General features: G+C 27.5%; 3 protein-coding genes across 3 annotated transcripts in view; all 3 read right to left on the bottom strand.

Annotated features, from left to right (window-relative positions):
- LOC107441835 (uncharacterized) overlaps positions 1 to 6,120 on the bottom strand; it is a 10,348-nt gene extending 4,228 nt beyond the window's left edge. The window contains exons 1-2 of the mRNA XM_043047302.3: positions 5,530 to 6,120; positions 4,685 to 4,768 (exon numbers count right to left, since the gene is read on the bottom strand). Coding sequence (XP_042903236.1) covers positions 4,685 to 4,768; positions 5,530 to 5,939 — 494 coding nt within the window. The 5' untranslated portion in view covers positions 5,940 to 6,120. The remainder of the gene's footprint in view (positions 1 to 4,684; positions 4,769 to 5,529) is intronic.
- A 22,428-nt stretch (positions 6,121 to 28,548) lies between these two features.
- LOC147813487 (uncharacterized) lies at positions 28,549 to 34,638 on the bottom strand. Its single transcript, XM_087159006.1, has 2 exons — positions 34,159 to 34,638; positions 28,549 to 29,191 (listed from the first exon to the last, which is right to left on the bottom strand). Exons 1-2 carry the CDS (start codon positions 34,617 to 34,619, stop codon positions 28,738 to 28,740), a joined length of 915 nt encoding a protein of 304 aa, XP_087015132.1. The 5' UTR covers positions 34,620 to 34,638; the 3' UTR covers positions 28,549 to 28,737.
- Positions 34,639 to 53,279: 18,641 nt separating this feature from the next.
- Positions 53,280 to 59,228, bottom strand: LOC107441837 (uncharacterized). The gene is made up of 2 exons (XM_016055226.4): positions 58,717 to 59,228; positions 53,280 to 53,927 (listed from the first exon to the last, which is right to left on the bottom strand). The coding sequence occupies exons 1-2, from the start codon at positions 59,112 to 59,114 to the stop codon at positions 53,474 to 53,476; spliced, it is 852 nt and encodes a 283-aa protein (XP_015910712.3). The 5' UTR covers positions 59,115 to 59,228; the 3' UTR covers positions 53,280 to 53,473.
- Between the last annotated feature and the right edge of the window lie 11,268 nt (positions 59,229 to 70,496).

The raw sequence follows: 70,496 nt of genomic DNA on the forward strand, positions 1-70,496 counted from the left end.
TTATTTATATTATTCTTGTAATTCCTTAATTTAATGCAACGAATTCACTGTAAGAAATTTCATGTTCTTGTTGGTTTTATTCTATTCTTTAATCGCCACTGTTCTTTCCACTGCCCAGGAAAAAGTCTTAAGCCAGCTTGAATGTGTTACCTATTCACTTAATTTAAAGGCACTTATTATTTTCATTGCAATTGTGCCTATAAAGCCTTCGCAATACAAAATTTGACATTCTAAGATTTCATATGCATTAGAATTTTTATCTTAGTGACACATAATATTTTATTACATAGAATAATAGGTAGGCTGTGTCCTACCTATTATGTATTTTTAAGACATTTTTTAATGTGTAATTTAAATTAAAATACTTTATGCTATACTTTAAGGGATTTCTAAAACAGAATTGTTACAAGTCGTATCATTGTAATATCAAAGCTGTAAGTTTTACTGATTTAAAAATTAACAGGCAGCGGCGGAAAACTAGGACAAATTAATTGCATCACAGAATGGAAATTAACTAATTTCTTTCCAATTTGTGAGTTCATCTCTCTTTGTATCTTCTTTCCACACTCAATACAAAATTTTTCACAATAGTCGGGGTACTTAGTGAACGATTTTTTTCTTCTTTTTTTTCTTTGGCCTTAACAATATTAAGCGAATGATCCACTATTATGCAGTTGTTTGTAAGCAAGAAAAAAACTGTTTCAAATCGTCCGTCTGGTCTCTACACAATTGTGCTGAATAAAAATTTTGCCTCAATAAGGCTACAATCTCATTAGAATTGGATAGTAAGACACTTTATTTTTCTCTTATGAAGTTACATCAAAGAATTTTTGTCCAGTTTATTTTTTACACCCTTAATATTCATTGAGTTAATTATAAAATAATAACTGAATATCCCATTTAAAAAAATTTACTAGTGTTATAAAAGCAATAAATTTACTCAATTGAAAATCTGCACTCAAAATATTTAACAGTGGCAATTTCCCTTTGATAAGGGGAATATGTGATTTTATTTTAGTTAAATTTATAATAATCTTTCCAATGTCAAATATGTGTACAATATTTTCTGAGCCATGAAACACATCCTTCACACAACAATTGAAAAATCTTCGTTATAAAACATAAAATAAAACTGCTCCCTTAAAAGAAATATTAAATAAAGCTAAACTATCTGTATATTCAGTGAAATAAAACTGAAGAACTGTTAAAAAAAACACTGTCAATGGCTTGAAGTCAAAAATCATTTACAAGAGCGCATTGGTTTGATATTTAATTTAAGAAAAGTATTATAATTTGGACAGAAATCTTTAATAATGTACATAATATTTAGCAGGATCTATTATTTCTTACATAAAGTTTATCTATTCAATGTAAATAGGTTTTTCTCAAAAAAGGCAGTAAACTGAAAGAAAGAAAAAATATGAGTTTTGTACGAAAGAGTACATAAAATATTAATTTCAATTTAAACAATATTTTAAGCTCAATCTGGGTAAGAAAGTCTGAAACAGAACTTCAAAAACAAATCTACGGAGAAAAAACAATAAATAACACAAATAAAAAAACTAATGAGTAGTACAAAAATTATCACTAAGAAAATCGGAAAATAATCAATTCTGTCTCATAAAGTTAAAAGTTATTATTTTAAATTAAAAGAAATAATCAAAAGAAGCGTAGAAATGAAACTCATGAAAAGATGAAAAAACAAGAGCTCTCTAATGCCGGGATGTCGCCAAGCAATGAATGTGAAGCGCTTGCTTTAGCTAAAGAAGAATATACAACGATTGAGATTGCTAGCAAGAAAAAAAAAGCGGGTAGAATTTAAAGAATGAGCAACAACAAAAAAAACAATAAACTAATGAATTTTACTCGTTAAAAATCAAAAATATTTTTCCGAATTAAAAAAGATGGGTGACGGAACGATAAGGATTAAGAAAGAATCGCTACGACGCAACTTTAGACATAATGCAAGATAATGGGACGAAATACAAAATTTAAAGGTGACTAAAAGCAAAATAATAACAAAGAAGTATTGACAGAAAATTTAAAATTTTGTTTGATGAAATAATTGTCTTTGATTTTGAATTGAGAGTATTGGGTAAATGATAATAAAAATAAAAACATGAGGATCTCATAATAAAAATATGAGATACATTTATTCAAAATGGAAAATATGTAATTGTAAAAATATGTATAGAGGAATAGAAAGCATGCAATATGTATATAGGAAATATGTAAAACTAAAACAAAAAAATGGGCCGAGAATGAAGAAAAATTAGGAAAAAAACATGTTAATAAAAAAAGCCGAAGAAGGAATTTTCACACCACATCGATGGGAAAAAAAATACAAAAACAAAACAGAAAAATTAGCCGAGAAAAAAAAATAATAACCAATTCAAAAAAGGAAACGGCAATCGGTAAAATTTTTTGGATAACTTACATTATTTGCAACTGTTGACATAAAAAAGAACCTTTATAAGACATAAATGCGAAAAAATCAATTAATCATTTTATTGGACAAAATTGTAACCTTGAATTAATATGAATGGATAAAATAAAGAGAAAGTACATCTTTATAATATGTACATCTATTAAGTTAAAAAAAAAACGGAGAATTATAAATTTTGTATGATAAATATGTAAAATAAAGTATAAAGGGAATTTGCAAAAGAAAAAAATTAATAAATGAAATTAATTTGTTTGTTAGGATATAAAAAAAAAGAAATAAAAAAGAAATCTGAAAATAGGGAACGTTTTCTAATAAAGTATAATATTATTTTTATCAAAATGAAATGGATAAAAAAAGTTATAAGAAATTAGGAATCGGCAGTTATCGGCAATTATTGCCTTAGAATCGGCAATTATTGCCCTGTTTCAGAATATGTAAAGGAATCTGAGATAACAATGATAATGAACTAAGATAATAAGAAGTTATAGCAATTAAAACAAAAACTTATAATAATTATTATTAATTTGAGAGCAAAACATGTATTTCGAAATGCAAGAATATTTGCCTCATTAGTATTGCTTAAAATGAAAGCTACATATATTATAAATTCCATGCATATCCCTAAAATTACCCACCTGCACCCTAATGTTAAGGTAGGAGCCTTTTTCTAATTTAAATATAAGGAATTCAATGCAATTTTCATTACATTTTAGGTTTAAAAATATTTAAAGGTTGCATTAGGTAACTCTACATTTAATCTAAAATTATTTTCTATTACAAACTGGATCAGGTAGGAAAGAAAGAGACAGTGTTTTGGTGCTTCTCTTCAATCTTTACATGTACAGTCGAACCCCGCTATAGTGAACCTGGGATATAGTGAACACTCGGATGTAGTGAACTTTTTTAGCGGTCCCGTCCGTATTCCTATTTAAATAATGTTATTTTTAACGCTTATAGTGAACAGCTTAGAACTTGGAAACCCGGTTATAGTGGACTCAAATTTCATTTCTTTAAATATCTTTTTCAGTCCTCCATCTTTAAACTTGTAGGTGTTGGGACTGAAAATGAATGCATTCCTATAAAATGTGTCATATTACTCTCCTTTATGCTTATCACTTCTAACTATACTGTAATAAATGTCAAACAGATCATTTATCTTATACTCCCCCCTCCCTGACAAGCCTCGCTATATCTCTTTTCCCCAAGCTTGCTCTACAACTAGTTAACTTGGCCACCTGCTGAATTTTTGGAATTTTCTTATCTGTTCAAACCATATTCTTTACAAATCACCCCTTGACAATCAAGAAGGGGAACAATTTAACTCATTCTACAGATGCTCTCTTCATATCATTATCTATTTGAGACAAAATTTTTATTTCAAAAGCAGTGAAAATGGCAAATTCTCTAAAGAGAGCAGCGTTTTCGATAGAGGACAAAGTTAAAATTGTAAAGCGTATTGATGATGGAACCAATCAATCGACACTGTGTAAGGAATTTTGCTTGTCAAAATCTACAGTTTCAAACATTTGGAAAAATCGAAGTGCAATTCTTGCGGCATACGACAAAAACATGATTTCATCGAAAAAACTGCGTGGAGCTCAAAGAGAAAACGTAGGAGATGCTTTGTTAAGATGGTTCGAAATCTTGTTCAAAATGTAAAAATCTTGCATTCTTTGCACATTGTAGATAAGAAAATTGATGAACTCAATTTAAAATCAAATTGTGTTCAATCAAAAATCACAAATTTTTTTCATAAAAAGTGAAAATAAAACTAATATTTAGCGACGTAATTACTCTTTCCATCAATTTTTGCTTTATTATCTGTTAATTAGTTAATAATTTTTTAAATAACTTATGCAAAAATGCAAATCCACTTTTCAATCATTCAACTGTCTTATGCAAAAAATATTCTTCAAAAAATTTGGATATAGTGAGCCATCGGTTATAGTGGACACATTACTGAGTCCACAGACGGTTCACTATAGCGGGGTTCGACTGTATTTAAATCTTTACATATATTTAAGGATATAGCCTTTTAAAGGAAACAAAACACCCGTAAGTTTTGAGATTTACTTGCAGGAAATTTCTTAAATATCTATAAAAGTGTTTGTAACTCTATAAAATTTCAAGTCATAAAACTAAATTTCGATAACGATACCAAAAATTTTAAAGATGGGGTAAAAACCTAAACTGGTTAAAAAATCTCTAAGCAGAAAAGCAGCTGAAATAAAAACTTACAATGGAAAGAAGGACAGCTCAGATGGGTATCCCAAAAGTGGTCCGTTATAGCCTCTGATGAATGCTTCGGGATTTCTGAAAAGACTAAAAATAAAAAAAAAACTGTCCATAAAATGCATATACAAAGAGAATATGTAAAAAAATGACTCAGAAATAAGTGAAATTAAAGCAAAAAATGAAAAATAAATATTAAAATAAGTAATTTTAGTCCTGTAATAAGTAAGTAATTTTTAAGTAATTTAATAAGTAATTTTTTCAAATATTAAAATAAGTTTTTTTTTTTGTATAATATTATGTTAACAAAAAACAATTGTGTAAAAAAATTATAAAGAAGCAAGGATCTGCAGTCAATTATTGAAAATTGCTTGTTCCAGAATATATTAAGGAAGCAGAGATATTCTAAAAGCAATGATAATAAAATAGCATTAATGAGCAAAAATTTATAACAATAATTATCAATTTTAGTACAAAGCCTGTACTTTTGAAGTAAGATTATTTACCTCATTAACAATGCTTGATTTGAAAACAGCGGCATATCATATAAATTTTATGCTAATCCCTAAAATTAACCAATTTAAATTTAAATATAAAGAATTCAATGCAATTTTTAATTAATTATAGCTTTAAAAAGATTTAAAATTTACATTAGTTCTACGTCTATTTTAAAATTATTATATTCAATCTATTACTGGTCTTAAAAGTAAAGAAATATATTTTCGCACTCAGCGCTATGAATCTTAAAATACTAATTATTTTAATAAAGGGACACTAATTATTTTAATAAAGGGTAAAACATGAACAAGTTTAAAAATTTAAGCAGAAAAGTAACTGAAATAAAAACTTACATTTCTAAAAGGGACAACTGATATATGCGTATTGCGTTTGTTGATCCGTTAGAGGCTCCTGCTTCTGTTATTCTGATAAATGCATCGGGATTTCTTAAGAGACAACAGTGTGATAAATCGACATGTTTTCCTTCAAGTTCTTTCTTGAACATAGACCAGAGATCCAATTTAAGTTCCTTGATCACTTTAAGGACAGTATCAATAGTCTCGACTTTCTCAAGTACTAAATTAGAATAAAAATGATGCAATATGCCATTAAGAGTAGTATCTGTAATGTTAATTGCTTTAGCACTGTATGCAAGAAGAAAGCGTTTTTCGTCAACGGTAAAATATTTATATTTAGAAGCGGCGTTTAAGCAATAATATTTATCCATGTTACTGATATGGTATTCCGCCATTGCTACAGACATTGAATAGGTAAGACCTAGTCAGGGACTAATATAGGGTATCAGGACAATTAACTTTTCCCGGGGAGTTTTAGAAAAGCCACACTCTTTTGACAAACAGGTTTTACTCAAAAAAAGTGGCGCTCGCAGGGGACTAATATAGGGGATAAGGACATTTAACTTTTCCCGAGAAGGGAGAGGTTAGAAAAGATACAAGCTTTTGACAGACCGGTTTTACGCAAAAAAAGTGACGTTCGCATCTGTATATATATCATTTTCTGACATCCCCGACATACCTAATCATAGCACTTAATCAGTGTTGATCATTAAAAAGCAATTTAATTTAAATTCTAAATTTTTTTTTTATTACTGAAAACCAGTATGTTATTTTGTATATTGCTTATAGGTGTCTATTCATCACTTGTAATTTATTTGTTTGTTTGATGAAGTTTTAAAACCAGAGATTATTCAGATTACTAGCAATTATATACTATACTTTCGGTTTTGTTTAGTTTCGGTTTTCAGAACTTGAGTTAATTAAAATCAAAGGAAGGATATTTGCTTATTCAACCATAGTTACTAGGTTGAAGATTCTGGTTCTATTATAACTGAAGTATAGATGCTTATATTACTATTTTTTATATTTAAATATATGATTTAACAGAACGAGTTCAAAACTATAACCCATTGGATTTTATTAGTTTACTATTATTGTTTTAAAATCGCTATAATTAAAAATGCTTTATGTGATTCATTTAAAAAATATATACCTATATATATATATAAGCCGTACAACTGTTCATTAGTTAAATTTTCCGATGAGAATTAAAAATAAAAATCTTTTTCATCAAAATAATTATTCGTAGCATTTATTGTGAATTCGATTGTATACAGCATCTATCAATTTCCGATCTTTATAAATTCATTTGCAAGAATAATTATTTGAATTATTATTATTATTATTATTATATATTTATATATATATATATATATATATATATATATATATATATATATATATATATATATATATATATATATATATATATATATATATATATATATATATATATATATATATATATATATATATATATATATATATATCCGTATCGAAATGTCCCAATTTATTTCTTAACTTCCGCATAAGACTATCTAACCTGCTAAATCAAATGCTCCTCATTTTGTTTTGTTTTAACAAGGAATACAAATAAAATAACTCATAATTTATGTAAATATTTAAATATTGCTGCCTTTATGAATGTTTTTCCTTAAGAAAACAATTATATTTTGTGCTGCACCTAAAGGGAAACCACAAAGATATCTTTCTGATTGCTTGACGCTTAAAGAGTTCCAGCGAATTGCTCAGTAATCGTAATGAATTTTTTTATATAATAAATAATTTTTTTAGCGTCTTTGACAGACAACCAATTATTTCTGTGAATATAACGAGATGCTCTTCATATATTTTGTAATTTTAAACTCATCCCAAAAATCAAAGTAACGCGCAATTTAACTATCGGCGTAAAACAATGTTTGTAAAAGTTATGAAAATAATTTATTTCTACCAAGATTAAGTTGAAATTAAAATAATCAAATTTAAGGTATCAACTTTCTGAATATAAGCAAAAAGCTCTTCTTTTTAACTCAAGGCGTGAAAAAAATAAGCCACAATTTAAGTATCGAAATACAATTATATATTTATGAAAGCTATAAAAATAACCTATTTCAAATAAAATTAAATTATCAAATTTTGCGTTACACGCTAAAGAAAACTACAAAAATGTTTTCAGATTACTTTTATCAGTAATAGGTATTCCAGCTAAATGTTCACTATCTGAACGAAATTATTTTTAAATAATCAATAATCTTTTCCCCATCCTTGATAGATAGCTTATTATCTTTGTGAATATAAGGAAACGTTCTTCTTATTTTTAATTCAACCCCGAAATAAAAATTTCCCATTAGTTACTCGGAGTACAATCATGATCATTAAAGTTATAAGAATGACTTATTTCAATTAAAACTGAATAAAAATAAATCAAACTTTGCTTTACATGCGAAGAAAAACCACAAAAAAGTCTTTTATATTGCTGAACGGTAATAGGATTCTGGCTAATTGTTCATTATCGCAATGAAATTATTTTTTATAATCCATATTTTTCAATCATCCTTAACAGACAAAATCTTCATCTTAGTGAATGTTGTGAGACACTTTTCTTATATTTACAACTTTTAACAAGACCCAGAAATCAAAGTAACTTGCAATTTAAATATCAGAGTGAGATCATGTTTATAAAAGCTTTTGTAGTAACCTATATATTATTTTAAATTAAATTAAAAATAAAACAAATGAAATTTTGCGTTACGTGCAAAACAAAACCACGAAAAAGTCTTTTAGATTGTTGAACGGTAAGAGGATTTTATCTGAATGTTTATTATAGCAATGAAATTATTTTTCAATAATCAATAATTCTTTTTATTATCCTTGATATATGGCCTCTCATCTTAGTAAATGTTGTGAAATGCTCTTCGTATTTTTGTACTTTCTTTTGTACACCACCCAGATATCAAAGTAACGTGTAATTGAAATGGAAGAGTAAAATCATATTTTGAAAGACTTTTTGAATGAAAATAATTAGAATTTCTATTACGCACTCATGAAAACCGATAAAATGCATTATTAACAAACTAATTGAACGCTAACAGACAATAATGAGACTATTTCTCAGCAATTAGTATCATATTCCAATTTCTTGTGCTTTTTATGAAATGTAATGTTTTGGCTATCATAGAATGCTTGCTTAAATGTTCTTTATTTTATCTTATTTATTTATTTTTCGTAAGTACAAAAATTGAATTTTTTTTTTTTATTTCAAATATTTGAATTTCAGAATGATGTAAAGAATAAAATTTTAGAAACATATTAGTTTTTTTTTAATTTTAAAATTTACAAATTATAAATCTTTAAAAAATTCTGAAAACAAAATCTGTTATGAAATTTACGAATTTCAGATTTCTTTGGCAAAGAGATTGAATGTTATTAATTATTATTAATCATTACAACTTATAAAAATTAAATTAAAAAAAATTATGTTCAGCTGCTATAAAGAAACAACTATAATAAAGAAACACCGCAGTTTACTAGAGGGCGTGGATATAGAGTAGAACTAGTTATAGTTTTTTTAGTACTAGACCAGTGATGCCAACGTTCACCGTCCCGTACCTCTGGTCGAGTGATTGATTTTTCTGCCTTTATTATATCTTTAGTATTGACTATAGAAGGACGTCCAGTATATTATACTTCGACGTTTTGTATATTATATTCAACCACTCAGAAGATAGACCTTTTCGGAATAATAAAATGTGAGGGATACGAAATTACAAATTTAAGGATTAAAAAGAGTGAGATTACTTTTTTTTAAATTAAAAATCATGAATGTTTGAATAGATCAATTACTGATCTTAAAATAGAGCTATTGTTAATAAAAAGTATTGGATTCTTTACATGTTGACAATAATTATTACTATTTACTTTATTTGATAGTTTCAAACATTGATTAGATTTTTTTTAAAGAGGGGAGTTCAGTTATTTATAAAATTTCTTATCTCTTAACTCTTTCATTCCGGTAGGGTCTGAGATTTTGAGTTCCCCTGTTACGGCAGTTTTCAGAAGGAAGGTTTTTCACTTGAACTCGACCACGGTTCCCACCCAGTGAGATAAGTAAAAGGGGTGTAAATGATTCTCCTTTCTCTTCATTGAAACTCAGTTAAGTGGGGAAAAAATGCATGCAGCAACAAATTGTTGGATAAGTTTAAAACACCCCATTTACCAAAACGTTAGTTCAGCACTTTTTTGGCGACGAATAACTAGAATTGTAAAAGTTTCCTTCCTTCTTTTTTTGTTTTCTTTTTACATCTTTTCTATTGTTTTTTTTTACTCGATTTTTTTCACAAAATCATGAAATGTAAAAAGTTTAGATAAAAATTGCTCTTCCATAAATTTTTTATTACATTGCATTATTTCAAATAATTCCTGAATAATTAATTTAGCTTTAAATAATATGTATACCATACCTCACAAATTTCTCTGTTTTACCACTTCCGATATCGAATCTCGAGACTTCTTTTCTCAAATTTTATTTAACTTAAAAATAATTTGAATAATCTATTATTTTTTATTAAATGGAGATTTTTATTAAATATTTTTTTAATAGTATATTGCATTAAATTTTTCAGAATCTTAAAGATGAAATCATAAAATTTTGCTCAATCTTAAAGATTAAAGTTTAAAGATTAATATTTTGCAGAATCTGAACGATTTAGCTATGTTAGTTTTATAAATGAGAATACCCATGGCTCGAAATGATCAGTTGAACAGTCCCTAAAAAATACTAGAATTTATTTTTTAACCGTTTGACGAAGATGAGACACCGGTGTTCCTTTTATATATACTTTTTCTTGCACTCAAATTACCATCTATAACTTATTTCAGTACTTTTTAATTGTAAAAAACAGTATGATAGTTTCTAAAAAACTCTGTTAGATTATCAGAATTATATTTATACTAAAATATGAATATAATAATTTGAACAAAATTTTTGTTTTCATACATGTAAAAAAGTTATCCGAAATTGATTTTCAAAATTAAAGAAATTGTAAAAATTGAAAATTAAAGAAAATTGTTTCTTTTAGATCAAAATAACTGTGTGTGAAAATAAAGACAAACTTTAAAAAAATATATATATAGTATAATGTTTGGAAGTGATGTGTGTTTGGAAGATTTTAGTTAACTCAGAAAAAGATACGGGTGTTTCATGCTCTATTTCATAACCATAAATTATTAAAATGCTAAATATAATATTTTTCACTTATTTTCAACCAAATTGTCTTAGTGTAAACAAATTTTATACTATTTGAGTAATACTTTTTGATCCCCATAATTAGATTCAGAGAGAGTAATAGAAAGGCATAATAGTTCAAGGTATAAGTTTCAATCTTTCTCTTTACTGATCTATGAAGGCCATATATTCCAAATTATCTTTTCCTTTTTGACAACAATATTTTGAAAAATATTTATTTTCATTCTGAGGAATCACCTGTGTATTGAAATTTTCATAGAAATCTATAGTTATATGAAATAATATGCATATTCTAAGTGGACCTCTTAAGACAAAAGTATTATTTCTTTTCATTAAATAGAATCATCACTCAAAATTATTAAATTTTGAGTGATAATATTTAGAGCAGCATTTTATTGCAGAGCACATCTTATATTGTTCAATAAATTAGTAATAAAACTGAATGATATCAAGACCTGCGTTTTCATCTTTAAGAACTAAGCCTTTACATAACGTGCTCGCTATCTTGTAGGCAAGAACATTCGGATAGTGTCATCGGCTTCATTAACTTTAAATTAAATTATAACAAAAACTATTCCCGCATCTGGTGGCCACAAGTTATCACATTTTATTTGTGTGTATTATTATAGATATATGGTTAGTTTATGATTGAAGAATCAGAAAGATGGATTAGTCTGTTTAGTATCTTTTTTTTTTTCAGTGAAAAGAAATCTGTGAAAAAATAGAATACTATCATCTTAGCTAATTTGTATATAATTATCAGGCATAATTTACTTTTAACGGTATAAGTGTAATATTAAGCAATTTGTTGACATTAATATTTGATAATGGAGAATTTCAAAGTTGTTAGAATTCCTTAAATTCATTTTTTAATAAAAATAAAAGAATTTTTTTTGTAGTTTGAAAGTATATTATTTAGTCTAAGTTTTAAAATACAAGTCTAGTTACAGATCCTTTTTTTCTCCCAATAACCACTTTTGACGTCGAATTGGAATTTGTTTGCGTAAACGTTCAACAATAAATTAAAGAATGTGGTTAGTTCTTCATGGTTAAATGCAGCCCAACTGTTATTTTTCTAAGAAAATGTTTCTTGCTGGTTGCAATCCTTTTCAGCAAAAATGGCCAAAGTAAAATAAATTTTAGCTTTTACTATCTTATGTCAAGAAGTGTTTTGCATAGTATATTATTATATTCTCATTACGCAGCAGGTATTCGTCTTACACGCCTCAACTCAGTACCCTTTCCAACCGGCTCAATCATTCACAACACACATCGGGAATTCTTTCCCTTTTGTATGGTGATTGACACCACTATATTCTTCGATCAAGGTGTGCTGGCCTCCTTCTCCGAAAAAAAATAAATAAATAAAACGGAAACTGTATGTTAATCCTTCTTGCTCGTATATTTTTAGAAACATTTCGCCCTAGATAATTTTTAAAAAAAATAATTGCTGTCGTAATTTTACAAATGTTATTAATTTATCTATTTAATTATCTTTTTCTTATTTATTTCTTACGTTAGAATGCTTTAATAAGTCACATAGGTGCTAAGCTTTGTTTATTGTTGCAAAAACAAAAGTTTATACAAAACAGAACTAAAGTAATTCAGTTGTTTTTAAATTTTCTCTATAGAAAAAAAGAATAAACGATAAAGAAATTAATACAATTAAAGATACTATCTGATTAATTTTAATATTTTGGAAGGCTTTTTCTAAATTTTAAAAGTATTTTTCATTACACTCAGTTTTTTAAAAAATTAAATAAATGAATAAAGTAAACAGCACATTGGTGCGGGAAGCGGGAAGGTGATAATGTCCATTCCGTTATATTATCATTTTAAATAAAACCTGTTGATACTTGAGTTTTTTTAAAAGTAAAATGTTTCATTTATGTTCCTTTTTTCAATATTAACGTGAATAATTTTAATAAATAGAAATAGTAGTATGTTGCATGGTTAATAGCATTAAAATAACTTAAATCTTGAAAGAAAATAATAATAATAAATAAACACACTAAATAATTTTTTTTTAAATTTAATTAATGAGGTAAAAACATTTCTAATTTCTTAAAACAAAATAAGAAGAGATACATGCAATGTCAGAAAAATCAGTGCAAGATTAAATTTGCTACAACCGCAAACAAACATCAAGTTAAGCCATATTTTCTATTCAACTCTAGCCAAAGTATTGTGCGATTCAAAATTTGATTGACGCAAAATGAAATTCATTTATACGTTGCAAAAAAAAATTACAATTTTTTTATAGAAATATATCACTTTTTAGTCTTAGACTTACTTTGAATAATTATTGCTAAATTATTTGAAACGTGTACCATTGTTTTTTTTCGCAATAAAATTTAATGCGTAATATTAACTTCACTGATAATTTGAATATAAATTATTATATTATACTCGATATGATTGTTTTAATGCAGACATGTTTGTATATAATAATGTTTTTTTTTTTATATTTTGCTATATTAGAGACAATAGTTACAGACAGAAATCATACGTTTTGGGGCGGAAAAAAATAAGGCACAAATCGTTAGTCTAGAAAACTTCTAGAAGTTTTTATTTTATACTTTGGTTGATTCCAGGCGAAAATCGTTTAATATTTGAACGCGTAATTAGTGATTCTAATCAATGACGTAGCAAGGTTTTTGATTTTCATTCACAGATAGCGTCTTAGGTACAAATTGTGGATTTTTATTAGATAGCTCAGTTCTTGTAAGTATTGCGGCAAAACTTTTCGTGAACATTGTATACAAATTCAAGAAAATTCAGTTGGGAGCAAAAAATAATACACTAAACTCAGCAACCACCAAAAAATAAAATGATTGGTAGAACAAACTGGAAGATATTTGGGGAAATGATAAAACGTCTATTGGTGATGAAGGAAAATGCCCAAATATCATTTTAATTACTCACAAAAGGTAGATAAGGACAGAATAAGATAGATAGAGGAAGCTACGAATAAGAAAGGGATGAAAAGGTTTCTTTCCTAGTTTTTCAGGAATACGAACTTATAGAATGCATGGTGTCATAAAATTATCCCCGCTCGTTCTTCCAGGCTAACAGTAAATACTTTTATACGTCGTCTAGAACAATCAAACTTTCAAAATATTTTTGAAATGGAAACGATTTTTTAGAAATTTTATCCATTCCTCATATAGGAAGAAAAATTATTGCACTTTCTCCTAAATTAGAACACATAGAAAAACGGCAGACCACATTCATTCATAACGAAAATTACTAGACTTAGTCCCCCTCGTTTCCTCCCTCGTGAGACAGTTGATTTTTATTTATTTTTTAATTTAAGCATACATAGACAAAGAGGTTATTCAAAAGAAAATAAAAGGAAAATTATGACTGACTGGAACTAAAGTCTTTTTCAAATTGTATTCAAATGATTAATTTATTGACAAAATTTGAAATTTATTAAAATTGCTAAAATCGAAACAGAACAAAAAACTTAGGTAACTTTTTCTAATTGCGTTATTAGAAAAAAAAGAAAATTTGAAAAGGAGAAAAAAAAGCTAAAAAGACAGCAGAACAACTATTGTTTTCTTTTTAAGAATTTTCTTTAAGAAAAAAAAAAGATTTGATTACATAAAATATGATAGAGTTTTCTTATGTCTACCAATATTAATCATCAGATTTTGAATAAATTGTTTTGAATTAATTTCAATTGAATGGTACCATTGAAATAAATTTATTTTATGAATATGCTTACATTTATTAAATGGTTGATTTTGTGAAGTGATTTAAAATTTAAATATAACTATACAATGTAATTTCTTATATCATTGAAATCTTTAAAGTTTTAAATTATAATTTCTGCGCATATAGATTTTTTTGAACAAGTATTTTAAATTCCTCAAAAGTTCTGTTTTCAAAATCTTTATTAAATATTCTAAATATTGTTAAATCTGTTTTAAGATTGGCTGCCAGCAAAAAAAAAAAAAAAAAATGCCCACAATATTTAAAATCTTTTAATTTTTAAGTATTAGTTTTTAGACATTAAATTTCATTATTTCTAATAAAAATCACATTTCTTATTTTGAAAAAAAAAAATTTAAGAAGAGAGAAAAATAACTAAGTAGAGGAAGTTTATTTCTTATAATTTTCTGTTTCTACTTTGCATTAGTAACAATATATGTCTCTGCTTAATTATTTACTTACTTAATTATATTTTTGTTTTTGTGTGGATAAAATTTTTTTCTATTTTTTTTCTTAATTCTATGGGAAACACCATAAACTAGGGTACGTAGTCGATCAGAGAAGGTATATATGAAATTGAAAATGCATGAAAAATTTGCACTTAATAAATTGAAGTATATATTATTTTCCCCTAATTAAAACAATTAAAATTTAATTAACTCATGTTGTTGTTTAAAGAGAGAGAGACTAACAGTTGAATTATTAGACATTATTTACTAAAAGAAACTAATTAAATACAATAGAAAAAGTGTAATAGAAAAAAGGCTAGATATCTTTAATTTTATCACCATAGAAAAACCAACAGTACTTAGTTAATATTATATTTATAAATCTGATGAAAATTGCACGACCTTTTGGTGTGACAATGTTTGAATTTCTCTAACTTTTTTTTCTCCAATATCAGTTTTATCTATATCTTTTTCTTAAGGTGTTCCGTGTTTTTTCCTTATTTTTTACGATGATCGCTAATTTCTCTCTCCCAGAAAAAAAAAATATAGTATAATTTTTTCTTGAATTTAAAAAAAAAAAACAACAGAAAATGAAGTGGTTGAATTTTGTGTATTTTTCTTTGGTGACGTTTACTGTGTGCAATACCTTACAATGCCTTTCCGCAGGTATTGTAATTCCACAAGTAACAATGAAGAAGGAATAGACAAGTATTGAAAGAATTTCTGCCTCTGGTAACTGTGGGTTAGTAGGATGGTTTAGATGCCCTGTGGTGAAGAGGAGTCAAAAAGCTTTGTGAAATTTTTCTATGTAAAGCAAATAGTGGACAACCGTATTGTGCAAATCATTACTCAGAATACTTACAAACATTAGTCTTTCCCTTGCCGCGAAAAAAAAAAAGAAAGAAATATTCCTAAGGGAGTACTACCACAGTAATATAAATTTGAAATAGAACGCTGAATGATTTTTATGAAAAAAAAAATGATTACGCATAATTAAGAAAAAGAAAAAAAAATAAAATATTTATTATTTAAAGTTAGTAAAATATTAACACTAATCATTAGTATTTTGAATAACATTAAAACGGTTTGATATCAATGAGGTTGAGAATCAATGAGAAATTAAAGTAGTATTTTGATCGATAAAAACTTGATTTTTGTATGACAAATGAAAGGCTTTCAAACATTTTCGAAAATTTGTTAGGTCGTCTATTTCTAAACATTTTCTGAACAAAAATAAACGAAAAAGATATTGAAAAAAGTAGAAATACTGAAAATTCCTTAGAATAAATTCGTATCTTTTCTTACATTGAAATAAATTTGTAGACATTAATGTATTGTATTTTCAATATTTTTATGCACCACAAAATATTAAAAGATAATGTCTAAGTTTCTTTATTCGCGATCAATATCGAGTAACATAACGACGCATATCATAGTGAAAAATATAAGTTTTAATGTTCTTATACATTTTTAAATTTAAAAAGTAACTAAAACAAGAAATCAGTCCTTTTTCAATTTCAATCTTTTTTTTTTTTCCTTTATCGATTTATGCGGCGTATTATTATTTAACAATAAAGCATTGATCTTTATCATTCGAAAGTTTTATGTAAGTGTTCCTGAGGTCTCCTTGTGTACCTGCTCAAAAGCACATTAATTCGTATATGCACGTATAAAACACTACATTTCCTCTGTGTACATTCCACTTTTTAATAAGAAAAATTCAGTATAAGGTAATTACTCAAGCATCATAACCTCCAAAGACTTGAGAATAAGAATTGTATTAGGTAATTAAGTTGAAATATCAAACAAATTTCTGTATGCGCTAATAACAAACGCTTTTTTTTTTCTATTACAAAAGTGTTTTTTTTCCTTCTTTCTTTTATTTATTCATTTTTTTTTAACACGGATGTATTTTAACAAGTGTAAAAGAAATGTTAATCAACGTTTGACAGAATTAATTAAACAACTTTCTTATTCCTATGAATAGCGAATATTTAATGTGGTTAGAGTGAAGTACAGTTTCGTCAGTTTAGGCTATTTTGTCAGTAAACTCGACATGAAAATCCAATATGGCAACAGTTTATTTTACGTTTCAGTTAAAAGAAAAAATTTTAAATTCATATATACTTATATTTAGCACGATTTTAACAAGTCAAATTGCCACAAATGAACATAGCCGTTGATTAAATGGTTCGTTTTTTTTTTTTTTTTTTGCTTCAAAAATAAAATTTCATAATGTGATATGAAAAAAATTATAATTTCGTTTTGAAGTTTATAGTGTTAATGCAAAGAAAAATTATTAAACCGAAGAAATTAATATATGTTCCATAATTATTCGAAGTTTGCTTAACGGTTGCAATATGAAAAACTCTTGTGGCTAAGAGAAAAGAATTGTTAAAGTTTAGCAGCTCTTAGGAATTCCAGCGAAGAATAAAAAAACGCTATGTTTTAGTTTTAATTGTAATTTGACACAATTATAAATTCTTATTGATTAAATAATTGTAAGTACTTTAACATCAATTCTGAAAAACATTTATTTATTTATTTATTTTTTATAAAAAAGGGCTGTGAAGCATTTCGTTATAGCACAGGATACGTCCATTTGTTGATTTAAAACAGTGTCTTTTTTGTGAAGTTTGCATTAGAAGATAAAATTTGGTGTTTGGCGCTTTCTCTAAGAGCCATGCCTGCAATTTTTAAAGTTAAGAATAGCAACCTTAGGAGAAAACTTTTCAACAATGCATAGGGAGGGAACTAATTGATGTTAACTGACAATCCTAGTTTCTCCCCTCCCCCAATGAACCCCAACAACCGCGAAGCTACCTGCCCCACCTTATATACCTGGAGAGTCACGAAACAACACCTATCCGGAGTTTGCATGTAGATGTTTTATCGTGACGCTTCGGAAATAAGGGGTTAATATATGTTTTTAGTAGCAGTCAACAGATTTTCAAAGCACACACATTAATTTATCTTTTTTGATTTGTTTGCCGCATTTTTCTAAAGTATTAAAAGAAACATCACTTAGTAAAATGTTCTAAATCAGAGAATAACAACTTCATGCCATGAATAAAAGTTACTGGGCATGTTATAATTCTCTTTTTTATAAATTTGAACTACATAAATGCTAGTAGCTGGAAGTTGAAAAAAATTGTGTTTTTAAAACTTAATTTAGAAGGAAAAAAATTCCCAGCCACTTTTTACCTTATTTTGTTACTATTGATGAAGTTTTAGTGTGAATTGGTAAAAACATTTTTTATTTCAACTAAATTATATGAAAAATATAAGGGAATATTAATTTGTTAAAGACTACATATCTGTTTTTGTAACACTAATTGCAGAGATATTTACTTGAATAGAGTAACTTAGCAGAATTTTCTTAAATTTTTATTTGCATGTCTCTAGCACAGCTCAAATAGACTAAATGAAAAAGAATTTTTCATTACTGTAATATGAGATAGCAATAATTCTTAGTTCATGCCATACCAAAATTTTTCTTTGAACTGCTTTATGAGCTATGCAAAATCACATTTTAATTTTTTGTATTTAATTGACTGAAAGTCATTTAAGATGCTGAAAACTGGTTCGTCTTGTCCCTATCAACTAAGTTTGACAAATAGGTTGTATTTAAATATTTTTTCTGTGTATATTGTCAATAACCAAATAACCAGGAGATAAACTTTTAATGCTATGGAAACGAGTGATTCTTGCCCTGTAAGAGTGGCAGAAAGCAGTTGTCTCTTAAGGGAAAATAGACTTTTAAATGAACTCACACAATTCAGGGATATTTCCGTGACATGATCTATAGGGCGAACTAAAATGAGTGATGTGCTAAATGAATTTTAAAATTGGTATTTTTCTAGAGTGAGCATGTAAACACCACAACATGATTCTTTGAAGAGAGCTTGTTTTAACTAAATATAATTTTATTGACTCCTTAATAAATGAAGACGTGCTCATGTTTTTATTATTCTACATTTTTGAGATATATTTAAAGAAAAAATATGAGAAACAAACTTTGTGTATGTAATGAATGATAAAAGACAACAGATGTGTGACATTGGTTGGCTCAATAACTTCATTCCATGGAATTAAAAATTAAGCACCATAATATTATCATTCATGTTGGTTTATGTTACAGTAAAAATATGATTCGTTCAAAAAAATTTGATAGATCAAATAATGCTTATGTTTTATTGTTTAGTAATTAAAAACTATAATGCAATTTAAAAAGTTAGTTAAAAAAAATCTGTGTTAAATAAATACTATGTATATAATATATAACATCTTATATGTTATAAAAAATTACAGATATCAGCATGGTGATAAATTTAGCAGTAAATCAAGTTAATAAGCCCGGAAAAAAGTTTAAGAAGTTACTAAGCATATGAGTAATAAAAAGTGCTGTTTGAAAAAGAAAAAAAAAGCTTATGAAGTTCACAAAAGCTTACTTTATTCATTTTTAAATACATGCAAATGATTTTCCTCTCTTATTAATAGTTTCCTATTATGCTTTTAAGTAAATTTTCTAGAATGTGCATGCCCTTGGATTGCAGGAATAAAATCTAATACAGTAGAATTTTTCCTTAATACAAATTTAAACTCTTAAGCTCATTTTTTCATCTCTATTAGTCCTGCAGTGGACTGATGTTTAAGACACGGTTACCAGTAGAAAACTGAAGTCAAGCACCACTGGCTGCAGTCAATAAGTGGGTGAGTAACCACTTTGATCAGCTTGCGTAGTGACTGAGGGTATGCAGTACCGGTTCTCCTAAAACTGTTTTACCATGAAGTGTATATATAGGTAATACTTCCATATCGGAATATGTTTGTGTCAACAATTGCCAAAAGGAACAAAATTATCTTGAAAAAATATACAGTTGTTTACCCGGGAGAGATTACGAGCTAGCCCTTGAATTTCATACTCTTTCATGATGTTTTTTTTTTCTAGTAAGCTACTGCCTGGTTGTGGACTAAAATTTGATTTAGGTACACAGGGAGCAATCTATAAATCTTTTCTGCTAATGGACAAACATATTCTTTTTTAAATGTTGAAAAACCTGAGGTCTATAACGAACAATGGTTGCATGAGTGACTTACAAAACATCATATTGTAAAATAGTTTATCTACTTAATACTAAGTCTCATAATCAAGTATTAATGTTGCTTACACAAATAGAAATAATATATATATATATTTAATTACATATATATATATATATATATATATATATATATATATATATATATATATATATATATATATATATATATATATATATATATATATATATATATATATATATATATATATATATATATATATATATATATATATATATATATATATATATATATTTATATATATATATATTTAATTACATATACATATATATATATATATATATATATATATATATATATATATAAGTTCAAAATGAAGAATAAAACAAAGAAAAATAATAGACATATGAAAAAAAGGGGGTGGGAAATAATAAGTAAAAAAAAATAACAAACAACATTTTATTTAAAAAAAAAAAAAAATGAATTTTTAATAAAAAAAACCGGAAAAAAGCCGGTAAAAAAAAGATATAATCTTTTCTTCAGCCCACACGATTATATCCGCAAAACAGAGTGCTTTCTGATATTGTATCAATAAAGCCAAAGCAAAATTTATTAATACAATAGTGTGAGGAGCACTCAAAAAAAAAATTTTTATAAAATAACTACATAAAAATAGATCATTAAAAGTAAAAATAACATGTAAAAACAGATCATAAAATAAAATAAAAAGAAAAAACATTAAAAAGGGGGGACTATAAAGCGAGTAGCAAAATCATAACAACTTACATGGACGGATATTTTTCAAGAATGATTTATATATATATATATATATATATATATATATATATATATATATATTTAATTACATATATATATATATATATAATTAAATATATTCATTCTTGTTATATTGTTATATAGAAATTATGCAGATTCCTTAATGTTGTGCATTGAAAGGAAACACATATACGAAAATTATTTATAAAGATATGTGATCAACAAATATACTAAAATGAGGTTCTAAGATAGTGTGTCCCGTGCTGTGTGTGAGTTCTATAAAAATTTCACTTTGTATATTTATTGGAAAAACTTAATTATTGGTAAATTTTCTTTAAGAAATTATATTTTAAAACCAATTTTATAAACAAGTTAATTTTATGTCTAGAATACCAATGTTGATTATATCTATATTACTTACCTTCACTTAATTGGTAACTGTTAAGTTCTAACAAAAATCATAGCAAAATCAATCATAATAATAAAATGTTCTATGCATGATAGAAAAATTATTTTTCACTCATTTTCATTTATACAGAATGAAAAAAAATCAGATTATTTTATTAAATGTATTTTTGTATGACACATATAGAGAAATAAAGTAATAAAAACAAGCATACATGTTATTATTCATCAATTTTATTTATAAAGCACTTTTTTATTCAGATTTTTATTTGCCATCTGAAGTTTTTATTTAAAAATCCATTATTTCATAAAATTTTCTTTCCAAAATAAGTCAGATAAGTATTGTTATATTTGCAATAGAATATAGACCAATGCTCATTGTTCAATATTTAAAATATAATGTTCTACATGAGAACTTTTCTTACAAACACGCAACAACATTTAACAAAACCGAATTCTCTTTCATAAAAAACATTTCTTTTTTGATTAACTATGCAATAATTCTAACATAACTAACTTTATTTTCATTATGATCGTATCTACAAAATGTAAACAAAACATCCTAAGACATTTCCAAATAGTGACAGATACGATTCCTTCCACCTGATTGGGTGAATTTATAAACCAGGCAAAATTTTGATGCAAATACATCCGATAAGCTTGGTCTTGCTCCAGTCTCGTTAAACCTCGGAAAAACCATGTTCGAGCAACGAAGACAAGTTTTTCGTTTAGACCGGGTTTACGTAAACCGCAGAACTGCGGTTTAAACTACCGAATTTAGACTGCGTTCTGTCTATTCAGCCTAAGTTATTAAACAATAGTCCAAAGGCAGGTAAACCGGAGAGAAAGGCAGGTAAACCGGATTACAGCTGTTGTCATGGAAAATGGGTTACTCTTTAAGTCAGTTGGGGAATAAGGTAGCAAAAAAGGGAGAGGAAGTGGCCAGTATTGGCGTTTAAGAAAGCAAAACACCGACTTTTTTTTTAAAAAACCAAGAATCATACTAAAATTTTGAACAGAATAATGAAAAGAACACGATTTTTTAGAGCATTTCTAATAATTATTATTTAAAGATGCTAGTTCTCATTTCTTAATTAGTATTTAAAAAGCAGATTTTCTAATTGTGATTTTTTAACTGAACGAAACTAATTTTAAACAACAGAAAAAAAATATGTATTTAAAAAGATTCTTTTTCGCTGAAATCTAAGTCTAAAAAAAATTCCTCGATGCGCATAAATACTTTGTTTTAAACATTTATTTTTATATTCTTATTTTTTGTAGATTAATGTATATTAATTTATACATTGGTGTTTTGTTGGGGAAGGAGAAATCAGCATTGGCAGGAAATTATTGATCATGAAAAAGATCATACTTATGTTTTATAATATTTATTGATCATTTTTTATTATTATGATTTTTTAATGAAACGAAACTAATATTTCTAATAAACTAATAATTAATATAGCAAAAAAAATATATTTAGAAATATTCTTTTTTGCTGAAATCTAAGTAAAAAAAAGAAATGCATAGATGCGCATAAATATGTTGTTCTAAGGCTGAATTGTCAGAACGAGGTTTAACTTTAAACCTGGTCTAAACCGCGGAGTTAAACCAAGCCGCATTGCACAAACGAAGTTTAAGGAAAAACGCGGTTCTGAAGATCTAGTTCAGCCTTGTCTAAGTTAAACCTAGTCTGAGGTAGGTTTAAACCAGGCAGACGAGTTTTAAACCTCGATCTTCTGCTTAAAATCGGAGAACGTCAATTTCGCTTTCGTAGATATTTAGTTCTGTATTGTTTTATCAGGTTTAAAATATAAATACGTACATTTTATTGAGTAAAATATAAATACGTACATTTTATTTATACGTATCTTTTTTACCAGGACCTTTTTTTTTTCGTACTTTTTTTCCGGGACCTTTTTTTTCTTACCATTTTTTCCTAGAATCATTCTCTTTTGCCCTGGCCATATCCCACTCTCTTAGACGCAACAAGAACTCCTTGAATAACATGACAACCACCTATCCTGGTGGTTATCATCTTATTCATTTAATATTTTAACAGTTGACAGTTCTTTCAGCAAACTCTTTGTGGGGTCGCCCTGAATTGAATTCAATCCACAATTTCTCATCAGGAGAAATTCTACTTGGGTTGTTAGGCGCATTTCTTCTAAAGAAAATACATATTTCAAAATATAAGAACCTTCCTTTATTTTTCAGGATCAGCGGGTGAAAGGAGGCTCAAGAGAAATATCCGTATATTTAGTTATTTAAGTATAGTAGAATTAGTTAGTCTCGAAATATTTTGTCAGCTACTGAAATATCTTAGCATTTTCTTCATAAGATAAAGAATTTCTTAGCTTTTTTTACTTTGTATTTCAAAAATAATAATTAAAATATTGTTTGGTTTAAATTAACCTTTCGATGTTTAAAAAAATGTATGATTCAAATTTTGTGTCTCTTTTGAAATTATTTCAATTCCTATACGTTTTATTAGTTTATAATTAATGGATATGCACACTTATATAATGGAATTTGCATTTCAGATAATATTTAAAAGTCCCTTTAATTAAACAAACTAAAAATCTTAAATTTCCGCCATCACATTAAAAAATTAGAAAAGCGAATTGCACTTCAGAGACGCATAGCACAAAAGACGCAGAATTTGAATCTTTACAGAGATTGAATGACGCGAAAACAATTTTTACTTTTGTCGTAAAAAAATAATTAAAAAAAATCACACGTTGAATTAGCTACACAGCAAATATGCTCAACTGTCATCAGTTTAATAATATTCACCTGTCTATTTGGGTGTTTTTTGTTTTGTTTTTTTCATTCATTCTGAAGGGGAAAAAAATCATTAAATATTGTACATATGATGTTAATCTCTAGAAAATTAAATAATCAAATACAAAAAGAATGCGAAATAAGAACTGCTCAAGAGATAGGATACTTAAGCAAAGGCAAGGAGAATGGAAAGAGCTGGCTGACCAGTGTAAAAACATAGCCAACGCGCCAATTCCTTGGCCAATCCAGCGCCAAACTAAAACACCTCCTTCTTTGTATATTCGCTTTACTGAGAAGGTATTTATAAGTTAAATACATTTAAGCATGAAAAACTTCTATTGCATGTTTCAACATTTCTTACTATGCAACATTTATTTATATTTGTAAGCGCATTTAAACTGCAATTATTTCCAAAATAGCGAAGAACTACTTTTCAAAGACGGAGTAGTACATTTCCTGCCCTTCCCTGCAGTGCCAACTTAAGGTGAAACGTTGTATAGTATGCATGTGCATTGTACATTTTGAACTGGCCAAAAGCATTGAACGTCATACGTACGTCATTTCCTTAAGAACGCATGTTTACTGACACCTTTTCTAAAGACTAGGGGTCTCCTCCTCCAATACGTTTAACTTACAAAACACGTGGTTTGTGCTTTTTCCTTTTTTTCCCTAAAGAGCTTTAATCTTTCAAAAGAAGAATATAAATAAAAAATAAAATAAGTAAATTGAAAAGGAAAATAAAGAGACTGTTTATTTTCTTCCAAAAACCCAAATCTGTTATAGTTTAATGTATAAAACTGAAAGATTATTATAATAATGATTAATCATAACGAAACTAAAAGCTACGTAGCATGGTACAAAATATGCAGAGGTGGCACATATCTGATAAGGTCAAGCAAGAAGAAGAAGAAAAGCTACGTAGATATGTAAACTAATCAACCGTATTTGAAAAAAAAAAAAAAAATAAGCCTAGAAGTTCAAAATTTTCGTTTAAAAGCCATTTTATTCAAATTTTTTTTATATTAATGTTACATTAAATTAGGCTACATTTTTGTAAAAAAAATTGTATAAGAATATTCTTACAACTATAAAAAGTTAATTTATCAATAAAAATAAAGCGAATATAGCACAAAATGTATTTAAATATTCTGACCATATAGAATTTCATTTAAAAATATTCTGAGAGGAAAAATGCACTCCATAACAAATGAATCGACGCACCAAGAAGGAGTTGTCCGATTGAAACGAAAATTGGTGGATAGGAAGACAATGGATAGAATAGTAAATGATTAAAATTTCAGAACAATTGAATAATTTATTGCAGAGTTACAGAAACAAGGTGTTGACCCACGTCTAGCCTGGATACAAGCTGCCACAAGACGTGGCATAGACCGATAAAGCTCCCGGATGGTCTCTTGCGGTATTTCCTGCTACATTAAATCCAATTGTCGAACGAGGTCATCAACATTCCGCGCCAGATGCAATCGCCTTCCCATCATATCCCAGACATGCTCGATGGGAGAGAGATCTGGTGATCTGGCAGGCCAAGGAAGAGTTTGACAAGCTTGCAGACAGTTTATAGCAACACGTGCCGTATGTGGTATGGCATTGTCCTGCTGAATAATCAGCCCAGGGAGCTGCAAAAGGAACGGTAGCTAAGCAGGTCTTAGGATGTCGTCGTCGTACCGCTGTGCAGTAAGTGTACCTCTAATGACGACCAAAGGGGTCCGGGTGTCAAAGGAAATGGCACCCCAGACCATAATGCTTTGTTGAGGGCCGGTGTGGCGAGCAATAGTGAAGGCAGGATCCCCCCTCCACCCTGTGCGTCTCCAAACACATCTTCGATGATCGTCAGGACACAGTTGGAAACGGGATTCGTCGCTAAAGACTATACGTTCCCTGTCGGTATCATTCGAGCCTGATCGAACCATGCACCACTGTAATCTGGATCGGCAGTGTGCAGACGTGAGTGGCAGGTGGCGTAACGGTCCGTTAATTTCCGAAAATCATTAGAGTTTTATAATTAAATATCTAACTCATTAATTAAAAACTTCTTTAAATAACCCAATTTAATATTATTACCTAGCGCGCATTTATTTTTGGACCAATCCTTGATAACTAACAAATCAAACGCGCTTCAGTACTGTAGTGAGAATGCCCGATAAAACAAAATTTCTCTACGCTTTCAACTCCATTTGCTCTTCTAATTTCAGTTCTGGTAATCTGGGAATCTTATTACGTAAATATTTTAAATCATTATTGAAAGAATGCCGTATATGTAATTTAATTAGAATTCGCTACACGGTTTTATCGATTTCGTTTTGTTCTGTTTTTTCTTTACATTTTATTGTCTCTTTGTTTGCGTGATATATTTTCTGTATATATTTTGAAAAGCTCGCTATTACGACAAATTTGAAAGTCATTGTCAATACAATAAAAAATATTCAAAATTTGTATGTTCTAAAAGGAGCTAAGAAAGCCTCTTAACATTACTAAAATAATGTTTCCAAGTAATATTATTTTCTGATACATATGAATTATACGAATACGATAATATACGAATAAGATTTAACACTAGAAAGATGGCTTGGGACCATTTTCATTTTTTATTGATCTGCATTTCAAAAAAATAAATATACTGAAAGCGTTGATGTTTTCTACCTTCCTTTAATTTGATCCAATTTAACCTTCTATTCAATCGTTCACGTGTCTGCCATACAGGAAGATATATGCTACTGTGAATGGCCAAAATTAAGAGAATGTCGATTTCCACCATTGAATGTCAACAATCACTGAGTCGCATTGGTGAATGCTTGAAATATTTGTTATACCCGATTTGATATTAATTTATTCATTGATATTATTATATTTATTCGATAATTTAAAATCTGCCGTGGTTAGATTAGGAGATACATCTGAGTCCGGAGTACTGGATAAATGCATACTGCTCAGTGACACTGAACCTTTAATAAACATTGATGAAGGGCATACCGGGCAGTGGTACTTAACTAGACCTAGTATACATTTCGAACATTTACCAAAGTGATTATGTGATTGTCAATATCACTGGAGGAAGCAAGCAACCTCCAATTTCGGTCAATCACAGTAACATATGTATAGAATTCTCTCAGATTGGTTCCTGAGGTCGTATTCTATAATACCAGATTGGTTTGGATATAAGTTAGCTTTTAATACGTACAATGTATCCAAGTCTTAAGATAAAGAGTATTTCTACCTATCTTCAGTTATTATTTATAGAGAAAAGGAAACCCAGACATCTCCGAAACTGATGTAAAAGTTTATTTGAAAGAAAAGAGTGTTCCGTTTTATAATATACTTCCGTTAATCAAATTAATTAAAATATTACCGCGCTTTGATGAACGAGTTTCTAATAGATATTTTATTAAATTAATTATTAAATTTTGAATATCTATTCGGTTTTCACAGAAATCATCTGGAAAAAGGCCGGAGTAACGATTTCAATTTTCTATGTATACAGCAATGCTTAATCTTTCTAATGCCAACTAGAAATCATTCGTAAATTTTCCTAGTTTACAGGTAAAAAAGTATGAAACTAATACCTTTTACTTATTACTTTAACTCTCTATGTTTAAAAAGCGAGGATTAGAATACCTAACTAAGCTATCATATTTTTAACAAGAAAAAATTTTGTTTTTTTCGACCATCATATATAAATCCTCCCTTATCATTTTATCACTTGCAACTTACAATTAAAATACTTACAACTTATAATTAAAATCTACACTATATTTTATTAGAGTTGTAAAAAGGTATTACACTTAATTTATTTTTCGTAAAATCCTGTTATGTTTCGGAAATTTGTTCCCAAATTTTCCTGCAGTGTTGTGCAATTTTATTCAGTCTACAATCTGTAGGCAAAATCATCTTCCCTCGAGATATATAAATAATTGAAATCAGTTGGGAAATCTATATTCAATAAAGCCATCAATCTGTTAAAAAACCATATATAATTGATTTGAGTGAGCTAATAGAACATTCATATGTTTTATTCATAAATAGTTCTCGGCATAGTTTCATGTAAAGTGATAAATGTGCAATTATAATAATGAAATTTAAAGTGCCAGTACGTCATTAAGTATCCTCTTTACTAAAGTTTTTAAAATATAATTTTGAATAGTATATTGAATGGAGGCATATTAAACATACTAAAATTTTACATTACTAAAAATATTATTTTTTGTAGTTATTTGCAGAATTATTCTATTGTTTTCTTTTCACAAAGTCACGTTTTCATAATTCTGCATCTGCCTTAGCGAAAACTTTTCATTAAATGAAAAATATTGTTTTTCATAAATGCTACTTAAAATGCTCTTGAAAAAGATCTCCTAAAATATTCAAGGCACCATAATAAAATACTATATAAATCTAAAGAAAAGAAAACTGTCGCAAGTATATCCTTATATTGCCCTCACAATTTTCAATTTATCCGTGTACTGTATTTTCCATATAAATGTAAATAGATATTTCAAACAAACTAAAAACAAAAGAAGCAATTAAGAATAAACAATCCAATTGAAATAAACAAACAAAAAATAATTGCACACAAATTACATCGTTTATTGATATGCCGAAGAAATATATCAACAGTGAAGCTTGCAACATTGAAAATAATATCGTAAAGAAGTTCAAAGGAAGCATTAACAATTCGAAATCATAATTAAAATAATCAAGTCTTTCTTTCATGAAATACTTTGGAAAAAAAATGACTCCTAGATAAAGTATTCATTCTATCTTGTAGAAATCTCTCAGAAGTAAATACTTCTGGACATGTTTGGGAATGCCCAGTTCCTCCACTCCTTCTGGCAACTTAAAGTTGACTCTTAATCGGTTTCTGATGAAGCATCTTGAAAGGTGCTTCAGAGATCTTGGACGCCTTACAGAAGTTTCTTCATAATTCACTAGATTGCAGTACCATTGCCATGTGCTGTTCATCTTCTGATAACGTATAAGATCGATCCCCTCAAAATTTCTAAAAATATCATTCAAGGTCAAAAATGGATCTGGGATGGAGCTCCAGAGTACTCGCACTGCCATTTCGAGCTCTGCAGATTTATCGTTGATGCAAGTGAACCGCGCATAAAGATTTAGAAGCTGAATTGCACGGAATTGGAGAGGATCTCTAGAAATAATTTTCCAATTTTTCTTCCACGCAGCGTAGTCTACATCATTTAAAAACCTTAAAAAGTAAAAAAAAGGAAAATTTTAATTTAAAAGATTCCAATTCAATTTTTTAAACGCGTGTAAGAAAAGTTACTCTGGTTCAATACACTCTGAAATTGATCGTCAACACGAAATTATTGTTGGTTCTGTTTTAAGGAGACCTGAATTCAAAACTGAAGTAAGAATAGTCAAAATGGAAAGGAAACGTTAAGCTATGGTACCACTTGTTTCGGCAGAAGAGCCTCTAATTCACCTAAAATTTCTAGAGATAGAAAAAAATGCATTTTGAATATAACCGTGATTTAAATCATTTGATTCTTTTTTTAATTAAATTACAAGTTTAAATCAGCTGAGAAGCAAAAACTTAACCAAACATAATTCTCATTACATTTAATACTAATATATGTACTTACTAAGATAGATTATTAATTTAGTTTTAAAATATTTTTGTACAATATAATTAATTATATTGTAGAAAAATATCTTAAAGGTGTGATTTTTTCAAATCAAATAAATAAATAATTTTAAAAAAAATTTAGAAATTATGTAATGATTGAAAAAAACGTATTTTAAGCACAAAATATTTTTCTTCCATAAAATTAACAAATACATTCGTCAGTGGGCAATTTCTTTAAATCTGATATTATTGATAATAAGGATATTTTACTCAGAAATATCGAAGGGGATACGGATGTAACTTATTATGTTTTAAAATAGAGTAAATGTGAATAAGAGTGATATGAGACTTTTTAATTGTAATTCTCCATTAATATAGTTAAAAAAATAATTTTTGGCTAAAAACACATATAAATTATGCCCATTTAGTTTTTTTGCTTATTAAAATGCAGTGTTTTTATATCTTATGAAATATGAAGGTAATGTGTATTAAGACTTGCTCAATCCAGAGTGACTTAATTTTTTTTTCAGTTATGTTTTTGTATCTAGACTAACTTTTTCTTCATTAGCTATCTGATTGATAACTAATGAAATCTGATAGTCTGAAGATTGATAACTAATGCAGCAAGTTGAGCTTGAAAAATATAACTATTATTTTTTTAACCCAGTGATTAGTAAACAATAATATTTCAATAATTTTATCCATATTAATATGAACGAATAACTATTTTAATTACATTTCTTTTAAACAATATAAGTCTTATTAAAATTCTTTACCAGATGCTGTAGATGGTGAACTTTAAAAAAAAAATTTTAAAAATCTAATTTAAATGGATGGTGTTTTCTACACTAGGGAGAGCTGAAAGCTGTATACCGCTTATACTTCCGGGTTACTGTTCCCGGTGTATTTCAAAGCCATTTGGCTCACAACGTGTCAATAATATATGCCAACTTTCAAGTCTAAACCTGAATTTTAATGTATAAATTAATCTTGCTCCTCTAACAATATGCTTACACTAACATAAGATGGTGCACAGCTTGCAACACGAACAAACAGTAATAAACAAATGGAAAGAGGCCAAATCAAGACTGCCAAAAAAGCGAGTTATTCAAAATCTAGCAATCATGTCACCTTTTTTAACAATATATCTCTAAATAGCTAAAGCAAATTTTCCCTACAAACTCACCAGAATTATATAATAACATTAATGTGTTATGAAATACGGCAGATTCGAGCCCAGAAATTTTCTAACTTTAATCTATTTATTGAAAACAAAATTATCCTTTTGAAAATATCGCCTCACAGAATAACGTGTAGGAAGCAGCTGCAAACTTTCTTACCAGAACTAGAGCAGGCATACAGCTCGAGATTGTTATTGTTTACATTTGTGCTGAAAACACCATCCATAAGAAAAATCCGATTTAAATCAAATTTTGTGATTAAAAAAAAAGAAATCATGATCTTGGCCAACCGCTGCTTCTGGGCGGAGCTGTGGTGATAAACTCTTAGTAGATGAAAGGTATAAGTTCTAACATTTTCAGTGCCTATTTTGTTAAAAAAATAAGAAGCAGAAGTTTTGTCAATGTAGATTAAAATTGGTTCAAAATTCTTTAAAATGAAACCTCTGTAAAGTAAAATTAGCAAAAAAAAACTTGTTTCATTGCTGAAATATACCAGCGCTGTCCACCACGTTTTAGTAAACAATTAGCGCAATCCACTATCACCCTGAATTACGACCACCTATAACTAAAGATAAGAATTTAGGAAATCATGTAACTTTTCCTTCATTCAAATAGGATTCAAATTGCTGTATATTTATTGTGCAGTCAAGTGGAAGATGTGGATCAAAATGCACCAAAAGAAATAAAAGGGTTTTAAATAATTATTTCGTAACATCTTCTAACTTAAATGGCTACATTATACTTGTTATAAGCAATGCAGTATGGACCTTCTATTCAAAACAGAAATAACATGGGGATTATGGAATACAAACAGGACTTTATACTTGCGGCATTACAATAGAAATTTTGCTGCTCTAACACTAATAAAGGGCGGAGATTGTGTTTTTTCCTCCTCCATTTTAAAGTTGTTTAAGCAAGACACAAAGTTGATTAATCAAGTCGCCATTGTTCTGCATAGGAAATTTGTCTTAATAAAGCAATTGCTTCAAGAGAATAGGGCAATTAGACAATTAATTTTTGTTTTATTTACTCTTGTCAAAAATGCAATAAATTTATTCATTTGAATTGAAAATCTTCACTTAAAATATTTAAGAGTAGCAATTTGCATTCGTTATGTGGTGTTTTTATTTCAGTTAAATTTTGAATTATCTTTCTAATGTCAAATATGTGTACAATATTTTTTGAACCATAAAACACATACTTTACGCAACATTTTAAAAATCTTTGATATAAAATGTAAAATAAAACTGCTCCTTTAAAAAAATATTAAATAAAGCTAAACTGTCTGTATATTCAGTGAAATAAAACTAAAGAACTGTTAAAAAAAACCTGTCACTGGCTTGAATTGAAAAATTATTTACAAGAGCGCATTGTTTTGATACATAATTTAAGAAAAGTATTATAGATTAGATAAGATTATAGATTAGATAAGATAAGATTATAGATTAGATAAGATAAGATTATTGATTAGATAAGATAAGATTATAGATTATATAAGATAAGATTATAGATTAGATAAGATAAGATTATTGATTAGATAAGATAAGATTATAGATTAGATAAAAATCTTTAATAACGTTAAAATATTTTGCAAGATCCATTAATTTATTTATAAAAATTATTCACTGGATAAGCCCAAACTGGAAAAGAAAGCCTAAAACAGAACTTCTACAACAAATCTACGAAAAAGAATAATAAAAAAATAAAAAACTAATGAGTAGAAAATTAAAAAAAATATCAATTAGAAAATCTGAAAACTGTCAATTTTCTTTTTGATAAAAATTATTATTTTAAATTAAAAGAAATAGACGAAAGAAGCTTATAAATGAATCTCGCAAAATGATGAAAAATCAAGAGCTCTCTAACGCCAGAATGACGCCAAGCACTAAATGTCAAGTGCTTGCTTTAGCTAAAGAAGAATATACAACGATAGAGATTGCTAATAAAGGATACAAAAAAAAGGGTTGAAAATAAAAAATAAGCAAATAAAAGCAATAAATTAAATAATTTTACTTGTTAAAAATAAAAAATATTTTCTGAATTAAAAAAGATAGTTGAAGGAACTACAAAGGGTAAGAAAGAACCACTATGACGCATCTTTAGAGGTAATGCAAGATAGTGGGACGAAAAATAAAAAATAAAGATAAACAAAGACAAATATTGACAGAAAATTCAAAATTTTTTTTGATAAAATAATTTTATTCGATTTTGAATTGAACGAAACGATAAAGACGAATGAAAATATAAGATACATTTATACGAATAAGAAAATATGTAAATGTAAAAATATGAATAGAGAGATAGAAAGCATGCAATATGTATATAGAAAATATGTAAAACTGAAACAGAAAGATGGGCGAAAATAAAAAACAAGTTAATAAAAAAAGCTAAAGAAGGAATCTTCACACCACATCTATGAAGAAAAAATTTAAAAACAAAACAGAAAATTCAGCAGCTAAAAAATAGTAATCAATGCAAAAAAAAGGAAAAAGCAATCGGTAAAACTTATTGAATAAATTACATTATTTACAACTGTTGTTTTAAAATACACCGAACAGGCAGAAGAAAAAAAAGCATAAAAAAGAACCTTTGTAAAACATAAATGCAAAAAAAAAAAAAAAAAAAAAAACTTTGAATTTTGTTTGATAAAATTATAACCTTGAACTATACGAAGGGGTGAAATAAAGAGAAAGAAAAAATAATCTTTATAATACGCCTACTAAGTCACAAAAACATCGAATATTATGAATTTCGTATGATAAATATGTAAAATAAAGTATGTAAAGAGAGTATGTAGAAAAAAAAATGAATAAATGAAATTAAGGCATGAAATTAAAAAAAACTGAAAATAAGGAACTTTGTCAAAAAAAGTTTTGCTCAAATTGGAATGGTTAAAAAAATTATAAAGAATTAAGTGTCTGCAGTCAATTATCGCCTTGTTTCAGAATATATACGGAATCAGAGATGGCAATGATAATGAACTAAGCTTCTAAGTTCAATGATAATGAACGAAGATTAATGCGAACTTATAGCAATTAAAACAAAAACTTATAACAATTATTATTAATTTCAGAGCAAAGCTTGTATTTTGAAATGTAAGAATATTTGCCTCATTAGTTTGCTTGAAACGGAAGTATAACAACAAATCCTATAAATTACATGCGCATCCTAAAAATTACTCATCTGCACCCTAATTTTTTTTGGGGAGCTTTTAAATTTAGGCCGTAACTTTTTAAATTTACTTTCATGAAATTTCTGAAATACTTTTTAAAATGTTAGCAGTTGTAAAAATTATAAAGTCATAAGACTACGTTTCGATTACGATAGGAATAATTTTAAAAAAAGGGTAAAAATCTAAACCGGTTAAAAAATTTAAGCAGAAAAGTGACTGGAACAAAAACTTACTCTACAAAGTAGGACCACAAATATACTGGGTGCCTTACTTTTGATGATCCGTTAGAGGCTCCTGCTTCTGTTATTCTGATGAATGCTTCGGGACTATATAAAAGACAAAAGTGAGAAAAGTCGCCATCTCCTACAAGTTTTTTCTTGAACATAGACCAGAGATCCAATTTAAGTTCCTTGATCAGTTTTAAGACAATATCAATAGTCCCGACGTTATTAAATATCACATTATAAGAAATATGATTAAATATGCCATTAAAAGTAGTATATGTAATGTTATTATCTTTAGCGCTGTATGCAAGAAGAAAGCGTTTTTCGTCAACGTTAAAATATTCCGCCATTGCTCGAACTGTGATAGGTAATTGTACGACACAGTATAGCCTGGTAAGACTTCCAGTTAGTAATAGATTCAATGTTATTAAAGTAGTCGCACCCTTATGCCTGCTAGTACGCATTCGCATTGCACATTTTGAAATGGCCAACAGGAAAGAACGTCGTACGTACGTCATATGTTAAAGATCGTATGAATGGTGTTATCTTTTCTAAAGATTAGGAGGCTCCTCCCCCAGTGAGCTTGAATTACCACCAACGTGACTTGCACTTTTTTTTTTTTTTTTACTAAATTTTCAAAAAAGGAATATAAATAAAAAACAAAAAATTAAGAAAATTAAAAAGGAAAAGTAAGAGACTGTTTATTTTCTTCCTAAAACACAAAACTGATTTAGTTTTATGTATAAAACTCCAAGATTACTATGATTCTGATTAATCATCACGAAACTAAAGGTTACATAGATTTGTAAACTAATTAACCATAATTGAAAAAAAATATTTAAGCCAAAAAATTTAAAATTTGTGACACAATAACCTAATGAGTCTCTGACATATATCGGTAAGTATTTTTCGTTTAAAAGTCAATTTTTTTAATTTTTTTTTTTAATATTAATTTTAGATTTTATAAGACTAAAATTTAAAATTTTTTTTTTACTGGAATGGTCTTACAACAATAAAAAGCTAATTTCTAATAAATATGATATGAATATGGGACAAAATTTAGTTAAATATACTGTCCTTTAAGAACTTAATTAAAAATTATTTTGGGATTAAAATACACTGAAGGTATATGTTATAACTTTGAAATACGGGATATGCTAAGGAACTCTCCTTTCACAAGAATCTTTCCATATCAAATTTATGGGTTCTGAAGGATTAATTTCTTAATATAGATTTTGCGCGTTTTAATAAAAATTCTGCTTTTTAGAGACTTTCTGCATTGATGTGCTTTTATATTTTATCAGAAAATACGAAGGTGAATAATGACTGGTTGCATACTTAATAAGTCGCTACTATTTTTAATGAATAATTATGTGGCGAGTGGTTATTTTCAGACTAACATGCCATAACCATACATTTGCCATAGCCACAGATTTTGCCATAACTACGTGAAAATATATTAAATGCTTATTTAAGGATAAAACACACTTGACCAATTTTAATAAAGCAATGCTTTACTTAAATAAGAATTTGGTAACTCACAAAAATTTTTTTATTGACACAACATTCCTTTCTTAATATTTCAATATTATATAATTCAATGTTTATATATTATAAAAAATTACTCTGCAATTTTTTCTAACTTAAATTACTACATTTTAGTTGCTATAAGTGGTTCAGCATAGGCCCTCTGTTGAAAATAAAAATAACATGTGGTTTATGGAATAAAAACATGTACATCTGTATTATACATCTGTCATTATTATAGGAGGTTCGCTGTTTCAAAAGAGCGCACACTGCATCTCTTACTGACAAATTAGATTGTAATTATTATATGAATTTTATTTTAAGTTAAGGAAAGAAGTTTTATTTTTTGAAAGTACCAAACCACATACACTTTACTTTTCTTATTGACAACTGCTCGGCAAGGATTAAATATTAATAAATAAATAAATAATTGGATAAAAATCAAAGAAATTCTGATCTCACTTCAGATACGTAAATTGTTTATGTGAAAATAATCTTAGTCTTGAGCTTATGCTTTTAATTAATTAAAAGTAACGGTAGCTTAAACTGTTCAGTTTTTTCCTATTACCTATTACTTAAATAAAGAAATTATGTTAAAAAAAATAATTGTTTTGGTTTAGCATTAAAATTTTTTGAATATTCAAGTTCATTTTTGAATTATCAAATTTGAATTAATAACTTATCTGTGAATTTATTCATAGAAATTTCTGAATTTAATTATTGAATTTATTGCAATTTTTCTATAGCTTTATAGTTAATTTAATGCTTAGTTACTTTCTTCTTTATACTTAATTAGCATCTAAATATATAGACTACGAAAATCGCAATCGCTCAAAATTGTAGGTCAAATAAGTTTCCATTTATTTATTTTGCAACTGATAAAAACACCGAACATTTTAAAACCAAAAGGCTACAGTTTACCTCACTACCAGAGATAAGGTGTCTATTCTAAAGTATAAGCGTTTAAAATGATCTAAATACTCCAATTTTGGCTGAAACTAAACAGATATAGGTTAGCGTTAGTAACACATAAAGAATAAGTTTAAAAAAAAAAAATTTATTCTGCCTAAAAAGTACGTAATTAAGAATGCGCCAAACCAGTAAAAAAAGAAAAATGTTTATTATGAAGAAACATTTTTGCTTGCTGGTTTGTTTAGTTCTGAACTTGAAAGGGTATTGTTGCAGTTTTTGGTATTTCATGAAATCTCATCGCTCATCCTATATATATATATATATATATATGTATATATATATATTTGTCTCTTTTGAATAGTGATATTGTATAGTTTGCTTGAATAGTTGCATTTTAACATTATGATAATAATATAATATTGTTTAATAAAATTGTGTAATCTTGAATTTAAATAATATTTCATAAAATTGTGATAAACTCTATAAAAAATCATTGAGTTAATTGTATGCTATTATTAATAACTTTACTAAAATCTTCTTTGTTAATTTAGACTTTTTACCATTGTGCAAATCCTATTCGGATAAATCTCTGCGAATTGGGCAAATCATGTTTTTCACTTTATTTTTTAAATACGTGTTAACTTCCTAAAATCATTAAAGTTTTATAATTAAATATCTAACATATTAATTAAAAACTTCTTTAAATAACCCAGTATACCATTATTACCTCACGCGCATCCAATTTCGGACCCATAATCTTTATAGCTAACAAATCAAATGCGCTCAAATCAAACTCTCTCAGATTGGTTCCTGAGGTCGTATTCTATAATACCAGATTGGTTTGGGTATAAGTTAGCCTTAAATAAGTATAATGTATCTAAATTTTTAAAAAAAGAGTATTTCTACCTATCTTCAAATATTATTAATAAAGAAAAGGGAACCCAGATATCTAAGAAACTGGTGTAAAAGTTTATTTGAAAGAAAAGAGTGCTCCGTTTAAAAAATTACTTCCGTTAATCAAATTAAATAAAATATTAACGCGTTTTGATGAGCGAGTTTCTAATAGGTTTTTTATTAAATTAATTATTATGTACAGATTTTAAATATTTATTCGATTTACACAGAAATCATCTTTGAAAAGGTCGGAGTAACAATTTCAATCTTCTATGTATACGTCAATGTTAAATCTTTCTAATGTCAACTAGAAATCATTTGTAATTTTTCCTAGTAAAAAGGCCAAAAAAATCGTAAAACTAATACCTTTTACTTATTACTTTAACTCTCTATTTTTGAAAAGCGAGGTTCAGGATACCTAACTAAACTATCTCATCTTTAACAAGAGAAAAATTTGTTTTTCTCAGACCATCATATATAAATCCTACCTTATCATTTTATCACTTACAACTTATAATTAAATTCAACACTATATTTTATCAGTGTTGTAAGAAGGTATTACACTCAAAATTTTTTTTTTTTGCAAAATCCTGGTATGTTTTGGAAATATGTTCCCAAATTCTTCTGTCGCCAAATTTTTCTGTCCTTTTCCTGCAGTGTTGTGCAATTTTATTCAGTCTACAATCTGTAGGCAAGATCATATTCCCTCCAGATATATAAAATAACTGAAATCAGTTGTGAATTCTATATTCAATAAAGCCACCAAGCCGTTAAAAAACCATATACAATTGATTTGAGTGAGCTAATTGAACATTCATATATTTTATTCGTAAGTAGTTCTCGGCATAGTTTTAAGTAATGTGATAAATGTGCAATTATAATAATGAAATTGAAAATGCCAGTACGTTATTAAGTATCCTCTTTACTAAAGATTTTAAAATATAATTTTGAACGCAACATTGAATGGTGGCATTTCAAATACACTAAAATTTTACATTATTAAAATATTACGCTTTGTAGCTATTTACAGGATTAATTTTGTGTTTCTTTTTCACTAAGTCACGTTTTCATAATTCTGTATGAGCTTTTGCGTTGACTTTTCATTAAATTGTGAATTAAATACTGCTTCTCATAAATGCTACTTTGAATGCTTTGAAAAAAGGCTCCAAAATTAATCAAAGCACCACTATAAAATACTATGTAAATCTATACAAAAGAAAACTTCAAATTGTAAGAAACAAAAATATCACATTATCAAACATATGTCACAAGTATTAATACTTTTAATGTTATATTGAGCTATATTGTCCTCACAATTTTCAAATTATCCATGCACTCTATTTTCTATGTAAATGTAAATAGATACTTCAAACAAACAAAAAATAAAAGAAGCAAATAACAATAAGCAATTAAATTGAAAGACACAAACAAAATATAATTACACATAGATTACATTGTTTATTTATATGCGGGAGAAATATTTCAACGGTGAAGCATGCAACATTTAAAATAATATCGTAAAAAAGTTTATAAGAAACATTAACATTTAATCATTAAATCATAATTAAAATGATCAAGTCTTTTATTTATTTCGTGAAATACTTTGAAAAAATTGATTTCAAGATAAAGTATTCATTCTATCTTGTGGAAATCTCTCAGAAGTAAATATTTCTGAACAGGTTTGGGAATGCCCAGTTCCTCCGCTCCTTCGGGCAACTTAAAGTTGTCTCCTAATTGGTTTCTGATGAAGCATCTTGAAAGGTGCTTCAGAGATCGTGGACGCCTGACAGAAGATTCTTCATAATTCACTAGATTGCAGTACCATTACCATATGTTGTTTATCTCCTGATAATACATAGGATCGACCCCTTCAAAAAGCCTAAAAATATCAGTGTAGGTCAAAAGCGGATCTGGGATAGAGCTCCAGAGTACTCGCACGGCCATTTCGCTCTCTGCAGATTTACGGGTGATGTAAGTGAACCGCATATGAAGATTCAGAAACTGAAGTGCACGAAATTTGAGAGGATTTCTGGAAATATCATCCCAATTTTCCATCCACGTATTGTAGTTTACAAAATTAAGAAACCTAAAAAGTAAAAAAAATTAATTAAAAAGACTCAAATTAAATTTTTTAAACGCGTGTAAGATGTGTTACTCTGTTTCAGTACATTTTAAAAGTGATTGTCAACACGAAATTATAGCTGGTTCCGTTTTAAGGGGGATCTTAATTCAAAATTGAAGAAAGAATAGTCAAAATGGAAAGAAATTGCTAAGCTATTTTCCCAATTGTTTCAGCAGTAGACCCTCCAATTCACTTAAAATTTTTAAGATAGAAAATAATGCATTTTGAATATAACCGTGATTTAAATCATTTGATTTTTTTTTTAATAAATTACAAGTTTAATTCAGCTGAAACGTAAAAACATAAACTTAAACAAACATAATTTTTTTAGAATTTAACAATAATATACTTACTAAAAATATTATTAATTTATGTTTAAAATGTTTTAATATAATACAATTAATAAATACATTCTTATAGGTGTGATTTTTTAAATGTCAGATGCCATTGATAATGAATGTTCTTTATGGAAGCCATCGTTTTTATTACGAAATAATAAAAAGCACACGCAATGAAATTACTACAATAATATTTTCATTATTTCAATAAAATGTGTATTGATTTAAATAAAATGGGGTTTTTTTAAAACAAATGAATAATTTAAACAAATTGATTAAAAAAATTATTTTAAACACAAAATATTTTTCTTTCAATAAAATTAATAAATAGATTCTATAGGGGGCAATTGTTTTAAATCTGATTTTATTGATGATTAGAATTTTTTATTAATAAAAATATTGAAAGGAATAGTCATGTAAATTATTATGCTTTAAAATAGAGTAAATGTGAATAAGAGTCATATGAAAGTGTTGAATAGTAATTCTCCATTAAACACATTTAAAATAATAATTTTTTTCGCTGTAAACATATTTCAATTATACCCATTTAGTTTTTTGCTAATTAAAATGCAGTGCTTTTATATCTCAGAAAGGAATTGCAATAACACCTGTCCAAATCACTATTTTATCAGTTACAAAATAAGCTATAATATTTCTTGATCATTATAATTGGAAGAAAAAAAAACATTCATTTCTACCTCCCATTCTGTTATAACATCACTATTCTGCTTGAATAAGTGTCAGAATGACAAAGAAATGAGAGGCTTATAACAATGTGTTTCCTGTACTCTTCAGCTAAAATTTTATGCCACAAAATTTGAAATGAAATATATATACATATGATTACTAGAAAGTTACATTAATTATCTACTGATAACCATAAAAAACTCGAATAAATGGTCCTTAATAGACTCTCGGAGAATAAACTCTAACTTTTTGACGATTCAGCAATATCTGAACAGTATTTTGTTATTTTTGAGATTCTTTTCATCACGAAATCGTGTGCTTTGTGACGAAATGCAAACTATCAAATATATGACAAAAGCTCGAAAAATGTTTTTAAAACAGAGTATTTTTAAAGCAAACGAATGAATGATTTTGCTATGACGAGTTATATTAAATTAAAGTTGTAAAACCCTGTTCAATGTGTAATAAAATTAATGAATTTAGTTTTACATAATCGTAACCTATAACAGTCCCAAATAACTCTAAAAAACCTCAGTGGTGTGACAGCCCATAGAGGGCCAAGGTCTACTGTGTTAATCGCATTTTTCTTGAACTTTGGGCTCTGAGGTGCAGGAGCAGATGTTCTGGTTAGGTGGTCCATGGAGCTAGGAGTAGATGGAGGAGACACTAGCAGAAATTCGTGAAGCCGAAAGCTCGGCAATGTTAACCGCGAAATTAACCGTCGGCCATCTTACTTACTTCAAAACATTGGCAGTTGTAGCTCGTTTATGCTTGAATTGTCGTATGTGCGGACAGTCATTATCATTTTTATTTTATTCGTTATTCGAGTAGTCTTACTTAGTCTTATTATTTTTTCTTGGACTTCTTATTATTTTAATCATATTATTTTAATTATGACTTCTTGTATCTTAAGGTTTTATGTTACTTTATAAAAATTTCAGCTGTAGTTTTATTTATTTCTGTCGAAGTTATTCATCTAAAAATTGATATTTTTTAATTAATATTTTTGATTAAATTGATATTTTTTAAAACCAGGAAGTATCCCATTGCATTCCAAATATGAAATAGATAAAAAAAAAAAATATTTTAAAAATCTAATATTATATACAAGTGATTGCATATAATATTAGATAATAATAAAGTACTCCATGATTATATACATATTTATTCTAAGCTTTATAGCAATGTAGTTTCTGCTCAATGTTAAGGTATTGATAGTTTTTGTTCTATATCTTCATTTAATGTATTTCTTCTAAAAAAAAATAATAATAATAATTTTTATTAAATCTTAGGGTTTTCTGATCCCTAAAGGAAGTCCTTTTTTAAATCAAAGTGATTTGATTTATTTTAAATTTAGCAATAATCAATTTCCTATTTATAGAGAATATATATATATATATATATATATATATAAAAATATATATATATATATATATATATATATATATATATATATATATATATATATATATATATATATATATACAGTGAGACCTGTTTTTGTGCGATTGGTTTTATGCGATTTTATTTTCGTGCGATTTTTTTTGTGCGAATTATTTTTATGCGGTATATGAATCTTAACGGCGTTAGCAGCAGTTTAATGTTTCCTATCAATGTGCATATGCATGTTGTGGACGAACTCTGATTACGTGGTCTCCTTGACAACGATGTATCTGAACTTCGCGATGCTCTGTTTATTTACTTTCATTAGTTCATTTATTATCGTCAACTCCATTTTCTCTTCTGTTTAAAATTTATTCTGCGCTAAACAAGTTGAAGTAAATCAGTAAAAAATCGTTTACTGTGTTAAAATATTTAGTATTTTAAAATTAAACCGTTTAAATTCTCGTCTGCGTGTATCTCAAATACTATACGCTTCGTATTCAGAGTTTTATACACGATTCATTAGATTAAGGATTCATTTTCTAGTGAGATTAAAGGTAAAAAAATTAATTACTTTTGTTTCTATTTATATGTAGTTTTTATGATTTTTATTTTATTTTATCTGATCACTGACTTTATGGTACCCAAAAACAAATCAATTGAAATCCTATCTTCAAGCGATTTTCAACCAATTCATTCCAAGTAGATGCGCGTTTTGGATTACGACGAGTAGCAGCAAACTATTTAATGTATAATTTGAAAACTTCTACATGTATATGTACAATGAAGAATTAAATATTTTTAAAATTTCTTTAGGTCTAATTTAATTATTTAATTCTATTGAAAGCATTCTCTTATCTATTTCATAAATCATTGATGTATTTTCTGAGTCCGACTTTTTTTATGCGGTCCCTATCAACCGCATAAAAAAAGTTTTAGGTGGTATATGGTACAAACTTGTTTATTACATGTCAGAATTTATAAAATTTTCGAATTTTTTTTTGTGCGATTTCTTTTATGCGGTCCCTATCCACCGCACAAAAAAAGGTTTTACTGTATATATTTATATATATATATATATTTAAGGATTTGTGAAGTTAAACCTTTTTAAAGAAATTGTTTATTGCTCTCAAGGCTAAGATATTTTGAGTTAGTCACTAGAATACTGTGATAATATTTTCTCAATCTCTAATTTTTATTTGTTTTTAAGAAATATTTTGACGCAATTAAAAAGCAATGTAAGCTTAGTAAGCAATTAAAAATGTCATATTTTAAGTACTCATAAAATTTTCATAGTATAAATTATTTAGGTATATTAATATGGATTTGTATAGACTAATTTTTAGCAAGAGAAATGAACATAAATTATGTATTGCACTCTCTGAAATTCTTTTTTTAACAAGAAACATCTTTCAATATTGTGGTATTCAATTTTATTTTCTATATTGAGCTATGAGTTAGCTCCATGGATGTGACATATTCATAACCGCTCACAGCTTGTTCTTTAAATCCTAATTTTTCTTAACGTAATAAGTTTATCTTCCTTTACTAGTATAATAATTATTAAGTTTGAACTCTTAAGTTTGAACTTATAAAACTCTCAGGGTGGTTGAAATTTTACAATTCTTAATAAATTTAATTATATTTTTTAAGTTGTATTGATAAATACATAGCGATTGTAAAATGAAATAGAACTATTTTTGTTTTAAAAATTCTCCAAGTTAAAGTATTTTTTTTTCTAAATGTTTTTGTTGTATACCTTCATTGAAGACATTAAATGTGTTTTTCTCTACATTTAAGAATCTTTTTCTGGATTTATAAAGTTCAATGCACCCCTCTAAGGAAATTGTTAGTTGCTTTTTGTTGTATACATTATGTACATACCTTCATTGAAAGCATTGAACATGTTTCTCGCTCAATGTATATATATATATTATTATAGTTTTTTTTAATGCATAATATTTTCTAATCCCTAAGCTATTTTTTTTTCTTTCAAATTTAATAATTTTGAAAACAGCTATATTCAATTTATAAACAAAATATATGTATATATTTAAGGATCTGTTTCTAGATTTTTCAATGTGTCTTTGCTCAGGTTTAAGATTTTTTTTTTTTTTGAATAATCACTAGAATACTGTGATAATATTTTATTAATCTGTAACATATTTTTCCTTTCTTTTAATAAACATTTCGACATATTTTTTTTAAAATTGATTTACTTTGTATGCAATTAAAAATGTCCTATTTAAGTATTCATAAAACTCTCAAAGTATAAATCTTCATATGTATAGATTTATTTTTAGCAAGAGAAATTTGTATAAATTTATGTATTTCATTTTATGAAATCATTCTTTTACAATAAACATCTTTCAATATTGTGGTATTCAATTTATTTCTATATTCAGCTTGGAGTAGGTTCCATGGATGCAACACATTCATAACTACCTAATATTTTTTTTCTTGTCTTTTCTTAAAATAATTAGTTACCTGACTTTATGGACCTATGAATTAAAACTATCAAAATAATATAAATTTTAAATTTCTAGATAATAAACTTTTTTATCTTCTTGAAATTGTTTTGAAAAGTGCATAGTGATTGTTAAATGAACTTGACCTAATATTAACTTTACCAAGAATTCCATTTGTTTTAAAAATTCTGTCAAGTTGAAATGTTTTTTCTAAAAGTTAGAAATACGAAAATTCTAACGGCTAAATAAAAATTGAGAAAGCTTAGATGGATGGATCTCTTATTTAACTTAAAAGACTAAACTCGACACTTTAAATCAAATTAAGAACCCTTCAAAACCGCCCTCCAAGCTTCGTTAAAAAGCATGGATTAACTAGAAATAGAAAGATGTATGAGCGCACAACGACGCAGCAAGTAAGATGACGGAAAATTGTCGCGGTTGCTTCACCTTGAAAGGAGTGGGTCAATGGGAGTGTCTTCTCCACTTACTCCTAGCTCCATGAGGTGGTCAGCCGAACGCGAAACCCCCAGTGTTTAGTTCCCAAGCATTCTTGGTACTCATTTATCGACCCACTGAAGGGATGAAAGGCTGGGTCAAACTTGCCCAACCAGAGGATAGAACCAGGGAACTGAGGCGCGATAGCGCGAAGCGTTACCGCTCAGACACCGGGCGAGCGGTAGCAGTTCAATTTTAAAGCTAACGAATGAATGATTCTGCTATGACGAGTTTTATTAATTTAAAGTTGTAACATCCAGTTCAATATGTGATAAAATTAATGAATTTAGTTTTACATAATCTAAACCTATAACAATCCCAAATAGTTGTCTTAAATCAGACAATATATCATTTATATACATCATGCATCACTCAGGCGGTGCAAAAACTTAAGTTTCCCCCTGGTAAGATAAGCCCTAACTACGCTTTTGCGAGTACTAGAGTGCCTAGGGTAGAAGAGTGTGGACAAAAGAGAAACGATTCCTGATTGGTGGAAAGAAAAACTTTACCGCCGGAGGCGAGAGTGGAAAATTCGCCATTGGAATAACACGGAGTGAAAATTATCTGCCTCAAAAAATTTATGTTCTGCATTAATAAAGGCATGTAATAAGTTCATTACTTACTTTTTTTCAATAAGAAACTTCACAGTTACAGTGAATGTAAAAATTAAGGCTGAAAATTTGGATATTTATTAGTTATTTGAATTTATCCCTATTATTACTTACTTGCGCGCTTGCTTACTTTTGTTTATTACATTCCAAAGAGAGCAAGGTGATAAAATAACTAATGATTTCATAAGAATAAATATATTTACTTTTAATAAACATAATTTCTATCTAAATTACCTATAAATTTTAAGATTTGAGCATCTTTTTATCAGAGCTTCAGAAGTGCAGAGTTTGGCGATATTACTTTGAAATGTTGGCGCGTTACAATGTTCGCCACTCTACAGTTGTTGCCACTCTACAATGTTCGCCACAATACAGGCACTCTAGTTAGTACTACCAAGATTTGGTTTTTTACACTTGATTGCATATGGCAAGTTGTATTTCTCAGAATAATTTTTAAAAAAACGTGAAAAAGTAAATAACTATAGAATGTTTTGAAAGAAGAATTCTCTAAATACATACACTTTTCAAGTTGTAATTGATTTAAAATGTACTTAGCCGAGTTAAATTGTTTCTTAAAAGATTAAAATTGAGTTGCTTACCTCAAAATAAAATAAAATAAAATTTCTCAATCAATTTTAACATAAATATCTAACATAACACAGTTAAACAGATTTTATTAGATTACTGAGGTAAGATGCATTATTGTAAATGGATATACAAGAATTTTTAGATGGTTTTTATTCATTTGTCACTTCATTTTATAAAAGAAAGTGAAATAAGAAATTAGATTTAAAAAAATGTAATGAAAGGAATAGCAGTAAGTCGAACGTAAAAATAATTAATTATTAATTTAAAATAAAAACATTTATTATTTTCAAAATCAAAATAGAATGTATAAATAAGACTTCGAATCTTACATTAAGCAGAAAAAATAATTTTTTTATATTAAATTCTACTGGCACAGTATGTATTATGCATTTTGGTGTCGGATATAAACCATCAAAAGTATGTAGGAATTTTTTTTATTAATCAAAATTTAAAATGTTTCTACACATTTGTCAGGATAACCTATCTTTTTACAGTTTACTTTCGATATTATTTATTACATTTTCTATTATTAGTGTGAATTAAAAAAAATGCACTTGTTACAGATTCACCTGTCGTGCTTAAAATTTCAAATGATATATCCTTTTATTTCACATCTTATAACTTCTTAAAAACTGATATATATGTAAGTTAAAATGAGGGATTGCTTGACTTTGCTGAGCAAGAATAATTTACCGATTTCATTGGATAAGAGTACAAAAATTTTCAGAAGAAGAGTGCAAGAAATAATCTATTATTGACTTATTATCAACTAATTTTTGGGGAATTTTATAAAATTTTTTAACCGTTTTGAATTGTTTTGTCAAAAAAGAAAATACCCCCAAAGCATCAGAACAAACTTGAACGATAAATGAATTCAGTTCATGGACTAGAAGCAAATAAAAAACTTTACTTTTATAAAGAGAAGAAATATATCCTAACCCATTCTTCCACCTACACCATAATCTTTGCCTTTTCTAAACTGTATAGTCCCATAGTTTCCAACGAGGTCAAAAGTTTCCCCATTCATTTACGAACCATGGGAAAGTTTTAGGTGCTAGCATGAAATGTGCTAGTTCATCTCCACAGTTAGTGGTAGTGTAAGTAACTATTAATCATAATGATTTTCCTTATGAGACTTGGATAAACATGCATTTATCTGCAGCTGTATCCTTTATCTGACATCCAAAATATTGAAAAGAAAAAAAATGTTAATTAGTTAATAAAAGCTCATTAAACGGTTCTTTCCGTGTCTCTCTCTCCTTCCTGCTGTCAAAGGAAGAATTTGAAGAGAAAGTGTTCACTAAAACAATAAAAATAAAACAAAATCTCTGCTTCATAATAAAGAATGATTTATTTTTTATGAGTTGAGCTGACACAACGTGTGCATAAAATATCAAAATTAAATTTTGAAGAGTCTCTGGGCTTAGAAATTTCCGAAAAAAAGAATGTAAATATTAGCATAAATTTATTTAAAAATGTATATCTTTTCTATCCAAATTATGTCAACATTTCAGATTTAAATAATAAACATATGTTAAAAAAATTTAAGTTTCAAATATTACTTATTATTAAAAATATTTAAAACAATTAAATAATTTTGAAAGCTTAAAAAGAAAAATCATACTTATATTCAGTTCATAATCACACTTAAATTCAGTTATATGTTCTGTGCTCCATAAATAAAATTATACTTGGAACAAAACTTTCAGTTCTTAACAAATAATGGTGAAAAAAATAGAGTCTTTTTTATTTTTTGTTATAAAATTTGTTTTCACTATAATTAAGTAGAGCAAATCATATACTTTCGACATTCATCCAAATTATGTCGACATTTCAGATTTAAATAATAAACATATGTTAAAAAAATTTAAGTTTCAAATTTTACTTATTATTAAAAATTTTTAAAACAATTAAATAATTTTGAAAGTTCAAAAAGAAAAATCATACTTATATTCAGTTAATAATCACACTTAAATTCAGTTATATGTTCTGTGCTCCATAAATAAAATTATACTTGGAACAAAACTTTCAGTTCTTAACAAATAATGGTGAAAAAAATAGTGTCTTTTTTATTTTTTGTTATAAAATTTGTTTTCACTATAATTAAATAGAGCAAATTATACAATTTTTCTCGAGTTAACATTTGCAATTTTTAAATGTAGTGTAAAGTATGAACAGTGCTCCAAAATATGTCCTAATATTTTCTTTGGCCCACTGAGAGGCCTGATAGTGTCTAATTGAAATAAAAAGAATTATTCTCTAAGAAGAAAAGAAAACTGTGTGAACTCTCCTCCCGCCCATCTCAAAAATAAATTGCTTTTCAATAATTTACAGTACACAATTTAAAAATAAATAAATAAATAAACAAAAATAATCATGAACAAATCTATTGTTATCTTTTTAAAAAAGTTTCAAAAAAATATACACTATCAATGAAGAAAATTTTCATTTAATCAAATTGCTGTTTTATTTGATTTTCAGTAAACATTATTGGCATATTTATTTCGTTAAAATCTAAGGTAATCAAAGATCGAAGTTATACTTTAATTAAAGATTTGACAATTTTAAAACTTAATTAATAATTAATCGAAACGAAATTTAAGTCAAAAATAAATATTTGTAAATACAGTTTATTTATTTAAATTTTTTAATTTGTGCGAAAGAATTTGCTTTCGTTTGTATAATATTCAAAAACAAAATTCCGTATTTATGAACATTAACAGCTTGTAAAATTATACATATATAGAAAGGGTTCATACATATGTAGATCGTTGTCGAATATTTCATAATGAAGTTAAATTCACGTTCAATTTTTATATTAAGGATAATTTTGAGCAAGGTTAATAATTGATCGTAATTGAAGTGCATTAAGAAAGTTATAAGATGCCAGTATCTTTTACTCAGTGGAATAAAAGATATTGAGATTATTAATTGGTGTTCTAAAATTAAAAATTATATTAAGAACTTTTATTATGAACTTTTATTCCGACTAGCTTCTTGGCATCCATTTTTTCTTCGTTTCCTTCTGCGCATGCTTAGACACAATCTTTTTTTTAAACTATAAACATTTAAAGGAGATTATTGTAAGCAACATTCTTATGAAAGATGTCATCATTATCTAAAGAGAAGAGCGAGATATTTTCTACGAAATGTTATTCCATATGCATGTAGCTCCATTTCGCTAATTTTGTTCAACATAAGAAATTACTTCACAGCAGTTTATTTTGAATGGAAGAAGGGGTTAGTCGAATCTTGGTTTGTGCCGAACGGGTACGAATTAAACGGGTGTATCTAAAACGGGTAGGTGGTTCTAATTACAGCCAACATTCAAATTACAAAAGGTAAATAAACTGGATTAGATAATTATAATTTTGTTGAAAATAATTATACTTTTTATTGTTTAGAACGGGATCGATAAAATTTTTTTGATCTGACAGCTCTTAAATATAAATTTGAAACCCTTAAAAAATAATTATTACATAATAATCCCGAAATTGTAATTTTATTTTTCAATTTTTTTTTAAATATTAATTATAGATCGTATGGAACACTGATTTTTTTTTCTGTACAATACAATAAAGACCCAATTTCAAAACTTTTGGAAAACTCTTTAACGAAACTTTTTTTTTTTCAAATTCAATCAAACTCTCCAAATTCAAGCAAAATGAATTAAGGCGTCGTCAAATATTATATCCAGTCCAAGAAATCAAGTGTTATAAATTGAATCGATTCAAAAATCTTTAATAATCTTCATAGAATATTCATTTTTAACATCTATCGAGGAAAGCCTAGCTCCAATAAAGTATTGTGAAAGAAAACACCTTTTTATCTCGTGTTAACAACGAAGCCCCTGTAATCCAGTTTCTCCTTTAGACAGTAACACCAGGTCAACCTTATCTCAGTTTTTTACTACTTTAGTCAATGGTGGAGCAAAAAGATGAACAAAATATTGCAACACAAGGTCTATTTATAGAAAACCGATCGAAAAAAAAATACTTTTTCAGAGGAGCCAAATCACATTTTTCTCTGATGAGAATACGCCAACACAATAAAAAAAGAAAAATATTTATTATCAAGAAAGATTTTTGTCTGCTTCTTTGTTTAGTTCTAAACTTGTTCGGATACTGTTGCAGTTTTCGGTAACTTCAGTTTTTGCAATATGGGCAACCTTGTTTTCTAATCATCGGCATTTCATGTCATCTCATACTCCAATTTCAATTCATTCATGGTTCATATTATCTATGGAAGTAAAAACACATTAGTTTTAATTGAAGCAAGAAAATTATTTTCATTCCGACAATTAAGAAAACTAATGAGTCAAAATTCTATAAATAAAATTTTAGAATATTTTTTTTTGCTTCTTTGCTTAGTTCTAAAATTCTACAGATAATATTTCAGTTTTCGAAAACTTTAGTTTTTCACTATAAATATGTCCATGTTTTATTTCTATTTTATAACCGTCGTTGAGCAGCCGACCCAATTTTTGGGTTTACAACTACTAATGTTCAACCCCGTAGTCTTGTATTTTTGAACCCAATCCAAAAGACAAGGGAGCTCCTGTATCAAGTATTGGGAGAAATTTGCTTTCATGGAGGACTTTTTGATTTAACTAACCAGCATTTGCGTTACATGGAGAGGAAGACCATGAGAACCTCACGAGACCACGAGAGATGTTTCTCACAATCTATCATCAAGTAATATAAACGAATATATTAATATCAAATCGTTATAATAAATATTTTAGACATTAACGGTACCTTTTGTAGTCATAGATAACATTAAATGTTGATTTGAATAGTAAGTTGACTAGTTGAGAAATAAGGGGACATAGCGGATGTGTAGTCAACATAAGGATTATTATTTTGCATTGCCTGGCAATAATTCTAGAAACAGTAGAAAAACTTTTCTTTTGTTAAGAAGAAATTAACGTATTACATTAGTAAAACACCACGTATTATTTTATTAAAATAACTGGTTAAAATTGTAAGAAGGAAGCGATGATCGTTTTTCGCTTTTTGGTATAGATGCCAGAAATTAATAAAAATGTTTTCCATTTAAAGATTTTTTCGTTATGATATTACACAGTTATCAGCAGAAAATTTCCCTTTACGCTTCTGTTTTCAGATTTTGTAATCTGGCAATTTTATTGCGTAAATATTTTAAATCATTATTGAAAGGTCCCGGTATAAGTACTTTAATTTGAATCAGCTGATCACTTTTGCTTTTTGTCTTGTTCTGTTTTTTCTTTACATTTTATTTTCTCTTGTTTGCTTGATACATTTTGTTTCAATTTTTTTGAGTGCTCTTCACTCTGATGTATTAATATATTTTGCTTTGACTACAATGAAAAATATTAGAAAGAACTCCTATTTGCGGAAATAATCTTGTGAGCTGATGAAGATATTATATCTTCTAATTCTTTTGCTTTCCAGCATTTTAATATATATATTTCTTTATTTTAAATATTTCTTTAAAAACATTTTATTTTAATAATTCTTCTTCCTCTCTTTTCATAAATTTTTTTTCCAAAGTAATATAATTTTCTGATACATATGAATAATACGAATACAATAATATACGAATAAGATTTAACACTAAAAAGATGACGTTTTTTATTGACCTGCATTTCGAAAAATACACATACTGAAAGTTTTGATTATTTCTCTCCTTTTCATTAGTCTGATCCAGTTTAACCTTCTACTGAATCGTTCACGTGTTTGCCATATAGGAATGTATATGTTAAAGTGAGTGGCCAAAATTAAGAGAATGTCGATTTTCATCAGTGAATGTTAACAATTACATAATTGCTTTGTTGATATCCGATTCTATATTAATTTACTCATTGATATTATTATATTCATTCGATATTTTAATATCTATTGAGGATAGACTAGACGAAACATCTGTGTTCGGAATACCGGTTAAATGCATACTGGTCAGTGACATATTACCTTAAAAATAACTTTGATGCTGGGATCACATCAAAGCAACTATGTGATTGTCAGTATCGCTGGTGAAAGTCAGCAATCACCAATTTCGGTCATCCACGATATCATATGTATATAATTCATATGTATATATCATATGTATATAACTCATTCAGATAGGTTCCTAAGGTCGTAGTCTAAATTACCAAATTGGTTTGGATATAATGTAACCCTTTAATAAGCATAATGTATCCAAGTTACAATAAAGAAAGAGTAAATTTACTTATCTTCAGTTGTCATTCCTAGAGAAAAGGAAACTCAAATATCTAAGAAACTTACGTAAAAGTTTATTAGAAAGAAAAGAGTTTTCCGTTTAATAAATTACTTCCGTTAATTCCGTCCTAAAGTAATGTGCAATTTACTTATTACTTTAACTCTCTATTTTCAAAAAGCGAGATTTAGAAAACCCAACTAAGCTATCTTATTTTTCAACAAAAGAAATGTTTTGTTTCTTCAGATTACATCTATATTTATATCCCATCCAATTATTTCACTTCTTGACAACTTACAATTAAAATCAATACTATTTTTTATCAGTGTTGAAAAAAGGTATTACACTTAACTTTATTTTTTATTTCTAAAAACCAGTTATGTTCCGGAAATTTGTATCCCAAATCTTTCTGTCGTGAGCATTTTTGCTTTTCCTGGAGTACTGTTCAATGTTATTCAGTCTACAATATGTAAGCAAAATCCTTTTCACTCTCGATATATATAATAAATGAAATCAGTTGTAAATTCTATATCCAATTAAGCCATCAAGCCATCAAGTTAGAAAACGATATACAACTGATTTGAGTGAGCTAGCAGAACATTCATATATTTTACTCATAAGTAGTTTTCGGTTTCATCCCAAGTAATTATGATAAATTTAGAAAGGAAATTTAAAGTGCCAGTACGTTATCAAGTATCCTCTTTACTAAAATTTTTAGAAAAATACAATTTTGAACACAACATGGAATGGTGGCATTTTAAACACACTAAAATTTTACATTACTAAAAATATTATGTTTTGTAGCTATTCACATGTCAAAAGTATTTATTTTTTAATGCTATATTGCCCTCATTTTGTCCGTGTGCTGTTTTTACCATATAAATAGATACTTCAAACAAACTAAAGATAAAGGAAGCAATCAATTTATTCATATGCCGAAGAAATATTTCAACGGTGAAGCATGCAACTGTGAAAATAATATTATAAAGAAGTTCATAGGAAACCTTAACATTTCGAAACCATAATCACGTTAGTCATTTAAATAATCAAGTCAATTTCTTTCATGAAATACTTTGAAAAAATGATTCCAAGACAAAGTATTCAATCTATCTTATAGAAATCTCTCAGAAGTAAATACTTCTGGACATGTTTAGGAATGCCTAGTTCCTCCACTCCTTCTGGCAACTTAAAGTTCTCTCTTAAGCGGTTTCTGATGAAGCATCTTGAAAGGTGTTGCAGAGATCTTGGACGCCTAACAGAAGATTCTTCATAATTCACTAGATCACAATACCATTGCCATATGTTGTTTATCTTCTGAAAATATATGGGATCGATGCCTTCAAAAAGCCTAAAAACATCGGTCGTGGTCAAAAGTGGATCTGGGATGGAGCTCCAGAGTACTCGCACAGCCGTTTCGAGCTCTGCTGATTTACCGGTGATGTAATTGAACCTCATATATAGATTCAGAAGCTGAAGTGCACGGAAATTGAGAGGATCTCTAGAAATAACATTCCAATTTTCGGCCCACGTACCGTATTCTTCATCATCAAAAAACCTAAAAAGTGAGAAAAAAAAATACTAAATAAAAGGACTCAAATTCAACTTTTTAAACGCATGTAAGAAACGTTACTCTGTTTCAATATTCCTTAAAAGTGATCGTGAATACGAAACTGAAGTTGGAACGATTTCAAGGGGATCTGAATTCTACAAAAGCACAGGACTTTATACTTGCGGCATTATTAAAGAAGTTTCGCCGCTATGGGGCATCTTACTATAGAGCGCAGATTGTATGCCTTTCAAGCTAATTATATTCAATTATTTAGAATTATTAGAGAATTTAATTTCGAGTTAATAAAAAAAGAAGCTTCATATTTTAAAAGTACCCCACTACAAACACTTTTTATTCTGTTGACAACTGCATGGAAAGGGTAAATATTAATAAATAAATAAATAAATTTTTAAAAAATGCCGGTGTATGAGAAAAATAATCTTAGCTTTAAGTTCACGTTTTTAATTTTGTAAATTCATACTCGGGATTTTAAAGCATTGTTTAACCTGCACAGTCTGCTGAATCGGAGAATATGGCCGATCTTGATTCTTTTTTCTTTCACCGAATACTTATGTGTCGATGTTTAAACTGCAAAATATAAAAGAATCCCACCACATACACTTTTTTTTCTATTGACAACAGCTCGGCAAAGATTAGATATAAATAAATAAAAACTTGATTATCTCCTCTTTAACGGAATATTCAATTGTTTGAAAATTAAATTCACAAAAAAAAAAAAAAAACGCATCATAAATTTTTGAGCTTTTATTTTATGAATGAGTTTAATCATTGCTGTAATGGTAATGTTGTTCCACTTGCGTTAATGATTACAAATTCAAAATTAATTTTTAATAAGAATTTCGGCAATAATTTGAAGAAAGCATTCACTCTTTCTTTGATTAAACTAATTGGTAAAAAGAATCTTTATAGGAGAAAACTTTCTATTGTTGCAATATGTTATACACAAATTTACATTCTATAAACTAAGTAACGAATGAAAAAAAACAGACATGAAAAATAACGCAATTCTTGAAAGCAAAATTGGATTTCTTGCTAACGTAACAAAAATAGAGAATGTATTCATAACTAAGGGTGCATTTACAACTGTTTCTTCGGCCATCAACAAAAATATTAACAATATTTTTTATAAAAAACTTAGTTCCGGTCTTACTTGTTTTCTAGTTTAAAATAAATCCGATACTTAGTTTTCTTTAAAATTTAAATATTTGAAGAAGAAAAAAACGTATTTTGAAAATTTTGTACATAAAATCCAAGTTTACATTCTTCATTAATTAAGACAAGAAAACGATTGCTCGCTTTTTATGTAAAGGAGGTTATTATACAAGTAATTATCTCGTAATTCTGGAGAAAAATGTACTATTCCTTCCGGGAAGAAAAAAATATCTTTGAAAAAACATTTTCTTGATAATTCCATAATTTAATAAATTTACAAGTTTTTAAAAGTTATAAATCCTTCAAAATCTTGCAAGAATTTGGACTAACATTAAATATATATTTGAAATATGATTTTGAGAAGATTTAAAAATAATTGCCATTACAATTGTACTTCTATTTTCCAGTTTATAAATTAATATAACTAATAATAAAATCGGTAACTGAAATATTTATCTCAGTGCATTATTTATATCATACGTGTTATTCCTTAATTGAATGCAACAATTTTCGCTATAAGGAATTTCATGTTCTTGTAGGTTTTGTTCTACTCCTTAATCGCCACTGCATATTCCATCATCCAGGAAAAAATCCTTACTTGGGGATTCTTCTATTTCATTATTAAATTTCAGTTATTAATTAATTATTATTAATTAAGTAATTTAATTATTATTAATTTTAATAGTTTTTCTGTGGTTTTATATGCATAACAATTTGACAGATTTAAAAATTTACAAGATGTGGTGAAAAAGTTAATTGCATTACAGAATGGAAATTAACTAATGTGTTTTTAAATCGTGAGCTCATTTCACTTTTCTTCTTCTTTCCGCACGCAATATAAAATATTTCATAGCATAACTCTTAATGCAAGGATTTTTTTTTCGATATTAACAATACTAAACGAAGGATCCACTATTTTAAAGTTGTTTAAACAAGAAAAAAACTGTTTGAAATCGTATGCCTGGCCTTTACACAATTGTTCTGCATAAAAGTTGACTCAATACGGCAACAGCCTCATTGAGAATTGGACAATAAGACAATTTATTTTTCTTTTATGAAGTTACATGAAAAAAATTTGTCCAGATGTTTTTTTTGTAGCGTTAATATTTTTTGAGTTAAAACAATAAATAACTGAATATCCCATTTAACGAAATTTTCTCATGTCAAATAAATTTACTCAATTGAAAATCTACACTCGGAAAATTTAAAAGTGGCAACTTGCATTTGATATGCGGCATAGGATTATTTATCGTAGTTAAATTTTGAATCATCTTTCTAATGTTAAATATGTGGACAATACTTTCTGAACCAAAAAGCAAATACTTCACACAACATTAAGAAAATCTTCGATATATAATATAAAATAAAACTGCTCCTTAAAAAAATATATTAAATAAAGCTAAACTATCTGTATATTCAGTGAAATAAAACTGAAGAACAATTAAAAAGAACCCGTCAATGGCTTGAAGTGAAAAATCATTTACAAGCGCGCATTGTTTTGATATATAATTTAAGAAAAGTATTATAAATTAGACAGAAATCTTTAATAATGTATATAATATTTTACAGGATGCATTATTTTTTTTTAAAGTTTATTTACTTAATGTAAATAGGTTTTTCGCAAAAAAGGCAGTAAATTAAAAAAAAGAAAAACCATGAGTTTTGTACGAAAAATTATTTAATTTAAATTTAAACAATAGTTTAAGCCCAAACTGGACAAGAAAGCCTAAAACAGAACTTCGACAACAAATCTGCGAAAAAAAATTTAAAAAAAAGAAAATAAATAAATAGCGCAAATGAAAAACTAATGAGTATATAAAAATTATCGCTAAGAAAATCTGAAAATTATCAATTTTATCTCATAAAGCTAAAAGTTATTATTTTAAATTAGAAGAAATAGACAAAAGAAGCTTTAAAATGACGCTCGTGAAAAGATGAAAAAAACAAGAGCTCTCTAATGACAGGATGTCGCCAAGCAATAACTGTGAAGCGCTTGCTTTAGCTAAAGGAGAATATACATAGATTCAGATTGCTAATAAGGAATGCAAAAAGAAAAGAAAAAAAAACGGGTAGAATTTAAAAAAAAAACTATAAACTAATGAATTTTCTTGTTAAAAATCCAAAATATTTTTCTGAATTAAAAAAGATGGGTAAAGGAATGATAAGGCTTAAGAAAGAATCCCTGCAACGCATCTTTAGAGATAATGCAAGATAATGAGACGAAATTAAAAAATGAAGGCAAATAAAAGCAAATATTGACAAAGAAGTATTGACAGAAAATATAAAATTCTGTTTGATGAAATAATTATATTTGATTTTGAGTTGAAAGTATTGGGTAACGAAATGATAAGGAAGCTTATAATAAAAATATGAGAAAAATTCATTCAAAGTAGAAAATATGTAAATGCAAAAATATATAGAGAAAGATAGAAAGCATCTAATATATGCATAGAAGATATGTGAGACTAAAACAGAAAAATGGGCAGAAAATTAAAAAAAAAACAAATTTGGAAAAACAAGTTAATAAAAAAAGCTAAAGATGAAATCTTCACACCACATCAATCATTAATCACTTTATTGGATAAAAATCAATCAGAAATCAATTAATCATTTTATTGGATAAAATTATAACCTTGAATTAATGCGAATGGGTAAAATAAAGAGAAAGAAAAAATAAACCTTACAATACATCTATTAAGTAAAAAAAAAAAGAACGGAAAATTATATATTTTGTATGATAAATGTGTAAAATTAAATATATAAAGGGAATATGTAAAAGAAAAAAATGAATAAATAAATTTAATTAACTAGGATATGAAAAAGAGGAAATAAAAAATAAATCTGAAAATAAGGAACTTTGTCTTACAAAGTATAATATTATTTTGATCAAAATGAAATAGGTAAAAAAAAAAATTATAAGAAATTAGGAATCTGCAGTTAACAATTGCTTTGTTGAGAATATATAAAGGAATCAGAGAAAACAATGATAATAAACTAAGATTAATGAGAACTTATAGCAATTAAAAATAACTTATAACAATTATTATTAATTTAAGAGCAAACCATGTATTTTTAAATGTAAGAATATTTGCCTCACTAGCATTGCTCGAAATGAAAGTTACATATCCCATAAATTCCATGCATATCCCTAAAATTACCCATCTGTACCCCAATGTTAAGGTAGGAGCGTTCTTTACTTTAAATATAAGGAATTCAGTGTAATTTTCCTTAAATTCTAGGTTTAAAGATATTTAAAGTTTGCATCAACTCTACATTTATTCTAAAATTATTTTCTATTACAAACTGGACCAGGTAGAATTTTTACGGTTTAAAAAAATTTTCTGCTACCAATGGTCTTAATAGGAAAGAGACAGTTTTTGGTGCTTAAAAAAATCTTTACATACATTTAAGGATATAGCCTTTAAAGGAAACAAAACAGTCGTAACTTTTTAAATTCACTTACATGAAATTTCTGAAATATCTATAAAAATGTTTGCAGCTCTATAAAATTTCAAGTCATGAAACTAAATTTCGATAACGATACCAACTATTTAAAGAAAAAGGATAAAAATCTAGACAGGTTAAAAATTTAAGGTGAAAAGTAACTGAAATAAAAACTTACCCTATAAAGAAGGAACGGTGATACAGGTGTCTTGCTTTTGTTGATCCATTAGAGGCTCCTGCTTCTGTTATTCTGATGAATGCTTCGGGATTTCTTAAAAGACTACCGTGAGAAAAGTCGACTTCTTTACCTGGAAGTTTCTTCTTGAACATAGACCAGAGATCCAATTTAAGTTCTTTGATCACTTTTAGGACATTATCAATAGTCCCGACTTTATTAAATACTACATTATAATAAATATGATGCAATATGCCGTTAAAAGTAGTATCTGTAATGTTATTAGCTTTAGCACTATATGCAAGAAGAAAGCGTTTTTCGTCAACTGTAAAATATTTATATAAAGAAGCGGCGTCTAAGCAATAATAATCACCCTGGTTATTGATAAGGTATTCCGCCATTGCTCGACTGCTAAGATTGACTTGCTCGATCTGTGATAGGTAATAGTAAGACCTAGTATTGACTGGTAAGATTCAAGTTATAAAGTAATAAATTCAAGATTATTAAACTAGTTGCACCCTTATGCCAGCTAGTACGCATGCGCAATGTCCATTTTGCACTGGCCAATAGGATTGAACGTCATACGCACCGTCATTTGTTAAAGTACGCATGTATTCCGTCACCTTTTCTAAAGACTAGTAGACTCCTCCCCCCAGTACGCTTTGCACACACGTGGTTCGTACTTTTTCTTTTTTTTTCCCCTAAGAATCCTGATTTTTCAAAAAAGGAATATAAATAAAAAACAAAAAAATAAAATAAGTCAATTAAAAAAGAAAAGAAATAGACTGTTTATTTTCTTCCTAAAACACAAAACTGTTATAGTTTTATGTATGAAACTCCAAGATTATTACGATTAGGATTAATCATAACGAAACTAAAGGTTACATAGATTTGTAAACTAATTAACCGTATTTAAAAAAAAAATATTTGAACCTAGAAAATCAGATTTTGCGACACAATAACCTATTGAGTCTGTGAGATATATCGGAAGGTCGTTTTCGTTTAAAAGCTTTTTTTTTTCATATGAATGCTATATTAAATTAATTTTTATGTTATATTAAATTTATATGTATATATTTTAAAAATTGTTTCAGAGTAATCTTACAACCATAAAAGGTTAATCTATCAATAAAGATATTATGAATATGGGACAAAATTTAGTTAAATATATTGACCACAAAGAACTTTACTTGAAAATATTTTGGGAGGAAAAATACATTAAATATTCATGTTATAACTTTGAAAAATTTGATATGTTAAAGAACTCTCCTTTCACAAATATCTTTCCATATCAAATTGATAGATTCTGAAAGAATTAACTTTTTTAATACAGATTTTGGACGTTTTAATGAAAATCCAGTTTTTCAGAGACTTTCATCATTGATGTACTTTTACTTTTTATCCGAAAAAATGAAGGGGAAGGACAGGTTTTTTTGAATAATTATGTGGCGAGCGAGGTTTTTTTTTTTTTTTCATGTCTATCACGAGACCGTTCTGTCATGACCTCTAAAAAGTATATTTAATATTTATTTAAGGCCAAAACACGCTTCACCAATTATAAGAAAGCTTCTCTTTTCAAATAGGAATTTGGTAACTCACAAAAAAATTTTACTGACCGAAAAAATTTTTTATTGACATTTTTTCTATAATAATATTTCTATGTTATATTATTCTACATTAATATATTATTATCATCTTTGTTATTTTTTTAATAAATTTATATTATAAATTATTATCCTGTAACTTTTTATAACTTGAAATTGCTACATTTAAGTTGCTATAAACCGTTCAGTATAGACCCTCTTTTGAAAAGAAAAATACCATGTGGTTCATGGAATAAAAACAGAACTTTATACATCTGTCATTATTATAGAAGGTTAATTGAATACTAGTATTAAAGTTGTAAGGTAGTGCGAACCTTCTAGATTAATGTATGTTTCTAATATGCGTACTGTAGTAAGGAGTTTTTTACCACCCTCCAAAACAGATTAGTATCTTTAGTAAAATCAAAATCTAGTAAATCGATTCAATTCACAAGGATTTGATTTAGTTTATTTTTTTTAAAAAGACTAATCAATTACTATGTTTTTATCTTAGCTTAACTTTTAGCTAAAGTATATAAACTAGGAGCAATTCATCTAACATTTTTAAGAAATCAATATGATTATAGTTGTAAAAGAAAACCGAATGATATAACGACTTTTTTCAATTACTAGGAGGCTAATTACTATATCGCTTCGCTCACCTACCCCTGTGCATGTATCTCAATAATTAGAGTTTTTTTTTTTTTTATCCTTTTTAAATATCGATTAAAAAAAGATCATTTCGTTCATAAAATACTCGTAACGCTTTTAAACACAATTTGTAAACACATTTTGTAAATATTTAATTTTACATTTAAGTATTTATAACGACAACCTTGGATGATGTAACTGCTAAAATTAGAAATAGTTTTAATTTCTTTTCAATCGTTTATATTTTTAAAAATGTTAACTTTATACCTGGCAGCAACAAATCTCTTACTTTTATGATTTTTTACAAAAAACTCTCTTTCTATTTTTTTATAAACGTTTGACATGATAAATGCGATAGTATGTGAAATGAAGAATTTGAGAGAGAGAGAGAGAAAAGGGAGAAATTGGAATCATTTAAAGCAAAAATGTGAAGGAAGTGGCAAAAAAGAGCATAAAGTGGCAATAATTTTCGAACAAATTGAAATGAGAATTTAAAAATAAGTATTATATGTTAATGAATGAGTATGGCCCTTTCAGCTCATCTGTGAGTGAACTGCTAAGTGGTTCACATAGTATTTTATCAATATAAACTTAACTGTTAATAATTCTCAAAGTAATTATTAAAAGTTTTTTTTACTCCATTGTGCACCTTAGATATTTTTACATACCTTCATCATTTCATGATTCAAAGTCTTTTTGTTTTTCTGCAACAATGCAAATTGTATAGCAAAAAAATTGCAGCAAAAAGCGCATCAAAATGCAATAATTTTCAAACAAATTGAAATTTCGAGAGAAAAAAAAATTATCGCTAAACTTATAAATAGACCGATCTTAATTAATAACAAAAAAAATCAGGATAACTTAAAACCCTGTAATGTGGAATGCTTTTTATGCAACGTATAATACACATTTATATATTTTTTGATTAAAACAATATTAGAGACTACGCCCTAAAGAGACACTAAAAGCACTAAATTACACTAGAAATAAAGTTAAATTAAAGAAAAATTTTTACATTTAATCATTAATTATCAATAAGCTTGCAATGGCATTAATTTGAAAATCATATTTGAAGATACAACAAAGATCATAGTTTCTATTTTTTTTTTTTTTCGTTATCGCCCACTTTGTAAGACAATACTTCTTTAACGACACCCCCTAAAAAACTTTTGAAGTTTTCTATTTGGTGCCTCTTCTACATGCACATTTGATATAACTTTATTTTAAAACAAAGAATTATTATTTTTTCCTAATTGTTAGTTAAAATATATAAACTAGATGCCATTTGTCTTATACTGTAACGAAATTAACATAACTATACTGCCATGCGAATAAATAAGCAACGTCAGTGATTTTCTTTCTATTACTAATACTATGAACGCTAAAATAGAATTTCAAGTAACGAATAAAATAGAATTTAATTTTGAAAAAAAAATCATTTTCAACAGATAGTTTATCACAGAAAAGCCACACGAATAAAAATCTCAATTTTGAATTTTTTGTCGCTTACGTTAATTTTTCTTTTGAAAGGCAGAATAGTTTTTAAGAAAATTCAAATGAAACCGAAACTTTTTTTATTTACTAAGAGGCTTCTCAGACTACCGCACACACACACACAGGCTTCTCACACTATCGCGCACACACAGGCTTCTTTCACTAAAAATAATTGGTAAAATAGCAGTACAATTTGGCCGTAGCATTTCCCGTGTTTCTGGCCGTAGTATTATTTACTAAGAGGCTTCTCAGACTACCGCACACACACGGGCTTCTCACACTATCGCACACACAGAGGCTTCTTTCACTAAAAATAATTGGTAAAATTGCAGTACAATATGGCCGTAGCATTTCCAATGTTTCTGGCAGTAGTATAGTTTACTAAGAGGCTTATCAGACTACCGCACACACACAAGCTTCTCACACTATCGCACACTCAGAGGCTTATTTCACTAAAAATAATTGGTAAAATAGCATTACAATATGACCGTAGCATTTCCCGTGTTTCTGGCCGTAGTATTATTTGCTAAAGAGACTTTTCAGACTACCGCACACACACAGGCTTCTCACACTATCGCTCACACAAAGGCTTCTTTCACTGAAAATAATTGGTAAAATAGCAGTTCAGTATGGCCGTAGCATATCCCGTGGTTCTAACCGTAGTATTCATGTACGGCCGTAGTATGGCCTTAGTACTTAAATATTTTAAAAATTATTAAACTATTTTAAAAATCGCCAATTTTGCGACATTTTTTTCACACAGATAAACATTATCAAAATCATTGTCGTATTCTCAATTTTTGAAATTTTATTCAAGCTTAGGTAAGAAGCATGTTAGCAAGTTTTCAAATATTAAAAAATTAGACCACAAACGCTTTTCATTTTCACAAATCTGCAGCTTTTCACTACATAGACACTTTGCGGAGTTTTTAAAATAAGCGTAGGCGTTAGATGGGCTAAACTTGATATAACAGTCATGAGTAACAGTTGAAAACTCACAGTAGTCTTAAAAATAACATATTATTCGCAAAAAAGCTTCCTTTTATATTACGGAAAATAAAGGAGAAAAACCAAATCTTTGTTCTCCATTTTCATTGGTAACTTCATTTTTCTTAAGTCCCATTTTTAAACACTCAAGCCATGTAAAATTTGTTTTGCATTTTTTAATTTAAGTTTAATAGTTGACAAGTATACAAGGAATGTCTTTTGAATATAGCTTAGCTATCATGCATAAAACTTTATTTTAGTTGAATATTTCTTTTCTCCACTATTATGAGAAAATTTTATGACCCAGAAGATTCTTCGGCTAGAAAATATAGTTGTTATGATTTTAAAAATTTATGCTATGCCATTATTCAAAATATGATTCATCAGTTCCTTTGATTTATCAACATGTAAAATCATTTTATAATTTTTAAATATTTTTCTCTGTTTTTATAACCATAATCAGAAGAAGAAGAAAAATAAACAGAAATTAATTATTGGTTCTATGAATGGAAAAATATATACAAGAACTCAACATTGAAAAAGAAATCCTCTCATAAAGCTTTCTTAGAATTTGGTTTCAATAGAATCTTTCTTTTTCATTTTGGAAATAATTTCTTGGAGAAATAAATAAAATGATTTCAGTTATGAAGACAAATTTTTAGAATTTGTTTTTTTTTTTTTTTTATCTTGAGGCATTAATTTTTTGTATAATAGAAGTGAATTTATTTTAAAATAATGAAAAGAAGAAAAAAAACTATCAATCAAAAATTCTCCTCCCTGGTAGGAGAATATCGCTTTGAAATCAGCAAGAATGTGACATGAGAGTGATAGATAGGTTATACATGAAAGATAACAATGATAGTAAAAAATTTTACAAGACTATCTAAGATAATCATTTATCATAAGTCTCACGTATACAGAGAATTAAAACCAGAAATATTCTGTTAAACAGTAGAAAAACTCAATAATATTTTTAAAATAAATTAGAGGAGAGGAAAGCTCACCCTCATATAGTTTTATTTTTAAAAAAAGTAATACTATATTTCATATTTAAAATTATTTGGATGTAAATTAGGTCATATATAGAGGAGGATTATATATTTTTTTAACTTAGGAAGCCACAACTGAAAACTTTAAAAAGAATTATATATATATATATATATATATATATATATATATATATATATATATATATATATATATATATATATATATATATATATATATATATATATATATATATATATATATATATATATATATATATATATATATATATATATATATATATATATATATATATATATATATATATATATATATATATATATATATATATATATATATATATATATATATATATATATATATATATATATATATATATATATATATATATATATATAAATATATATATATATCTGCGTGTGGGAGGGTGTGCTTTTAAAAATTTAAAAATTCTTGTACTTAGATATCTCCAGGGAGAGTACATTTGTTCAAGAAATTTACTAAGCTATGGGATATAATTTATGTAGCATCCATGGGTCAATCAGGTGGGATCTGTTGTACACTCTAAGACTAACTCCATTCGGCAGGCTAAGAGAGGGGTACAGTTTGTCTATGGTAAGAACTTCATCCGTCACAATGTCTAATGCCGCCTTCTGCTATGGAAACATGAACAGTGCATTTCAGGGAGGGTAGCTTCCTTTTCCTCTTGGGCTAACACTATAGACCGGAGAAAAAAACTTATCCTAAACAGTGAATCCACACCCCTACTTGAGATTGTTATGTCGAGTTACCATAGGTCATCGTCGTAGGTTCAGACGAATGACTAGGGGAGTTCTTACTTTAGACAAACTATACGAAATTCAGATGGAAGGAAAATAAGAACATTCCGAAGGCTTCCACCCACAGACCACATTTTACATTATAAGCTGACTATTTCTTTGAACGGGGGGAAAAACATGTTAACATGTAAAAATAAAGAAATGGTTTCAGACAATTTTAATTAACTTCTCATTTGTTCTTTTCCAAATTTTCATTGTAATTTATATTTTATAAGCCATTTATACTTGTTGTTGATGTAATTTGTTGCGTTTTATGTATGTTTAATGTATGTTTTGTATGTAGAATGTATGTTCTACTCTCGTGTGCCCTTGAATAGGGCGGATCGAGATACGAATAAACAATACTAATATTGAAACAAAGTTAGCTTCTGCTCCCAGGTTCATGTTTATAACTGAGTTCATCTGACTTAAATAAAAAAAATAATTAAATGTTGAAGAAATTGTAATAAACTTTAATTTTGATTAATGAGAGCTAAAAGCTTAGCAAACATCACTGGCGCAATGCAAAAAAAAAAAAAAAATAGATATTTAAATATAACGAATCTTTCTCTGATTTTGACGCACTATTTTCTAGTATAAGTTCCTAGCAAACTTTTCGTAAAAGTGATGAAATAACTATCATCACATCCGAAGAAATGAATTTTTTTAAAAAATAAATTAATATTTTGTCAGTTTATTTTTACCCAAAAAAAGGAGAAAAAAAACTTCGCCTGAAATATCTAACTTTTTTAACTTTTCTAACTAATTCCATCGTGGGCATTATATAAGTGAATCAATGTCACTTTAAAAATGCAAGAAAGACAGAATTGAGAGATAAATTATACTCGAAGAGGGATTTGATCTCGAATTTTTCCTGGTACGATCTCGGAATTTTCCTGGTACGAGGCCAACTTACTGACCACCATATGGGGCAACCAGCTTACTTCCTCGCCTTTTTTTTTTCGTTCGTTCAACCTTCTTTCGAGTTTCGTCATGCTAATTAATAATCTCCCACAATGCGCTACGATGAGGTTTCGAGATGAGGAAACATTTTCATCATATATTTGGGAGCTCGCGTTTCATCACGAATCACATGATTATACTCAAAATTAACGAAACATAGCTCAAGGATTGCAGGATCGTCAAAAGTGCGAGTTTTATTTCCAAGACTGTGTTATCTTTAAAATATGAGATAAGACAGTCTCGTCTACTAAATCAATCAGAAAGTCCCATTTTTTAAACGTATTTCTCGGACGATCTTATTATTTCTCTTAAAAATTTTTTTTGGATCGAAGACAAAAATTAATTCTTTTCTTCTCGGTTCAAATTTCAGGACGATAGCTCAAATGGTTATGGAGCTGTAAGAAATACTTGTATACAGTATACACAATGACATACCCACGCAACTCCTCTTCGTTTTATTATTATGGCTAAACTATCATACATAGTTTTATAACACCACATTCAGAATTCAGTATGATTTTGAATGTGGAATTAATTTTGGATCGAAGACAAAAATTAATTCTTTTCTTCTCGGTTCAAATTTCAAGACGATAGCTCAAATGGTTATGGAGCTGTAAGAAATACTTGTATACAGTATACACAATGACATACCCACGCAACTCCTCTTCGTTTTATTATTATGGCTAAACTATCATACATAGTTTTATAACACCACATTCAGAATTCAGTATGATTTTTGTACACATTTCCCTGATAAATGTATTAATTTATAAATAAACTTATTTAAAATGTAATTCTTTGCACTTTTGTAAGCAATAGTTGTTATAATAATAACTGTAAGTAATATTAGTTTTATGTTATTTTTTTATGCATCGCATTTTTCCTCCTTTTAACATTGAAAAATTGCATCTTCGTTAAGATAGTATGCTGAAAACAAATTTGTAAGCCAGGTAATGAATGTACTTCGAAAAGTTTGTGTGATATTCAAAGAATATCAGGATACGAAATTTTGAATAAATCTATGCATACTTTAAAATGTTGAAGAAACTTCCGTCTATATTCAACAAAATTTGATTATTTCGAACATCGTATATGAAATGAGAAGTTCGAATTTCACTAAGTAAATATTAAAAGAGTGTACTCTTAATGGAATGGGCGTATTTTGCAAATAATTTAATCTCAAATATCAACTTCTGTTGCATACTTTCAAAAAATACAAATCAATTTGAATATAAATTTTATATTAGATACGACAGCAAAAATAAGCGACAAAACTAACTAAAATTTTTTTTTTTTCATTTCTACTTTATAAACTTTTTTAACTTATTTTATTTATTATTTCTTTAAATATAATTGTTTTAATTAAGAATATTTTTAACAACTTAACGTTATTAATTTATAATGCTAAAAGAAAAAGTTTAAATGTGCTGCCTCTCTTTTTTGTAACTCCAAAATCTTTTGTGAAGTTAATTTGAATTTTGGTCTGAGGATAGTCCCTGCTTTTAATTTCGTCACAACTTTAGTCAACGATTTTAAAAATAGTTTAATATTTTTGAATTGATCGTTCGGAAAAAAAGAATTTTTCTCTTTGGCTTGGCATTATATAGCCATTGTAATTCAAATAATTTCTAGATAAGCTTTTTCTTTTCAAAAAAGAAAATACTGGTAGTATCTGCTAACTTTCATCCCTGTTTGATCAAAAACAGCGTTTATTGCAAATTCTCAAGTACTTAATCATTTTTAATTAATTATGTCAAGAGAGCACAAGAATCGACGAGGAGGGCAAGTAAAAGCTACGACACCGAATTAGTCTTCCAAAGTTATCTTGAACTATGTGTTTTGTTTTGTTTCTAGTTTCGATTGTAAAAGATGTTTCTATAAAAATATACTATTCAAAATCAACGTTAACTGAAATAAAAAACAGTAAATGAAGTTTTTACTAAAAAAATTAAATTGATGGAGAAAATATGCTTATTCATTTAGGAAGACCAAAAAATATCGCCAAACTCCTATTGATGCCAATTTATTTTAATTAAATTTGGTAAATTAGTACTACAGTTGTGGTAATAGGGGCTGTTTTGATCAATAATTACTATGCTAATATAGGATAACCCCACTTAAAGTAATACCATTGGTTTCAGTCAACTCTATTCAATTAAGCGGGTTAATCGATTAAATTGGGAGGGCATTATTCAATCTTAAATTATACACTTTAGCGAAATTCTACATTTTAATGGTATTTGATGCATAATGTAGTGTTTTGATTAAATAATATATATTTTATGATCAATAAACAATTGTAATTAAAACTGTCTGTGTTAGTATCATAAGATGTAAATGTCATTTAAATTTACTCAAAAATAAATCAATGCTAATTAAAAATATGCTATAGGTACTATAATAATATTTATTCCTTCTGAAATAATCTATAATTGAAGACTGTTTTTATGCTCGTTTAATTTGTCAATTTATCAAGATTCGATTTTCCCTATCTTATTCTACTAAGACTTTTGTGACTTGCGTATTCCTTTTGAATAATTTCAGAATTTTTTTTTTGTCATCTTTAAAACTTGAGAAATTCCAAATTGATTTTCTATTTCATTTTGGGATATTTAGATATTTATTACTTCCAAGATTGATTGCTTTTTTTTCGATTAATTCAAATCATCCCTCTTTTCGTGCTCTGCAAGCAATTATTCTACATAAGAGAAAGACTCACTGTACACTAACTGTGTTAGGTTTTTGAAAACTTTTCTTATCAAAGCTAATAACGCACCAGGAGGGGACCACCAGTCTTGACCATAAATCACTTTGTACCTCTTTTACAATCTGTTAAATAAAGATATATAATATATACATATAATTATAAGTGATGTGTGATTGAAGCAAGTCAAAGAAGGGTAAAACCTTTGTTTATTTCAATACATAACTGCCAGCAAGATTAGATTTATTCGTAAATTGTATCCCTAACACCTGCTTCAATAACAAACGAACAGGAAGTCCCTATTGAAGTGAGAACCTATTGTATTCTTATCTTCTTTACTGAAAAACTGAAATTCTATTCCAAGTGGTGAAACATTTCTTAAACATAATTTCTTTTTTTCATTTCGGTACCATCTTCTTTATACAATTTAGCAAGGACTAGAAGCAACATGCATGCTTTTAAACGAGGAAATGTAACATAAGTTTTATATATAATGATTTGGTTCCGTTAAATTTTATTCATATAAGCAAGATTACTCGATTATCCGAGATGCAATTAAGAGGTGACGACTGTATTTAATATAGATACAGGAATAGTTGGAGTTTTTTTTTAAAAAATCTTTTGAAAAGGAAGAATACCGGAAAATATTTCTTGATTGTGATAAATGTTGAGTATCATAGGCAGCGAATGAAAGTATTATGCTTAATGATATTGAATATAGTTTTTCTTTGTTTTGTTAAGATGAGCTTCTAAATACTTGCTTTACTCAATTCGATACCGTAAAACTATTGGAAAATGGCAGAAATAAATAAAAATTTAGAATTATTTTCACTAAAATAAACTGGGTTGATATATGCCCGTTCAGATGTGTGCAATATCATATATCGATATATCATTATCATGTTATCGATAAATACCGATTCAGAGATTAGTAATTTTATTTTAACCCTGAAGAAAAACAGATATTCAGCAAGTTTACAATTAAAACAATGTGACAGCAACAACGGGAGAGGATGAAAATTTGAGCACATTAGTGTTCCTTTTTTGGTATATCACTGTGTCTATTTAAGCATATAAAGAACTATCTATTTTTCCTGCCTCCAATCAGTTTTTTACTTCAAATTTATTAAATTATGTCTAAATATAGAATATAATCTTATGCAATAACATTAGTGTTCCTTTTTTAGTATATCACTGTGTCTATTTAAGCATATAAGGAACTGTCTATTTTTTTTTTGTTTCCCCCACTCAGTTTTTTACTTAAAATTTATTAAGTTATGTCTAAATAGAGACTATAATCTTATAATAACTTTTTATAAAAAAATACATTTTTTTCTTCATATTAATATAAACTATGCATAATTATGCAAATTTACGATTTCTTCCTAGATTTTGTTTCGGACATAGTCCCTAATGTTCCTTCTTGAAAACTCTTCGTAAAACATGTTAAATAACCATCAGGAGTGAATTTAAAATTTTTACTTTGTTACCATTCACTGATAATTTCCTGAATAGGAGCGTTGGTGTCAATTATTGTCCAATTCTCTTATCACTCAAAAACTCTTCTGACATTGA

The sequence above is a fragment of the Parasteatoda tepidariorum genome, chromosome 3 (genome assembly GCF_982258835.1).
Source record: "Parasteatoda tepidariorum strain Cologne lab strain chromosome 3, Ptep-v5.0, whole genome shotgun sequence".
NCBI classification, from domain to species: domain Eukaryota; kingdom Metazoa; phylum Arthropoda; class Arachnida; order Araneae; family Theridiidae; genus Parasteatoda; species Parasteatoda tepidariorum.

Coding starts and splice junctions, on each gene's coding strand:
- LOC147813487 (XM_087159006.1), bottom strand. CDS start 34,619: ATGCGAATGCGTACTAGCAGGCATAAGGGTGCGACTACTTTAATAACA. Junction 29,192..34,158: donor TTGTGGTCCTACTTTGTAGA/GTAAGTTTTTGT, acceptor TTACTTTTTAAG/GTTTTTAAATGATGTAGACT.
- LOC107441837 (XM_016055226.4), bottom strand. CDS start 59,114: ATGGCGGAATACCTTATCAATAACCAGGGTGATTATTATTGCTTAGAC. Junction 53,928..58,716: donor CACCGTTCCTTCTTTATAGG/GTAAGTTTTTAT, acceptor CTCACTTTTTAG/GTTTTTTGATGATGAAGAAT.